General features: G+C 37.1%; 1 protein-coding gene, 1 long non-coding RNA gene and 1 pseudogene across 3 annotated transcripts; 2 read left to right on the top strand and 1 right to left on the bottom strand.

Moving 5' to 3' along the window:
- Positions 1-12,148: 12,148 nt before the first annotated feature.
- LOC149203145 (uncharacterized) lies at positions 12,149-13,211 on the bottom strand (annotated as a pseudogene).
- A 2,357-nt stretch (positions 13,212-15,568) lies between these two features.
- LOC149203144 (uncharacterized) lies at positions 15,569-32,539 on the top strand. Of its 2 annotated transcripts, XR_016253601.1 has the most exons (5): positions 15,569-15,856; positions 15,960-16,006; positions 21,155-21,231; positions 30,545-30,926; positions 32,423-32,539. XR_016253601.1 is itself a non-coding variant. In XM_089400124.1 (4 exons), exons 1-4 carry the CDS (start codon positions 15,608-15,610, stop codon positions 30,850-30,852), a joined length of 681 nt encoding a protein of 226 aa, XP_089256250.1. In that variant the 5' UTR covers positions 15,569-15,607; the 3' UTR covers positions 30,853-30,981. The 2 variants fall into 2 exon arrangements, 1 of the variants encoding a protein (XP_089256250.1); XM_089400124.1 differs by lacking the exon at positions 32,423-32,539 and having other exon boundaries at positions 30,545-30,981.
- Positions 32,540-32,695: 156 nt separating this feature from the next.
- Positions 32,696-33,456, top strand: LOC149203143 (uncharacterized). Its single transcript, XR_016253600.1, has 2 exons — positions 32,696-32,828; positions 33,259-33,456. It is a non-coding gene; the product is annotated as an uncharacterized LOC149203143 (long non-coding RNA).
- The last annotated feature ends 38,633 nt before the right edge of the window (positions 33,457-72,089 follow it).

The raw sequence follows: 72,089 nt of genomic DNA, 5'->3' as shown, positions 1-72,089 counted from the left end.
TTCACTTGGCTTATATTGTTTTGGGCTTCTCTGGAAAGAATATTATTCTATTATACAATAAGAAAATTATTTTAGTAGTTAGTAGGAATGCCAAATTAAGTCAGTTCCATGGCTTGGGATGTTGTGGGGGCTTGTTGCATTCATTTCAAGAATATTGCATTAGGGAGTCTTAATCTAAAATAGTCAAACAAGACTTTTGTAGCGTAGTAGGACATTTTTGTCCTAGTGTTAAATGTGAAGTATCCAAACAAGACTTTCATTGTGTGGAAAGATGTTTCACTTCCAATATTAAATACTCATGTTGACTGGAAGTTTGAGTCCCAAAAAAAAAACAGATATTAGAAGGAATGTTTACATTTAATATAAGGTTAACATTAATTTTTATTGATGTAAAATCAAATTTCAATAAAATATCACTCCCTGCCTCTGACAAGAAATATGTTATTATTTCTTCATAAACAAGGAGAGTTCTTTAGAATGAGCTAGTTAGTTTTGAAAGGTATTTATACCTTCAAATTCAATACCAGCTACACAAGGAAATTTAACTGTCATCTGCCATGTAGCATATGCCATAAATCCAAAGGACATGGTTTCTCTTTCCTAAGCATGCTTGAGATTACTGTGGTTATTTTTTTATAAAGGAAATCCATGATAACAATTATAGTTATCAATGCCTTGTATAAATAGGAAATGGGTATTCATTTTTCAGTCTTACAATCTATACCCTTGTCAATGGATTTGGGCAACTTACTGGTCTTTATTCACCCTTGCTAAATCTTATTGAAAGGGTTCTCTTATTATAGCATTCTAGGAAGCTCTGATGTATGTATCTTGAAGCCATGATTTCAAGGGATTGAAGGAAACAACAACAACCCTATTCTAAATATGTTCTCTCAAAGGCATACACGACTCTATTTTCCCTTGTGGAAAGTAAAAGTCTAACCAATCTTTCTCCTGATCCTGAAAAGGTCAAATGATTGTGCTACAATGTTGGGGTGTGCTTGGGTTCTTCTACATTTATTTTCCTATAGCATTTTCTATTCATAATTCAGACTTCCCAACTATTATAGAATAACATTTAGTCTTGTATGTTTCTTCACAACCATGCAATAACTTTAGAAATTTGCTTGACATTGATTACTCTCAACCAAGAAGCCCACTTTTGATGTTTTCCAGCATCATTATTGAAATTTAGAAGACATAGAGGTGGATTTTATGTAGACTTGGGAAACGACTATGCTATTTTTCAAAATTCTAGGGATCCTCATCCAACTAAAAAGCATGACAAATTTCTCTTGTAAACTGTGAAGTCACATCCTTGCCAAGGATTGGCTCATGTTGGTGTCTAGGTGTTAACTCGATGTGTAGAATTTCTAGCCATTTGTGCTTCTTGTGAATAGAGCAACACCTTTTGAATCAAGAATCTCAAAGAAATATCCTTCTCTGAACTTACTACTTTAATAGTGTTTGTTTTGGTGCAGTAATGAAACAAACTTTCCAGTACACATTTAAAGAAATTTTATATTTACCCTTTAGCTATAGTGTGCTTACGATTCACTGTATAAATGTTGTGCAAAATTCAGAGATTGTCTAGAACAGACTATTACAAAATGAATCTAGAGTGAGGACAAGTGGCTATCATGGGTCATGGCTACTCAGAGATGGGGGTACTGCTTCTCAGTATTGTAATATTCTCCTTATTTATCCTAGAAATATGCAACCCTAATTTAATTGAGGGCATATGTTCTTGTACAAAACTGAGCTACCTGCAGAGGCTTAGCCTCACCTTACGTCATTGGCTTTCTTGTCCTCTTATATAAATAGAGGAAGGAGAGATCCCTCTTATACATTGTTTTGACCATATTATCTTAGAGATGGGTAGCACATTGGACATGCCCCTTTTCTTGATACTCTTCATCACCTTATCTTCCTATCCTGGGGTACTAGGTCTTGGAGACAATATTTGATCCTAAAGGAGGTATTCCCATGAGAATGGTGCTCATGTTGACCCTAAATGAGATAATTGACTGAGTAGGTGTAGGATACAAACAATTGAAAAGATTTAAAAAAAAACATGCATTCAACAGGATTGAATGTCATAGCTAGACATATGCAGAATGGTCATGGGAACGATAATTTTGTACACATATATAATAAAAATAAACCAACATTTATTCTCATATAGAAAACTATGGTACTGCTGATTCTAAACCTGTTTTGGGTGGGAAGAGTATGGAAGTTTAGAATACAACTAGCTACATGAGAGAGACTTAGCCAGTTCTGCTACATTTTCTTTTGTAAATCCCATTTTTGAAATGTGCATTAGATAAGCTTCTTTAGTTTTGTTTGTAATATTTCAACATGCTCGAGAGGTTACATGAATGCATGTGTTTGCAAGAGTTAAGTGAAGATATGGGGTATCACCTTGGTGGATTCAGAGGTGAGATAACATAACTAAGAGAAATGATGATGTCTTCCTCAAAGAGTTCTTTTGAGGAACAAATAATTTCTAGTTGTAGGACTTACAATAGAAAGAGATGCACCATCTTGTAATCCATCAAAACTATTGTTTGATTAGTTATAGTTCTTCCATTTCAAAATGTGCATTAGATAAGCTCCTTTAGTTTTGTTTGCAATATTTCAATGTGCTCCAGAGGTTGCATGAATGCACGTGTTTGCAAGATTTAAGTGAAGATATGGGTGTTGGGCTTCTGCTTTGCCTTGCTTTATATCACCTTTTACTCGAAATCAGTCATGCTTTTGTTTAGTCTGACTAGTCATTGTCATAGTTTTATGCATTCTCGGAGATAATAAGTAAGTATTTTCTATTCCTTTATTTTAATGAACTTCAAACATTAAAGGCATATTTAGTAATAGTTTGTGTGTTTGCAGGTTTAGAAAGTTTGTTATATGCCTATTCTAATAGAGGCGAAGTTCCTACACCACACATTCTTGCACTAGCACCAGTAGGATTCCTGCACCACACATTCCTGGACCAGTTCAGATTTTAAAACTTCCACCCGAATTCGCAGCAATTTCCTCACAGCCGATTTACTCCTCGATTTCCAAGCCGATCATTGTGAATCTCAAAATTCTGAAACATGAGTTTTTTCCCAGTATAGGAAATTGAGTAAGACACAGGCCGTTTTCCAAACTGCGTAATGATTGAGGAGTTACAAAGAGGCCTTCGGAGACAGTTTGTTAAAAATACAAATATTTCTAGAAATCTAGAAAATGCCCAGATTTGGAAAATTCATATTAAATCTCCATTTTTTTAATACGGGAATGGTTGTACTGATATTCTATTTAATTGGAATTAGTTGGGATGAAATCCCCATGATCATTTACAAAGGATACGATTAATTATCATGTAAACATATTATAAAAGGAGGAGCGATTATGCATGTAAGGGAGGGAGGCGGTATCAGGACTGTGTTTCTAAATGGGAGATTGTACCTTTTGTTATCGCCCAAATCTGGCCTGGACTCTGTATTTCATGATGTACTTTGCCTTTGTCAATTAATAGGAATAAGGAGCTCCACCTCATGCTTTTCGAATCGTATTTGTTCCTTTAAACAAATGTGTCTAATCTGAGTTACTGAACAACGTTTTTATCTAAAAGGGAAACGCACTAGTTGGCTAGGGCCCAGCCAACCCAGCACGTTTACCCTAGTTCCTGTTTCTTGTAATTTATGCTTATATTGTCAAATGTGATTTAATTTCAAGCACATGTAGTCCTATTTGAGTGAAAGCAGATCTGCTGTGTGAAGTAGTTAAATTTTCTTTTCCCGCACCTGATTTCAGATTGGTTTTCCCGCCTGGTCCAAGCAATATAAATAAACCTGAACTAGTGCACGTTGGTGTGCTATTCATTTTTTGTAGTTCTATTTGATTGGTTTTCCCGCCTGGTCCAAGCAGGAGAAGTAAACCTACACCAATGCACGTTGGTGTGCTATTCATTTTCTGCAATTCTTTTTGATTAGTTTTCCCACCTGGTCCAAGCAGGAGAAATGAACCTACACCAGTGCACATTGGTGTGATGCAACAAGCCTTTCTAGTTTACTTCCCACAATTTTCTTACTTTCATTAAATGCTTATGACAGGATAAATGTATATTGATTGTTTCTTCATTATTGCATTGTGTTAAGATCAGGAACATTCACTTTTTATGTGTGCAATTTAATTTGACACTTGCAATAATTAAACACTCATTTTAAGAATTAATAGCTAAGTGTAGGAAGCTCTGATCAGGTGTAAGAACCAATTTCTTGTCATAGGATCTGACTGCTCTGAACCCTGGAAGTTCGAGCCCTTGCATGAAGTAAAAATCCTTTGGTAAAGACACCATTTATAACTCCTGCATAAACCTTTGTTCCTGCACTAGTGCAAGAAGACTGTGATAGTGCAGGACAGATTAGTGCAAGAAGGAAATCTCTAAAGAAGCAGGTTTAAGGGCCCATTCTATGAGACTACCAAGCGTCTCTTCTAAAGAAAAACATAAAACATACTCAGTAATTAAAAATTGATTAGTTGGAGTGATTGCCTTTTTATTTTGATTCCTTTTCAAGTGCATTCTTTCTTGTTCCAACACTATATTACTTTGATGATTCAGTTATCTTTTACTCTTTCGATTCTACAAGATTTTCTTTAAGAAAGTAGGAATTTCTGTCAGGAAAATTCATACCATCTCTGACATTGCCTGTGCTTCGTCTCTAAGTTTACGAATCCCCCGAGTTGACAATTAAGTGTTGAGGAGTTTTCTTAAGTGCAATTCCTGCACCCAACATTTTGGCACCGTTGCTAGGGAGGCAATTTGATTTGGTAAGCATTTTATGTTGATGCAATAGGGGTAAGTCTACCTTCATCTTTTTGTATTTTTTATGCAAGTGTGGTGAGCTTTATTTCAGCGAATAACTTCTAAAATCAATTTTCTTCAAATCCTAATCTTTAACGTTATATCATTTTTGGGGTGTTGTAAGAACCCCCGTTACTAATATGTGTGTGGAGACGGGGACTATCAATCAACCAGATGGACTGAAAGATGATAACAAGTATGAAGGTTCTCTCTCAAGCCCTAGCAGTTGTTGGGATCTTGATCTCTACCTCTCAGGAAGAAAATTCCTGACAATAGTCAAGTACTTGTCCATTTCTCTACCATCAGAAGAGGATTTACAAGTCTCTTTTAAGGAGACGAATGAATCATGCACTATAATCAACGAAGGATATCCATTGGAACCTGAGAACGAAAAGTTCTTGACATGTCTATCAGCAGATCCAGAATGTGATCAAGAGACTAATCACCCTAAGGAGGACAATCGACATGACAAGGAAGAAGAAGATGTGCAGCATGGGCCAAATCAAGAAATGGACGAAGGCTACCATGATTACATCAAACATTGGTTCCAAACAACTACACAAGCAAGGCAACATTATCCTCTTCTAAAATTCTTGTTGTCATATCATTTACATTTGTTGGTTTTTCATGCTCATGCATACTTTCAAGTTTGTATGATAAATTTGAGCATGAATATATATTTTCACCTGATTCGCACATGGCTTCATTCGAAGTACTCCTATACCTAAAAGGAAGTCTTCCGCCTCTTAGGTAAATTAGGGTAGGTGAATAAAGTTGTTAAGATGCTATTAGGGTTTTTGATTTTTTAAAGTGTAGTCACTAAAAACTACTTTTGATCTGCATTGGTTGTTAATACACACATCTGTGACACATTTTGTTGAGTATGATTCACTCTAATACCTCATGATTTTTCAAAGTAACCATGACTAATCACTCTAAGAAGTTGTCATCTAATATATATGATTTCAGTTCCCTTAGAAGGTACTATTGGAAACCCCCTATGGAGGACCACTCTTGTTAAGATCATAACAAGCTATTCATGAGAACACTAGCATTCTTAATTCAAGGAGTCTTTTAGTCATTATTTGGGATATCTTTAATAAGTCTTCAGGGCAGAGGAACTAGTCAGTAATGATTAGTCATTAAAAACTTTTCACGCCATCCTGTACTCTTAAGGAGTAGATCTGTCTCCCCACTTATTAAGTAAACATGTAGGTTAATCATAATCAGAGTATACAAAAGATTTAGGGAGGATAGGAGGTCTCATGATGAGCCAACCTACCATGATCATGAGACCTAGCATGCATGACATTACTACTTCTGGTCACCAAGCCAGAGTAATGGCTTTCAACCGAAAAGTTGGAAGACAGGATGTCTCATCACGAGTCGACCTGTTCATCCATGTTACTTCTTGTGAGTGGCACTGGCATTAGTTGGTTACCAAGCCAAAACAGTGGCCTTCATCTGAAATTAAAATAAGATAACTCTCAATCCATTCCTAATAAGTGGGACATAGACATTTCGATGGGTCAAAGGACACCCCTGTCGAGGTTATGGACACCTACGGGCAGCAAGGCTATGTCTGTGGTATTAAAGTTAATTGCATAGTATGATTTGCTTGGCTATCTTTCTCTTCCCATAAACTTATCCTTTTCTTGGATAGTGGTTTTGAAGATGATTTGAGCATGATGCTTTGAGTTATATATTTAAAAAATCAAGAATCTTTAAGGATGTGGTACCCTTAGTAAAGGTTATTCTTTGTTCTATATTAAGAGGAAAGTTAGTTTGAATCTGGATGACAACATGATTTAGAGTGTTCAATAAAGAGGTTGCTAATTGGTATCATAACTCATTTTGACTTTCATGGTATTTAGAGTGATGAATTACTCAATGATGACTCCTCACAAGACGCTGCTTGGAAACAATGTGTATTGATGGTGGTTGCCTCTAAATATGCGCTGCATAAGTTAGGTACAAGATTGCTATAGTAGTTGCATGAACTTGTGGTAGTTATTTTGAGATTGCACCTTTTCAACAAAATTTGATTTTCATCATAAGACTTTGGGCAGAAACAAAAAAATGAATTCATTTGGGACAAGGTAACAGGTATTTACCATACTCTTTTGTATATAATTTCTACTTTTTGTACCTAATCTTGTTGCATTCTTACAATTGTTATTTTCATTAGAATTGTAACGTGGTTAGCAGGCAGACCTTCCAGAAACTTTTCTGCCTTTCTTCATATCCCATTTTTAATTCCCCATCAGTTTTCTTCTTCAATCCTAGAATGACTACCTTCCGATTCATTTCGTAAATCCCACTTTACCCATTGAATTTTTTCCTATCCCACTTTTTTTTATGCCCTCTTGATGGTATTGTTCCTAGAATCCCTGTAATAAACTTCCTTCCCATTCTGAATTTTCCCTTTTCCCACTTCTTTGTTCCCCCATGAACTTATTGCAGGATCTACTAGAGAAAGAGCAAAAGGATATGCTCAGAAGCATCAAAGAAATGGTGAAGTAAACCTTTTGTATGATTGAGGAAATCATGTTAAAGTCCAGCCCATGTTTTACCCAAATTCCCTGTTTTTTAGCAGATTTTATGCTTGCACCAGTGCAATCAAGTTGTAATATAGAGTAGTTCAAGCATAAAAGTGCCAACAAAGCAGCACAGTTTAGGTAGTGTAAGCATATCAGTGCAAGCACGCACCATCCTTGCAATTTGGTATTTTTATTGTAGTCCTTGTGATAGATTTTCTTGAAATTAGAATAAATAATCAAAGAGTCCAGCAAACACTCTGTTCTTGAAACAAACTTTATCTAGCGTAGGAAATGGGATCACATAGAATTGCAGGATACATCATTACGAATGTCCATAAATGTTTTTAATCTTGCTTTTTTCAATGGAGCAACAACGCGACAATTGATTTCCTTGTATGAGGACATGCAAGAAGGTCAGCATGGGGGGATGTTGGGCTTCTATTTTGTCGTGCTTTATATCACCTTTTACTTGAAATCACTCATGCTTTTGTTTAGCTTGACTAGTCATTGTCATAGTTTTGTGCATTCTCGGAGATAATAAGTAAGTATTTGCTATTCCTTTGTTTTAATGAGATTTAAACATTAAAGGCATATTTAGTAATAGTTTGTGTGTTTGCAGGTTTACAAAGTTGGTTATATGCCTATTCTGATAGAGGTGAATTTCTTGCACCACACATTATTGCACTAGTACCGGTAGGATTCCTACACCACACATTCCTGCACCAGTTCAGATTTTACAACTTCCACCGGAATTCACAGCAGTTTCCCGACACCCTATTTACTCCTCGATTTTCACACCGATCGTTACAAATCTCAAAATTCTGAAACATGGGTTTTTTCCCAGTATAGGAAATTGAGTAAGACATGGGCCATTTTCCAAAATGCGTAATGGTCGAGGAGATACGAAGAGGTCTTTGGAGGCAGTTTGTTAAAAATACCAATTTTTCCAGAAATCTAGAATATGCCTAGATTTGGAAAATTCATATTAAATCTCCATTTTTTTAATAGGGGAATGGTTGTATTGATATTCTATTTAATTAGAATTAGTTGGGATGAAATACCCATGATTTTTTACAAAGGATATGATTAATTATCATGTAGACATATTATAAAAGGAGGAGCGATTATGCACATAAGGGGCGGAGGTGGTAATAGGACTATGTTTCTAAACGGGAGATTGTACCTTTTGTTATCGCCCAAATCTAGGCTGGACTCTATATTTCATGATGTACTTTTCCTTTGTGAATTAATAGGAATAAGGAGCTCCACCTCATGCTTTTCGAATCTTATTTGTTCCTTTAAACAAATGAGTCTGATCTGAGTTACCGAGTAGTGTTTTTATTTAAAAGGGAAACGCACTGGCTGGCTAGGGCCCAGCCAACCTAGCACATTTACCCTATTCCCTGTTTCTTGTAATTTATGCTTATATTGTCAAGTGTTATTTAATTTCAAGCGCATGTAGTCTTGTTTTAGTGAAAGCGGATCCGCTGTGTGAAGTAGTTAAATTTTCTTTTCATGCACTTGATTTTGGATTGGTTTTCCCACTTGATCCAAGTAGGAGAAATAAACCTGCACCAGTGCACATTGGTGTGCTATTCATTTTCCTACACCTGATTTCCGATTGGTTTCCCTGCCTGGTCCAAGCAGGAATAATAAACCTGCACCAGTGCACGTTGGTGTGCTATTCATTTTTTGCAATTCTGTTTGATTTGTTTTCCCGCCTGGTCCGAGCAAGAGAAATAAACCTACATCAGTCCACGTTGGTGTGCTATTCATTTTCTGCAGTTCTGTTTGATTGGTTTTCCCTCCTGGTCCAAGCAGGAGAAATGAACCTGCACCAGTGCATGCTGGTGTGATGCAGCAAGCCTTTCTAGTTCACATCCCACAATTTTCTTGCTTTCATTAAATGCTTATGACAGGATAATTGTATATTGATTGTTTCTTCATTATTGCATTCCGTTAAGATCTATAACATTCACTTTTTATGTGTGCAATTTAATTTGACACTTGAAATAATTAAGAACTCATTTTAAGAATTAATACCTAAGTGTAGGAACCTCTGATTAGGTGCAAGAACGAGTTTTTTGTTAGAGGATCCGAGTGCTCCGAACCCTGGAAGTTCGAGCCCTTGCATGAAGTAAAAAGCCTTCGGTAAAGACACCATTTATACCTCCTGCATAAACCTCTATTCCTGCACTAGTGCAAGCAGACTGCGATAGTGCAGGACAGATTAGTGCAAGAAGGAAATCTCTAAAGAAGCAGGTTTAAGGGCCCATTCTATGAGACTGCCAAGTGTCTCTACTAAAGAAAAACATAACACATACTCAGTAATTAAAAATTGATCAGTTGGAGTGATTACCTTTTTATTTTTATTCCTTTGCAAAATCATTCTTTCTTGTTCCAGCACTAGATTACTTTGATGATTCAGTTATTTTTTACTCTTTCGATTCTGCAAGATTTTCTTTAAGAAAGTAGGAATTTCTATCAGGAAAATTCATACCATCTCTGGCATTGCATGTGCTTCATCTCTAAGTTTACGAATCCCCCGAGTTGACAATTAACTATTGAGGAGTTTGCTTAAGTGCAATTCCTGCACCCAACAATGGGGTATCACCTTGGTGGATTCAAAGGTGAGATAACATAGCTAAGAGATATGATGATGTCTTCCTCAAAGAGTTCTTTCGAGCAACAAACAATTGCTAGCTGCAAGACTTATAACAGAAAGAGATACACAAGTCGAACATCTGGAAGGGAATTTATATGAGATCATAGTTTCAACTGATAAATTCAAGCTAGTGGCAACTGAAGTAGTGATCATTAAGTGTCTCAAAAACTAGTGGTGTTAAAAAAGGACAAGGATGAATGACTGCTTTCAAAGGATAACTTGAACAACTTTTCTTGTAAGTTTCATTTTGATGGTGTAAGAGTCTTTGTATCAAATTATATTCCCCTCTTTGTTTGTATTTTATCCCATTTGTCTCAATATGTGTCAAGTCAGACTCCAAATGCTAAAGAGGTTAGACAACTACATAACTAGAAACCTAGCAATCCTAGGTTGTTATACAGTGAGAACATTTTACATATAGAATGCATGGTAAACATACATGGTTGATAGTCTAATGAACTAAAGATGTACATTACTGCAATTTAAGGGCACCCACTGTGGACAAAGGATCCAAGCTATAATTCCTGATGGCAATGCATAGTTTTATGCATTGTAAAAAATTTAAAATATTGATGGAACAAGCTTCAAAGATTACACTTTGTGCATAATATCTGGTAGCATATTTATGTCTCTATCAATCCTTGGAGTGAAAATATTTTTATCGAGGAACAAAAGAGACTATTTGATTGCAGAGTTAATAATTAAGGATAAGCAATAACTAAGGGAACAAGAGAAAAAACACCAAAATCCAATCATGAGATGATTGGATGTGTGCCTAGATTCTCTACTATTTCTAATTTATTCAAAATATAACATCAATTTTTTATATCTTCATTTTTTAACCATTAAAATGTTTATTTATGAAGAGATGCTCCTCTTCTGAAATAAGTAAGATGAAATAACCAAACTACAAGTATCTGATACCAACCATAGGATCCATGTTCACCTCGTCATCTTCCATGCTTTGGTGCTTTTGTGTCTATGTGGTCGATGTAGATGCAACTATAGCCTGCATTCAGAATGAAATTAGTGGCAACTTAAACCCCTGCATTCATAAAGAGACTATTACAACCCATAAACTCCAATTAAGGAAATCTACTTCACCTTGGAAAATTACATAAGGTACTATAGATTAATATCAACATTTTTTTAAAAGAGGTTCCATTAAACTTCAGAAGCATTGCAATGGGTCTGCAATATCAGGCACCACAACAAAAAAAAATTCAAAAGCAGGACACACCCTCTAGGAGAAACAATTAATCGCGAGAACTTTAGCTAAGTTTTCACAAGAAGGAACCTCAAAAATCACGAGGACCTCCACCTGCACCTGGCACCAACTTCTTATTCATGCTTCTGCGAGAATTGAATATTTGTGGGTGGCCTGGAATGCCACCGCCTTTGACACTGAAACATCGATATTACTTACAACCAATACCCGAAAATGAAGTTTGTAGTAGTTAAAACCAATAAGTATTTTTTTCATGTGTGTTTCATGGACACCCGTGGTCACTGGGTGGAAGCTACATCCATGGAAATATTTGAGCTTGATCAAGGGTATCAATCCACACAGCCAATCGCTAGGTGTAACCCCAAGGGCTTTGGGGAGAATTGACCATGTGACCTCTTGAACGGCGAGGCACTTATTTGACTAGTTGAGCTAACCCTTTGGGCTTAAAACCAATAAGTATTAAATTGTCGTGGAGATCATTTTCCAGTAAATGTCAAAGTAAACTTGAATAACAAATTATAATTATGACAAATTTTCCTAATTCAGTGTAATAGATATCAACAATGAAGAACTAAAAAAAATTGAAAAATACAAGCATTTACCTTCTTCTTCTCCTGTTCTTCGAGACACCTCTCCTCTTCCTTCTAGTAGAGATTTTCTTCCTTCTCCAAAGAACTACACACAAAACACAACCCTAAATAAATAATTATTGTCTACGTTACTCTAAAGAATTAAACAATGAAATGGCTTCAAACATTGGTAATGCAAGTACACAAAAAAATTGGAAAAACAAGAAGTGCGGGGACAAACGGATGATTTTTTTTTTCAAATTAAAATCATAGTACAAATGGATTATGTAGTCAAATTGTTATTTGTGCTAAAACCATAGGGTTGTTCAATACTTTTGCAAGGTAATTATTCATGGCTTCCATGTCATCAACAGGTCATTGATGTTGTGTTGAGCAGGGAAACCATGTGAATAACCTCATCACCTTGACATAATTGGTGGTATCGGGGGTAAAACGATGGTACATGCCCGAAAGGATGACTATGAGATACCCTTTCTTTATGCTGAAGCGTATCCATTTTTCATCGCTGTCTCAGATGTCGAAGTAACCTCCTCCTTCCAGAGAAAATCAAATCTCATGTTGGGCAAGGAGGTGCGCAGTGAAGAAGTGTTTGATCTTTCCTTCATAATCTTGAAGGCTTATGTCTTTGATCACATATGGTCCTTCATATCATTCAATCATAGCAAAAATACCATTCTAGATGGGTTTCTCCACGCGAAATTATGTGGAAATAACATTGAGTGCAGCATTGAAAGCATGGGATTGGAATGAATTGCAACCAACATTCATGAATGCATCGAAAACCAAGGTTAGTAGGCACCAAAACACATGATCTTTATCTATTTAATTAAATTCTCAATTGGGTTGCATATCGAGGAGAGTCCTTCTCTGCATGGACTCTCAATCCTTCCCTTTTCCACTTTGTTTCCTCCGTGGGTGCGTCTCAAGTACTCTAGGACTACTGTTCGTTGGAGATTATGTCGCTTAAGACCCCAAAGCATTCTAAAAATTAGTAGATCCATGTGGATTTGGAAGATTTAACATCGCACTATTTGGAAAGAGACAAGTACAATCTTTGTAGTGTCTAATTCTGACTCACAGAGTTTCAATAGAGCAATGAGAGGTCTCCAACCGTCATTATATCTAAATACTTGTAACCTTGTTGTTTGTTGATGTTTTCAAGGTCAGGGTTTTTTTCATAGTTATCAACGTACAAGAACCCCAAGATCTTGTAGATGGTGAGGAGAAATGGGGCGGTCTGAGTGATACTGGTGTGGGAGCCTCCAGTTACCTCCGACAGATTGTAGTACCAAGATTCCATGACGAAAGCTTCTTGCATGGCATAAAATTCCATTAAATACTGGATGGAGTAGAAGAGCAGGGACGAATTTGAAGGAATATGTATTCCTTCAACGTCTTGGCGCAGCTGCTGGCTGTGAGTGCGAATAATCAAGACAAATGGACGAATATAAGAGCAATTCTTATGATTGTTGATTTCTTGATAGAAACAATTGTAGGGGTTACATGGCGTGAGGGTTCACGCTACAAAGTAGACATTGATTGTTGGTCCTATGTAACATTTCCAATGATGCTTGTTTCTCCCCAAATCCCTTTCGCCTACTAGGTCCTCGGGGAAGACTGGCTCAATGGAGAAAATGTGGAACCAATAGGTATATATTTCTGGAAAAACCTAGATAAATTTTATAAGTAGGGTTTTGGTCACAACTCCTTGTTCCACCATAATGACAAGAGCCTGGAATAACAGAGATGCTACTACTCCTTTATTTTTTCTTCTTAAAGCACTTCTTTCTTACGTGTTTTCTGCCCAACTCAAAGAAGAAAACAACATTAGAGACACAACCGATTCAGGTGAGTCTCGAAAAAGGGGAGATGGATTCATGTAAGCGTGCGAGTTAGGGAGATAGAACATGATATTAGTAGCGATAAAATATATTTCATATTAGGAAAGTTGGGTCTTGTAAGAAACACTAGAAAGAATCTTTAACCCAAATGAGTAATCTATAATGAGCATCCTGAACCAAGCGATAAAACACATTTCTTAGTAATAAAGTTGGGTCAACTGGGCTTGGCGCTGGGAATGACCCTCTCCCTCATACCTCAGTCAAGTGAGTTCGTACCTCACCCCCTCTCCCTGTCAGTCGAGAGGTCAGATACATCTCTCCACACTCTACGCAAGAAATAATGTTGATACAAGTAAGACATCGACTAAGTCATTAATGGAAGAGAGGGAAATGCAACAAATTAAAATTAAAAGATAATTTTTAATATTATTTTATTAGTTTTTTAATTTCTTAGGTTTTTAATTTATTGGGACAAATTTCAATTAAAATATCATTTTTAATATTATTTTATTAGTTTTTTAATTTTTTAGTTTTTTTAATTTCTTAAGTTTTTAATTTATTGGGATAAATTTAGCTCCTCCACTTTTAATTATGACTAGAGGCTTTCTACCCTTTATGGTAGAGATTATGCCCATGTGTCTAGTTAAAAGTGTAATGTCTCGTTAAACATTTTGACTCGGTAAAAATAAACAAAATGAAATATAAATATAAATAAAAGCCCAACATAATAGAGATGTTGTAATGTTTTGTTAAACATTTTGACCCAATAAAAATAAAATAAAATTAAATTAAATTTATAATTAATTATAATTAATAATTAAACTACCCTATATCCATCTTAACTCTAGATCTACCAAGCACCTAGAGGGATCAAATATCTTGAGATGAAAATATCTTTTAGAGTGAAAATAAATTTGATCCCTCTAAGTGCTTGGTAGATCTGTAATTGAGATGGATCTAGGTTGGTATAAAACTAAGTTATGATTATTTAAAAAAAAACAGAAGAAGAAGAAGAAGAAGAGAGTAAGAGAGAGGTGTCACAATGTTAAACTTTTTATTTTATTTTAAAACATTCCTATATAATTATAAAAATTTAGTCATTATTTAAGCATGCTATATAATTATAAAAATTTAGTCATTGCATAGCATTGATAGACTTTTCTAGTTAGGCATAACGATCTATGCTTAACCAACATGTTTTAATTGAACCCAAGGGAAGCACCTTAAATTATAAAAAATGTTGAAATGTCCATTTAGTGGTAAGTAATGCTACATCATCACCACCCAACCATAGGCAACATTCTACCACCTCCTTTAAGCCAAGCACTCTTGAACAACTAACCACCCAATATAGAATTGTGTTGTCTCCATCAAGGCCAACCCGTTGTAGTCCTCAATGATCATGTACCTAATGGAAACAAGATTCCACTTACGCTTCACTAAAGAATGATGTTTCCTTTCAATGGCTAACACATTATTCAACACATTTCCAATTTACATCATCCTCCCATAATCTTTTATTACAATGCTTTGTCAATGACCATGTTAGGCCCCTATAATACCAGTGATTCCCCCATTACTATTTTCATTGTATCCCTTATTGTTATTATTGTGCCCCTATTGCCCCCATATTTAGGCCGATAGGCCTTTCTTTGAAAGGGACCTTTCGTCGTCCTTTTCCTTCTGACGGTGACATCTGGTCAACGACTAAACGCTGACACCTGGCGAACTCCGTTTTCGTTTTTACTCCGTTTTCGTTTTTGTTCAGGAAACGAATACCTAACCTCCCTCGCGAACTCCGTTTTCGTTTTTGTTGAGGAAACGAATACCTAATTACCTGCTTATCGGCTTGCATATCGGCCTCTGCAAAGAAGGGGCGGAGGTATTCATGGTTGTCGCCGCCTCACTGACTGACCCTGGGCATAGGTGGACGATGCGCCCGCGCCTGCCGGAACAGAAAACACCCGGTTCAACGACAATCCATCCATTTTTTGCTCTTCATGTCTTTTCCACGCCCTCTGCAATAATGTTTTTCTGCTTTTCCACTCACTGCTGCACTATGTCTCCAGTTTTTGCTGTGTTATCTGTCCAGGTTTTGCTGTCTTATCTGCTTATCTGCGTTCTGGGCTTATTGCTGGTAACTTTCTGCACATTTTTCTCACTCTACATATTCGAAAACCCTTCTGCGTTTGTTTGGTTGATATTTTGTCCGCATCTTTGTGCTCGTCCTCAATCTGAAGCCTGCCACAGCAAATACGTCTCACTGCATCGATATCCGGTATCCAAGGTATGTATTAAAACTGATATTCTTCCCACCTTGCTTTCTGACTTGCACGACAATTGTTCAAGGATACACTTCGTCTTGCTTTTACTTCTTTTCCAGGTTGGAATTCTAAGTGTCTCTGATTCTCACTGTCTAATGGATTTTTTTCCCGGTTTTAGATAGCTGGGATTGTTTAGGAAATAGGGAATTCCTCCCACTATATAATGTTTTAATTATTGGCTGTGGGAGCTGTGCATAACTGTTATGGGTTTTTTTGGAGTTTCAAGGCCCTCAACCTACTTTATTGTATGAACATGTATATTTGCCTCTCTCAAGTTCGAGCCTCTCAGCCCTGGTTTGAGTTTATAGCGTCATAATTTATGTTTGGACTTTGTTTTGATTGTTCGACCCTACTACGACTATATAAAATCAACCTTTTCGTAGTTTCATTTTCATAAATACTTTGAATGATGTGTTTATTAATTCTGTTTAAGATATGAAATCTTGCGAGATATGCATTGTTGAAAAGCGAGACTCATTTTCTCTTATTATTTACTTGGAAGGCTTGATAAATGGGTGTTTCACTTGTCCACAACATGTTACTTTCTAAGATTATCTGGCAATTCGCTAGGATTAGTTATATGAGAGTGTTGTGCTATTGGATTGGTGGTTGTTGTGCTATTGGATTGGTGGATTGGTGTTGATGTCTGAGGCATTCTTATCAGTATGCATTCTACAAAATTTTGGCTGCTTACCGATCTTTCATTGTTCATCTTGTTAAATAAAGGTCTGACATTGGATGCCACCTGTTTGGCCGGAAGACCATAGAGTATTTTTCAAGCAGATTCTGCTTTCTACAGTTTCTGTCCTATTTTTTTAGAGCAGATAACATTTAAAGTTAGTAAAATATAAGCTCGGTTTTTGAAATCTAGGGATATTGTTGTTTAATTGTCTTCTATATTAAGGGATTTGAATAACTTTTGTAGTCCAGTGCCCAATTTCTGTAACGTCAGAGGGAAAATTGTGTCAGGTCTTAGCATATCTTGCATGTGATGTCATTGGTAGTTATTAGCACTTCTGCAGCTATATGCCGGAATTCACACAAATAGATTCAGTTCTGATAATCTGACTACAGAGCACTCTTGTCGGAAGATTCAATGCATTGTATGAGTGGTACTGTGCTAGCTAGCATATTGAGTTACATTCTGGAAATCATTGTGGCTTTGTTTGTTTCCCAGCCTCACAAATGAGAGTGGTGTTAGATTGAAATATTCCGAAAGGCTAGGACATCAAGTCTTGTAAACTGCATGAACAATCTGTAGGGTTTTGATACTTCTAAATAATTTATGCTGTTTGATTAACCGTATTTGCCTCATAACATGATTGTCTTAGTGGAGCTTTCCAAATGAATGAGTGTTGTGGGCAAGTATTACACCTACAGATTGTTCACGAATAAAATATGTAACTTTCTCAGTTTTCATGTCCCAGGAAATTGTTTGAGAAGTCAGAGAGAGTACACTTAGATTTAGCTTGAATTTTAGGCTGTAGGTAGTTGGTCTCCATGCCTGAAACTATTATGCTTACATAAACATAGGCAGTGGATAATTGATCTGTATGCTTGAAATTAGTAAGCTCATCAATTTAGATTTTTCCTATTTGGTTTTATGTCAATATGCCGTTTATAGTACACATTCCTTGTCTAAGGCATGCTTTGCTTCTTTTATGCATCAATGTGAAAATGAAAGTCATGGATTTAGAAATCGTTACTTACAAAATTTATGCACATCTTGGGGAATTATACTCTCGGTGGCACTGTTCCTGACATGTGCAATGCTGGCACTCACATCCCTTTTTGGGCACCACTTATCTGTCTAAAGGAATGATCCATACCCTATTGCACTATTGCTTTACATGCAACATTAGCATCCATACCCTAAATTGGGCACCATCTAGTTGTCCAAAGGAATGAGCCACACCCATGTTTTTAGGATTCTTCATAGTGTTCCTTATCAGATGGTTATGACTTTTGCACTAAATATATACTGTTTTTTTTTTTTTTTAAATCTTTTGGAGATTAAATAAATCATTTCTTTAGGCCCCTCTTATTTTAGGCCAGTAATTTCATGCTTCAAGAGTTGCAAACTTTATTAAACTAGAAAATTAGTAATAGAGGTCTCAGGTGAAAGAGGTAGTACAAAGAAACTAATGAAATTGATATTTCAGTTTCACAGACCTTCTCCACTAAATAGTCGTAGAATTCGTTTATACAAACATTAGAGTCCAGTTCCTTGACTATTCGAAATACTAGGCATGAAGTGAAACATGGCCTTGGTGGAGGACTTATTTTCTAGTTGATGACTGTCGTCAAACTGGGTTGTGCAAGATTATAAATAAGACACTATATCATGTCCATTCTGACAGGCATATCAAAACATTCTTTTACCCTTCTGATTACAGCAAAGAACCTTTAGATGTGATTCTTCAAATGTTTTGGATCAAATCATGTTGCTAGAACACACTCATTGAGTTCTCTATTGTTTCTGATTTCTGCCAGAGCTTTACTGGCATATCTGACTGAAAAGTTTGAACTTTATGAAATGAGTAGTGAGTTTTATTCTGAAATGAACTATATTGTGTATTTGTTGAGTACTTGTTTTGAAGGATAAACCTGTAAAACGAGTGCTTATCTGAAAAATAGAACAGAAGATTTTGACTGCATTTGTGACATATTTGCTGGAGTTCTTTAGTGTTGTCTCATTATAATTCTTCTACCTAGAGTCGTTTATAACTTTGAAGCATTGATCATTGATGAAGCCTTAGACCTTTTGTTGCAGATTTTTTATGCTCGATATGTTGGAGAGCTTAAAATCTTTAGCCGTAGATGACTGTTATCATTATAATCTCAAGCCAAACAATTGAAACTGAGAGTTAAGCTCCACAGGCTGTTAAACTAGCAGCTGTATAGTCAGACAAATCACCAAAATCCTTCTCTGTATGGCCTGCAGCACATATGTGCTGTATGGACCTGTATGGCTGCTTTAAGGCTTGATAATATGATATATGGTTCTGCTGTATGGCCTTCTCACTGACTTCTGGTTCCTCTCCTGCTTGCTAGATCTGTTCCACTGTAAGTTACCTCTTCTATCTTGTTTTATTTATGATTTACTAAAAAACCCCTAAACTGCCAAAACCCTGATCTCATCCTGAGATGTATGACCCAGTTTAAATCTAACTCATTAATGTATTAATTACACTTCATTAGACTCCTTAGGCTATGTCAACTATAAAACATAATATATTTCACTTTTTTTTAGTGAATTATAAAATAGAATTATTTACCCATTTTCTAAGTGGTCACTTTCGGCATGTCTCAAACCACTCACTGCACATTCACACTGAAATCTGTGCAATAAGTTCCTGTCTGAGCATGCTTCTCAACAAATCATATATGACATATTCACTTGATTGTTTTTCTTGTTTCTTCGACCGCATTTCCCCCTACAAGGCATTGGATCTGATTGAACCAGTTTTATGTTGAAAGTTTATCTTAATCAATTGATAATATGCCATCTTTAGGGCATGAAATATTGTTGTTCTGTGTATACCTTGGAGATCTGAACCGAACAGCAAGGAGATTCCAGGTGCGAGGCACTTTTTCCTGATTATCTGAAGTTCAGCCTCCATAATTTTGGCGAATCTCCTCTTTGATGACAAATATCAACACGCAAGAGAGAGGAAGTGTGATTACAAGACAATGCACTCTGTTTAAGCCTTTCATTTGACCCTGTTGAAAGCAAGATCCTCAAGGGCAGTTTTCAGTGATAACATCTCCCGGTGGTACCCTAATAAATGCAGTTGCCAATTGTTCCCAAACTTGAATGAACATAAGATATGCCCTCTACATATATTTATTTTATGCTCAATTTCTTTGTTTCTGGGTAAACACAACCTTTTACATGTTGATTTACTGCGCTGCTACACAGGAGCTGTGGAAGTGTAAAAATTAAATAATACTTAAATATATGTCTAAATATTTTTTTGATTTATTTGTATGTTCTAAGAGCTTCATCGATAAGATATATTAAGAAGATTGTGATTGGGTCCATTTTTATGGAATTTGTAATAGAAGTTAACATAAATGAAGTTGATTTTATATTACTTGCATTGGATCTGATTGAACCAGTTTTATGTTGAAAGTTTATCTTAATCAATTGATAATATGCCATCTTTAGGGCATGAAATATTTCTGTTCTGTGTACACCTTGGAGATCTGAACTGAACAGCAAGGAGATTCCAGGTGCGAGGCACTTTTTCCTGATTATCTGAAGTTCAGCCTCCATAATTTTGGCGAATCTCCTCTTTGATGACAAATATCAACACGCAAGAGAGAGGAAGTGTGATTACAAGACAATGCACTCTGTTTAAGCCTTTCATTTGACCCTGTTGAAAGCAAGATCCTCAAGGGCAGTTTTCAGTGATAACATCTCCCGGTGGTACCCTAATAAATGCAGTTGCCAATTGTTCCCAAACTTGAATGAACATAAGATATGCCCTCTACATATATTTATTTTATGCTCAATTTCTTTGTTTCTGGGTAAACACAACCTTTTACATGTTGATTTACTGCGCTGCTACACAGGAGCTGTGGAAGTGTAAAAATTAAATAATACTTAAATATATGTCTAAATATTTTTTTGATTTATTTGTATGTTCTAAGAGCTTCATCGATAAGATATATTAAGAAGATTGTGATTGGGTCCATTTTTATGGAATTTGTAATAGAAGTTAACATAAATGAAGTTGATTTTATATTACTTGATTTATAAATGCTTAATTGAACAGTTATGGTAAGTTTATATTACTTGATTCAGAAGTGTTTATTTTTTCCCCAAAACTTTCGTTTTATTTCAAAAAAATTCAAACCTTCATTTACGGTGACATGTTTATGTTTTATGACTCCTAACTTTCAGAGCGCTGTAAATCAGGATGTTCCGTTGTAGACTAAAACCAAAAAATGTTTATACATCTGTCTCATCTATTAGAAGTTTCAACCTTTATCTACCAAGAGATGTACATTGACATGTTGGTTTGCAGAAGGGCCATGGCCTTCTTCTCAGAATTCTGTTATTCGAGTGTTTTCTTAGTGTTCTCTTCTGTGTTTTTCACTGGCAGGGACAGAGCTGTTCCCAGGTTCAGAAATTGTTCCCCCAGGTTCTCAGTTTCTCAGAATTCTTCTGTTTACCTTGCAGGTGAGTGCTCTCGAGCGCAAATGTCGTGCCTGTGTTTCTTTCTATTCTTCATGTCCATGGTTTTTGGACCAATTTGGTGATTACATAAGGTTTATTGTCTCGGATGCTTCTTTACCTATTCTCAAATAAACCCAGAATAAACTATATAATGTATTGATTTAATCTGATTCCTCAAAGCATCAGATGGAAAGTTCTTTTATTTTTGCAATTAGGTTATTTCTATTTTTCTCTCAACCTATGCTGTTGCTTTCATGGTTCTATTCCGAAACATTACGTAGACTTTAAAAAGGACTGTTTAATCAATAAGTGTGAATATGTTAACTGGAAAAATTATGCGGTCGTTAAAACTGTAATTCGTGGGGTGGATAAAGTGTTAAAATCTGTCAAATTCACCTAAGAGTTACCTGGGAGTGTCGGATGCTTTAATTACCATTTATATACACCACTGCTTTCACTGTGATTACGAACCCTGCCCCTACGGTTCACTTCGCACATAGAAGGTCGAACCTTCACTTCTCCCATGGTCCTTAAACTGCACATGGGCTTATCATGTGGATAACTCGCAAAGGCATCATCTGAAAATTGATTCGGGTGCTTTTTTTTATTACCTTCTTTGTTTCACTTTCATCTGAAATCCATGTGGGCGTTCGAGAATAAGCTTCTAATTGCTTTGAAATTAATCTGGGAATTTGGGTATGGGCAGCCTTGAAATCTAGTGTTTAAGAAAACAACACTCACAGGCCTTTTGATATCTAGGTGATCGAGATTGTCACAGAGATTTTCACCACTTGTTGGGATTGGAATTGTAGTCCCACTAGAACATATGATGATGTCAAGGGAAGAGAACAAGGATGTACAGGCCCCGGACTCGTCTGCCATTGAAGCTCCATACCCTCTTGCAGAACCAGGAGATGGTGGTGGTGATAATAATAACAATGGAGATGTGGTTGTTTCTGCTTCTCAAGAAGAATCCAAAATGATCAATAGTAACATCAACAGGGATGGGTGGGAAGCAGCTCGTGCATGGTTGATGACATTGCCCAGGCGAAGGAATGTCATGCACAATGAGATCGAAGATTGGCTTCATAACAACAAGCACAATCTCTCTAGAGAAATCATCACAATGCCGCGTCAACAGCTTTACCGATACTTTGTCAACCAGCACAAGCTCATTCGCAGAGCTGACCAGCCACAGTCGCCCCAACAACAGGTACTCACTTTTATCTTTTTTGTTTTTTTGATAAGTATGCTTTTTCTTAAGTCACTAGGAGATATGAACCCCACTTCATAATACAGGACAATACCCACTTTAACAAGAAGAGTGATTTGAACTTTGTACCTTTACCGACTGATCATGCAGTAATACCTTTAATCTCAATCTAATTCTGAATTTTCATTTATATGGGTGTAGTACAGTTCTGAATTTCCATTTATTTGGGTGCGGTGTAATTCTGAATTTCCATTTACTTGGCTTTCACAGGATAGATTTATGCCTTTTCTTTTCCAAAATTTCCAAATAATATCTCTGTTGAAACCCAAAAGATATTTCCCCACATCTGTGGAAGGCATCTCGTGTGCCAAATACAGAGGGGTTTGAGCTAGCTGAATTACCAGCAACTTTGGCCGCAACTGGTTGAGCTAAATGGTAGATTATGTTTTTATCAACAACCGTTTTATTATTTTTTCAAGTCTTTGTGTGGTCATGGAGGTCCTCTTTTTGGTCTTTTTGGTCTTGTGCAACTTAAATCTATTTCAATTTCCAGGTTTCTATATTGGCAAGTTTCTGCAGTTTTTTTAAATCTGATTTATTAATTTTTTTTGGTCTTGTGCAACTTAAATCTATTTCAATTTCCAGGTTTCTATATTGGCAAGTTTTTGCAGTTTTTTTAAATCTGATTTATTAATTATTTTTTTTGCCAATTTTGAAATTGTGTTCTCATAATTGAGTGATTTAGTCAGATGGGTTAATTTGAGTGGTTGAGTGCTTTAAGCTTCTTAGATTAGATTCCGCATTCATGTCATATCTTCTTCGACTAGAATTTTGTATTGTGGTAAAATTGATGAATTGCAGGTACTCCTATCACAGGAAAAAGAAACCCCTTGTTCTATTATGGAGACAACCTTGACACCGAATGCCATTTCTCTATTGCTGAATGGTTGCACCAAGATTCAACCACTACTTCAGATAATCGATGTAGGTTTCGTTACCTCATTGAAAACAACATCCTCGCACTTCCACATTACTCTATCTGATGGAGCACATCAACATAAGACTTTGCTACCATCCGCATATGGCCCACAAGTTGTCTCTGGAGACATCCAAATTGGATCAATAATTCTGCTCAAAAAAGTAGCTTGCACGGTGCTCCAAAACTCCTCGTAAGACCCACCATTTGAAACCACCCTCTTTTACTTTACCCGCCTAGCCGTTTTTTGCAACAAAAAAAGGAAAATGCAATCTTTATTAATTCATTTCTTACTTGTTTACATAAGGTCCATCTGAATCATCGAGCTTGAATTTGCGAAGCGCTCAGCAGTGTTGATGAAGGACATATCAACGCTGCAACATGCACAGGCGGGTTCAGCCCAATCTAGCTCTTCGTTAGCTGAAGATCCCTTGCCCTCTTTAGTTACTCCACCACCTACGGCAACAACTACAACAATTCCATTCACAGCACTCAACCCTTATCGAAAGTATTGGTCTATCCAAGGCAGAGCATCTGCAAAGACGTCATTGAAGGCATACAACAATGTGCGAGGCTCAGGAAAAGTTTTCGGATTTGACCTTATCAACCGTGATAAGGAAGAGATCCACCTTTCTGCATTTGCTGAACTGGCCGAATCTCTTTACAATCTAATTCAGGTTGGGCAATTATACATTGTATCAAATGGCACAGTGAGAGAAGCAAATCCAAACTACAACCACCTCAAGAACAAATGGGAGATTTACTTATCTGCTGCTTCCATTATCAATCCATGTCCTACAGATGATCCAACGTTTCCCTACCAAAGCTTTCACTTCAAGAATATTGCTGAAGTAAGAAATGCAACTCCAAATACAAATGTAGATGTCATTGGTGTTGTTACTTCCACATCACCTGCATCAACAATTCGACGAAAAGATGGAAGTGAGACATTAAGGAGAACACTCATACTAAAGGACATGTCCGGTTTTAGCATTGATGTAACATTATGGGGAGACCACTGTGACTATATCGGACAACATCTTTCTGATTTCTACTCTTTTGACAACCCACCAATTCTTGCAATCAAAGGAGGGCGCATGTCTGAATTTAATGGCACCACAATAGGGACAATACCAACAAGCACTCTCACATTAAATCCACAGGTTCCAAAAACTCAACAACTACATGCATGGTTCCGTGAAACCGGCTATAGCTCTTCTTCTCCATCTTTGAGTAGAAACTATGGTGTTTATTTGAAACGTGCCCTGCCACGAAAGATGCTTCATGAAATTGCTTGCATGCAGCCCTCTGATAAAGCGGTCTGGGTTTCAGTTCGAGCAACAATTACTGCTCTTCATATGGATGACTTCTACTTTATAGCATGTCCACTAGATTTCAATGGCAAACAATGTATGAAGAAGGTTGTGGAGCATTCCAACAATCTTTGGCATTGTACAAAATGTAACGGTGACTTCCCAGAATGCGACTACCGTTACAAACTCAAAATTGAACTACATGACCACACCGGGAATCTACAGAACGTCACAGTTTTCAATGATGCAGGGAACGAGCTCATGGGCATCACGGCTAAAGACTTGTTCCTACTTTCTATCGAACCAACTGATCTACAAGAAATTTGTGGCCGCATTTCAGGGCACCGCTTCCAGCTAACACTTTCCATTAAAACAGATTACTTCAACGGTGTTCAACGCTTGCAACCAATACTGATCAATTCAGAGGAAATTCAATATGCCTCTGCATGCAAGGAAGCGCTCACTGACATTCAAGCACTGTCCGCTTCAAAACGACCTATTGTTCGCCACCTGTGAACTTTTTCTTAGGGCTTCATCTACCATGCCTGTCTGTACATATAGAACCATTTCCACACAACTAATTGTCTCATCTTTGTAAATTACACACCCATGTTATTATGATGAAACCTATAGTTTTCATTGAAAATACTCTCTTCCAGTCATTCCAACATATGTATGTTTGCCATTTACTTTTTACGTAATATAAATATCAACATTTGTACAAAGTCACTATGTGTCTTGTTCGTTCTCTACATGATACACACTGATCCCTTGCTTGCTAAGCTATTCATTTTATCGATCAAACATGTGAAACAAAAGTTTTTTTAAGTAAAAGGAACAAAATATTTTGATTCTTGTTTCTCTCCTCTCAATGATAGATACTGAAATAACATATGATTTCATAGCATTCCTAATTGCATGTTTTCCCTTCTACCTACTCTACCTATCTTCACCGATGTCGAACTAAGAAACATTTAAAACTATGTTCAAAATATAATGTTCCAAATTCACAATGGATGTGCACCCAATAAAATGAGATACCAAACATGCACTACTTGTTTACGAAAACTAACAACTATTACTTGTACTTGTTTAGATATGCCACCAAACAATCAACTTGCGGACAAAAACAAGCGGCGGCGTATTCTATATGCACAACAAAAGGATCGAATAAATGCACGACGTCGACTACTTTATGAACAGCACAAAAACCCTACTACTTCCTCTACATCCCTTCCCACCTCAAATGCTCTCCCACCTATACAAACCAACCCATCACACATTCATCATATCGATTATAACCCTCCCCTTAACGAAGAGCACCGTCGCTTTCGAGAAAGGATTGATGGACTTTCTACCTTGCATGTTTGCACAACATGCAAGGAAGCATACCCAGGAATGAAAACAAAGCTCTTCCACAATAGACTCTCTTGTTTTCGCTGTGCATCATCTAAATCTACCAATCGTTTTTCTGAACTGAACAACATGGACCCTGGAGAACAACCCTATGTCCTTCACCAATTAACGCAAGTTGAAGAAATGCTCATTGCACGTGTCAACCCCATTCTACAAGTCACTCATTCCCGTGGTGGTCAATATAAATATAGTGGCCATACAATTAGCTTCCCTCAAGATATTACCAGTATTGCCAAATACTTACCCCGGATGCTCTCTGACTTAGACATCCTCATTGTGAAAAGGCAAAATCCATCTGAAAAGGCTTACGAATTCTACGTTTGCAAATCACGTGTCCTTGCAGCCCTTGAATACAAAATAAAATATGACCCTTACTACCATGATGTTCAATTGAATTCATCTACAATTTCTACACTTCCAGATCTCCCTACAGACATTTCTTCTCTTCTCCACAGTGTAACCACCTCCTCTTTTGAACCCCATCAAACCACTACTGATTCCACTTATAATCCTGATGATGTCATGCTACCTCCATTAGAAATCCAACCCTCTTCTTTCGTTCCAGTCCTCCCAAACTCATGTACCGAGCGTGACCACATTTCTAACTATTTGCACTCGACCCATTCAAATTCAACAAGCTCTATCGATTGGCCTCCAATATCTCCAACCGCTATAAATGAATACAACACCATTGGCCTCCTTGCCATGGCATTCCCCACACTCTTCCCTACAGGCATTGCAATGATCATGCAACCAAGACTTACAAAAGTTGAAATGCATGAATATGCTTTGCACTTGCTTCACTACCATGATAACCGCTTTGGCCAACACCCAAGATTCCGCTACTATCTTTATAACATTCTAATGTGCCACCGTAGCCAAGAAACAGCCAGTGTCTTCGTGAAGAAGTACATTGAGAACAACTTGCCAACAACGGTATCAGAACTACGCCAGTGTCTTCATGAGTCTCCGGATTCAAGATTGCCAGAGCAAATAATGAGGTTTGGGTCAGCTCTACGAGGAACACGGTCTTTCTGGAACAAACGCCGAACTGAGCTGACTGACATGATCACACAAATAGGAAGCCCAACATTCTTCTTCACTCTCAGTGCAGCTGATACTAAATGGCATGACTTGCACGCGATCATGCCGACAAGTGTTCATTCCACTCCAGTCAACCCCTTCCAATGGAAAATCCAAAACATAATTAAAAACCCACATCTAACAGCCCAATATATGCATTGCAGATTTACAATTTTCCTTGAAGAAATCCTTCAAAAAGGCCTCCATGCAACCGACTACTGGTGCAGGTATTATTTAATATCCATATCCCTCTACGTTAATTTTATACATTGCATATACATGTATTAACTGAATGTACCCTCCATGTTATATTCAGATACGAATGGCAACATAGAGGATCCGCACACATTCATGGCTTCCTTTGGCTACAAAATGCACCAGACATGGACACACTTGATTGGGACAATGCATTGGAAGTTGCTAATGCACAGAAATATTTCGACCACTACGTAACTGCTTGGAATCCACGTCCGGCAGAACACCAAACTATTCCGCTTCACCAGTCAACAATTCATAACCCGTGTTTCCTTGACGCAACAGCAATATTCGCATCCAATCAATTTGAAGACTACACAGAGCTTGTCAACTGCGTCCAACGCCATACAAAGTGTCATGAATCTTCCTGTCTTCGTAAGAAAGACAATGTGCTTAGCTGCCGATATGGAGTACCGTGGGAATTGAAGTCCACTTCTTCACTTTTCATTGATGATAAGGGTAATAAAACCTACGTCTCTGCTCGCAATGATGAGAGATTGAATATTCACAACGCCGATCTACTCTCTATTTGGAGAGCAAATGTTGATTGCCAACCAGTCCTTTCTCGCCATGCTGTATTGAAATATATTTCAAAATATAGAACAAAAGCAGAGACACGATCTGAGAGCTACCGTCAAATGCTATCGCGACTATCACAAAGTGCCCTTCCAGAAGCACCTACTAGTGGTGTCATCCGGAAACTCCTTACAGAAACCATTGCAGATAGAGACATTGGTGCACAGGAAATATGCCATATGTTACAAAAGCTACCTCTCTCTCTTTCCAGTCGTATATTCCGTTCTTTGAATGTCAACAGGATTGTTTTCAAACGTGTTTTGCAAGATACCGAAAATCCTGGTTCGACACCAAACTTTATCGTTGCGTATATGAACAGGCCTGCCTCACTAGAAGCACTGCCCCTCCTTGAAGCTGCTCGCTCGTGGTCATATTCTTCCCAACGGAGAAGCAACCACTGGAAACACCTATTTCCCCCAATGATTGTACATGTCTTGCCCCATTACAATGTCATTCCTTCCTCTACTAATCCTTCTTATGCCACATTCTGTTGGAGTGAATTACTCTTGTATTTCCCCTTCCGAACACTCCCTGATGATATCGGTTCAACTGATGCAGAAATTATTGCACATTGGGAACAAAAAAGGGGTGCATATACACCATGGCATGTCCATCGTGAACCTGAAAACCCACAAAGCCCACCTACTGAAGATCAACCTACCCCACACACCCCCCCTGATTCCATTCAGATGGATGAATGGCAAATCCTCTCTCAACTACACCCAGGTTACAATATTGCAATTGATGACCTCGACATGATTGGCTACCGCGACTTCGATGTCAACCACAATTGGTCACAAAATACTGTCCCTCCCCCATTGCAAGAAACCGCCATCAATTTCATTGAATTCAACCGCTCACCCATTCAAAACCAGCATCAATCATTTTCCAACCTTCTCCATGAGCATACATTATCCCCTACCCAAAGCATAGCTTTCACCGCTGTTTTTTCACACTTCAAAGCCCCTTCGCCAAAATCCCCACAGAAGATCATCGTACAAGGAACAGCTGGCACAGGAAAATCCCATTTGATTAAATGCCTTCACCAAGCATTTGTGGAAAACTCGCCAGCCAACAAAAACCGTTTATTGTTACTTGCACCAACCGGCGTTGCAGCTTTCAACATAAATGCCCTCACAATTCATTCTGCCCTTCATATCCCTATCCAGACAATGCATCCTCTCGAAGGCCAACCGCTCCTACAGCTGCAAGAGCAGCTCCGTCATGTAGAATACATCCTCATTGACGAAATGAGCTTCATTGGTCCAAAAATGCTTTCTCGCATTGACAATCGTCTAAGAGAGGCATTCCCTCTTCATTGGAATACACCATTTGGTAATCGCTCAATTATCCTTGTCGGAGATTTAGGCCAACTCCCACCTGTAAAAGACATTCCTTTATATGCTGGGACATCGCGTGGCACTGCACTTTGGCGCAGCTTCGACATATTCATAACACTTTCAACCGTTTTCCGTCAACAAGGAGCTAGCTTGTCCCAGGTTGCTTTTTGGCAAATACTTGCAAATCTTAGGAATGGAATATCTACACTTGAAGATTGGCAACATCTAATGTCAAGAACAAGTTCCTCTCTTACACCAGAGGAGAAATGCACATTCAGCGAGTCCATGCACCTATTCGCAACAAACAACGCAGTTGTCTTGCATAATAAGAAAAAGCTCAAACAATTGAACATCCCAGTAGCACTTTGCTCTGCGGAACAACAAATACAGAAAAATCCTACTACAACAGAAGATGAGCACCTGCCTGCCAAGGTGCTCTTATGCAATGAACAAAAAGTTATGCTCACCAGCAACTTATGGGTACATGCAGGCCTTGTCAATGGCGCGCTTGGGAAGGTCGTCTCAATATTTTATTCAACTGACTCAAAGCCCCCAGCATTACCATCCTTTGTGGTTGTTGACTTTCAACAATACAGAGGAACACCATGGGACATTTCACACCCAACATATGTACCCATTCCTCCCATCACAAGGGGTGCACGCCGTCAGATACCACTTCAAATGGCATGGGCTTTAACAATACACAAGTCACAAGGAATGACATTAGACAAAGCAACAGTGGACATCGGGACCATAGAATGCCAAGGGCTAACATTCACTGCAATTTCAAGAGTGCGGTCACTATCGGACATACACATCAATCCAGCATTCCCATTCTCCCGCATTGCACACATGCACAAGAATCCATATCTTAAGCGTAGACAGCAAGAGGAATCATTCCTTGCATCAAAATCTATGCAGGATAATACACTTTAGCCAATCATACAGCCTGCCTTCCAGATTTACCCACATGGTAAACACCAGTTACTACATACAAAAGTTTCACATAGATTCCTTGCTATTATATTTAATTTCATATGATTTTATATTCATTTCGAATCGTTTAATTTATTTCGAATTTTCAAACAAAATCGTCAAACATATTCATTGCCATTTACAGTGTTCCCTTTTCTGATGCCAACAGGTATGAATACATGCTATTTACGACAATTGTACGAGTGTTGCGAAGAAATCCAGCAACAAGTGCTTACATTACAGGATATGCAGACAAGGATCCTGCCACAACCATCCATGCCACTATACCGTTTGCGCCCAGCAATTACGCTGTTAAAGAATATAAGGAAACTACTTAAGATTACAATTCACATCCATGAAAGGGATGCACACAGGCAGATGCGACATCAACTGCAGGAACAGCTCGCACAACATGGCACCACAATAAACACTAACTGGTGTTGCCGATGCCATGGCCCATCATGCATATATGATTAGCGGCTCATTCTCAATGACATCTCTACATAATGCTGTTATTGTACATATGCTTACAAGCCAACAAAACTTTCATTGTATATATCTTTACTTATATATGGCATGTTTAGTTATATCTTAATAGAACTCTTCTCTGTTGTATGAACAAAGAGTATTCAAGTACGTGGTCCACTGCGCTTTGTTTTGGGTTTTATGATTCAAACAACAACTTTTTGTATAAAGAAACATGTTCTGACTTTAGATAGGTCGCTTCGGTTTTATGATTCAACCAACAACTTTTTGTATAAAGAAACACGTTTCTGACTTTAGAAAGGTCGCTGTTTACATCAACCTATTAGGGAAATTTTCATTTAGCGCTGAATCTCTCAGTATCTGGATTTCAGCAGTACCTTTCTTAATTGTTAAATTTCCCAGTATCGAAAATGCACTTACCTCTGCCCAGTAGTTGGTACCTTCTCCCAATGCAGCTTTGAAACAGACTCTATGGTTTTCTTACAGAAGAAACACATGTCCAGAACCACAAATCCCTGGAATTTATGGGAATTTCATGTCTCATGCATGTCAAATTCATATTTGCAATTAAAATAGTAGATGACAAATGTTCTTGACAGTAGAGGTGTTTTCTTTATAATGAACTATTTCTTTTATTCTGGGCTCTTCAAGGTTTGTTCAGTTGACATTCTTTACTGTAGATTACAGCTGCACTAACTCATGTGTTGTACACCTTTGTTTCACCTAAAAAGTGAGTGGATCACCAAGGTTGCATCATCCAAACGAATGCAGTATGATCAAGCCCCTACTTCAATTAGTATTCTCAGGAGTGGTTTATTTATGTGTGTACTCATTACTTATATTTATTATTTTTTTTTCCTACTTTTAATGTAGCTCAGTGAAATATGAAAATACAAGTGCAAGGGATGTCTTGGGTTAATGCGTGTTTTTAATACAAATCATACTGTAAATTGCTTATACCGATGGCTGAACAGATTTTAATTGAAAAGTGAGCAGCAGATTAAGTGCACATAAGGTCTATCTTACTCTGATACTGCACACAATTTTCCGCAGTTTATCAATTATCCTAATCTATAACATTTAGCAATTTGGTTCAAGATCAGATAGTTTTGCTGCGTCCACAAACTCTTTAACAAGATAATGTAATGGAACAGGATGATCCCATTATCATGCTAGAAAATTCTGCTTGAATATTCATAAATATATTTGGCTCCTCTGCAGTTTTGGTACATCTTTGATATTGCATTTTAAATTATTCATTTGTCCTGTAACATCTTTTTCCACAATATGAAAACAGAGTAACATCATTTAACCAGAGCTACTATCTGTAAGAGATAGGGTGACCATCATTAAAATAGCGTCGTTGATACACTTTTTTTCACATCATTTAAAGTAGAGCTAATATTTGTAACAAATAGTAGGAGAGCAGAGTTACACTATGAGCATTTAAGCATTTATCGACCTTCATTCACGTTCTTTCTTCACATTATGAAAGGTGAGTAACATCATTAAACCAGCGTTACTATTGGTATGGTCTCTTTAACATGATAAGGTTTTCCAGCTTATGTTTGCAGAAGTTAAAATGATGACACAAAGATTTTCAAAGTTGTTGCTGGGTGAAGACATGTCAGGTGGTGGTAAAGGAGTATGTACAGCCCTGGCAATATCTAATGCTTTTACAAACCTCTCAGGTATAACATTTTTAATTCTGTTCTGGAATCACACAGGATTTTATGCAAGTCTTAAGCAAAATTTTTTACTTAATCTTAAGACATAAATTTTCACTTAATTTCAAGATACTAACTCCTAACATGCGGATCTCTTGGGGCAGCTACTGTTTTTGGAACCTCTGGTGTAGGAGAAGAAATCAATGTGGCGAAGAGATGGAGTGGCTATTATCCGTTAGTGATTACATTGTTGAACTCATCCCAGCTTTCCAGAACTTTCCAGATGGTAGTAGCTTACAGGTAGGAGCTTCATAACTCTACTATTTAAATATTTTTTACTTGCACATAAATGGTGTCATGGTATTCAAACTTTAAAATTTAACCTAGGCAATTCTCTACAGAGAATGCACTTGTTTCTTACGAACAAGTAGAAATTGTTTTTGTTCTTGTTTCAGGTTATGGTAAGCAATTCTCTACAGATAATGTACTCGTTTCTTACGAACAAGTAGATATTGGTCTTGTTTCACGGTTAGTAAAGGGTTATTGCTGCATTTCTTTTCCTTTAAAGGTGGTTGTGTCCCTTAAGTCACTATACAAGGACAGTCTGATGCCCACATGTAGTTAATACAGAATGTATTTTGAAAACTACGATTTAGCTTTGTAGTGCTTGAATCATCATTTCATGTTGGTTTTCATCTTTTGTTTCTCTTCTGTGGGAAATTTTGTACAGGAGTCTCAAATTTTGTACTCAGAATTATCACAAGAAAGCCCCTGCTGGGTTTGTAAGGAAAGAGAGCTTCAACACCAGTTCTGTCTCCAACCGCCAAGATGATCAGTACACTACTAACATGTTTAGTGAAGAATTTCTGCTATTCTCTTGTAATCTATTGGCCCCCAAAGCTCCTCATAGATGAGAATATTTGCAGGATGTTCATATTGTTGTAAGTTTGTAGTAGTTGTGGAATGCCTGACTCTTGTGCTGCTTCTCATCTTCAACAACAAGAGTTTCTGTGGTGAATAAGCAGAATCCATGTCCTGCCTTGTGAAGCAGCTCTCCACTGTGATAGCTTTTTTTGTAATGTCTCTGATAAAAACTTTAGACTTCTATTTCATTCTGTAATATGATGGGATTCACTCTACAAGATTAGGGGATCCACTCTACAGAGTCCATGTCATACCTTCTGAATCAGCTCTCCACTTATGTTAATTTTCTCTGTAATGACCCTAATAAATCCTATATAATGAGATTTCGTTTTTTAATATGATGGGATTTCACTCTACAAGATTGGTTTCAGTTTTACATGTATTGTGGTATATCAAATTTCTCAGCTTTACTTGTAATAGGATGGGATTTCATTCTATAATATCATGGAATTTCCCCCTGCAATATTTGCTACTAAATTTTACAATTCCAAATTAATAATCCTATCCTGTCACTTAATAAGGCCAAACTAATAAGGCCTTACACAACTGTTCATTTGCACTATGATAAAAAAACTGTAGTTTGTGAACATGTCAGAGACAATACTCTGTGCATAACATTGGAAATATCAGGTACTGCTCTGTAGATGGGACAAAGCGACTGGTGTAACGAGTCACCCACCCGTTAAGCGTTAATTTAGCATACAATATTGATGGGTGCATGAGACCCTTTATAAGTAATATAGCCGTTTGTGAAACGGTCCAATAACTCACTAATTTTCTGCATTTGACTTTTACCAATAATTGGGAGGGTGCTAAAGCGTATGGACTATATTAATATTTGAAGTAGTGTTTGATATTTTGTTGGTAAAAGTCATTAAAATGTTAATTTTATTATAATTAGTTTAGATTTTTTCTATATTAATATTTGAAGCAGTGTCTGAGATTTTATTGGTAAAAATGATTAAAATGTTAAGTTTATTATAATTACGTTAAATTTATTTTAATTTGAGATTTATTAATTTTAATTTGAGATTAATTTTAATTTTAACGTGAGATTAATTTTAATTTGAGATTTATTAATTGTTGGGAGGGATCAAATTTCAGCTTAATTTTTTTTTTGAGTGTAAAATTTGAAGAAAAATTTGTATATAGAGATCTGATCCTTTTCAGTGTTTGAGAGATCCAGAATTATTAAATTCATTTTAAATTAAATATATTAATTTATATTTATCATAAATTTATTAATTTGTAATTATAAAAGTAATAAGTATTTATATGTTAAATATTGTTATAATTTTATTTAATTAATAAAAACTATAATTTTTTAAATATTTTAATAAATAAATAAATTTTCATAAAACTTTAACCTATAAAACTTAAAAAGTAAAACTCTTTCAAAATTTGTTGTCATTTTATTTGTTTTCACATTTTATTAATATATGAGAGAAAAAATTTAGTCGTCTACTTGGAATATTCTTATCAAATTTACGTCGTGAAAGAATGTTTGTTTGTTATAAACTTAACTTAGATCCACTAATATTTACTATAGAGAAATTCAACAACTCTAATTTAATAATCCTATCGGCCTCTCTTTGTACCTTTTGGGACAATTGCTAGTGTTATTAGTATTCCCCATAGAAACCCACTACTGTTATTTTTGTGCCCTTATGTCATTACTATTATGTTGGCTTGATTACATTGTGACCCCTCAGACTCCTATATATAGAAGGGAGGTTTAGTCATTTGTATCATCCAAGAATTGTTCACTTGAGTATTATAAAGGAGGTTTCCCCCTCAAAGAGGCTGAATTCTAAGGCGTTGATCTATCTTTTCTATCTTTTCTTGAGCTGGTTTCCTAACATTTGGTATTAGAGCTTTGGATTCTAGGGTTTCGCTGCTCCAAATAGGTCATCGTAGAATTTTCGCTATAATTTTTTTTTATTTTTTTTTTATTTTTTTGTGAAGTTTCAGAAGCTAAAACAAAAACCCATTTGGGCCAAAATCGTTCTAAACTTTGGGTCTGAATTTCAGAGCTTGTCTCGCTATATTTGCGGATATATGATCTGAGGAAGTTGGCATTTTTGTAGACTCCCGAATTACATTCCAAATAGGTGACCTAGGGAAAATTGTCATAAATTTTGTTTTGAGCACCAGATTGAAATTTCGTAAGAAGTTTCAGAAAAAGGACGGCTTGTAGTTCTTTGTATATCAGTTTCAGGTAATACGGTCGAAACAGTGACACGTGGCACATCATACAAGTTCACTCTACTGAACTATTCTATAATTAGTTCACCGTGTGAGATTTTGGCGTAACTCTTCCTTGGAGAATCCAATGTTGATCAGACTTGTGGGGTTAGAAACAAAACTCAAAGGGCTACTTCAGGACATGATTTTAGATATTCAAGATCCACATTTATAGAGATACAACAGATTGAATATCGAGCTCTTACAAAGTGAAAAAAACAAGTGTGTAGTGTTTTTGAATTTTGCATAAAATTGGTTTGAAAAATTAGTTTGAAGGAATTAAAAGGGAATAGTGAAGAATTATTAGCATTAATTAATGCCCCAAAGAAAGAAAAATGGAAACACCTAGTAAGTAACCTGAAAGCTCTAGCATGACTGGTGAAGAAGAGGAAGAAATGCAACATGATATATAAAAATTACAAGACCAAGTGCAACAAATTTCACTCTCACTAAAGGTAAATGAGTCCAAGATGAATGGCATGGAAGCTAATATGAATGGCATGATAGTTAATATCGATAGCATTGAAGCTAAGATGGATTGTTTAAAGAAAGGCACAGAAGCTAAGATGAATGGCATGGACACTAAAATGAATGGCATGGATGATAAGATGGAAGAATTGAAGATAAATTTGAATAAGTTGCTACAAGAAATTGCCACTAATGGTCAAAGGGTAGTAAAGGAAACTCATGATCAGAACAAACGAAATGTTAATCATGACTTCATAGACATTAATGTTGGATTGAAGACCCACCATGTTCGAAAATCAATATGAGGAAGTTTTATGGAAAGGATCCCGGAACATGGATACCATAGATGGAGCAATTTTTCGATCTCCATAATGTGAAAAACACACAAAAGGTATGTATTGCAAATTTATATTTGGAACCAAATCAGTTTGTATGGTATCGATGGCTTTGCTCTCGTAAACAAATTGTCACTTGGGAAATTTTTATGGAAGAAATGATAGCACATTATGAGGATACAAAAAGCAACACCTTTTTTAGCCAATTGATAAATCTCAAACAAAAGGGTTCAATGATAGAGCACATTGAGGACTTCCAAAAATTGAGCATAAGGGTAAAATATATTCTAGAGGAGCATAGGATTGGTGTGTTTATCGGCACTTTAAAGGATAATATCGAACATGAGGTTCGCCTTTTGGAACCTGATTCATTGGAGAAGGCATTCAGGTTAGTAAGAAAAATGGAAAGCAAAATTATGGCAACGAGGAAGCTTACCAATTACAACTATAAAGATGGAAGTGTTGTTGCCCCTAGCCTTCCAAAACCTACAAGGTTGACACCACAACAATTGGAAGAAAAAAGAGCAAAAGGGCTTTGTTACAATTGTGATAGAAACTACACTAAAGGTCATAAGTGTGCTGAGAAGAAATTATTCTACATAAATTGTGAAGAGGAGGAAGAAAAGGAACAAGAAATGTCAAAAGAAGAGGATATACTCCAGGAACAAACCCTAGATAAAGAAGAAATGAATCCAACCATATCTTGCAATGCATTGGCTGGAATTACGACTCCTCAAAGTATCAAGATAGAAGGACATATCAAGAAGAAAAAGGTAATAGTGTTGATTGATTCGAGAAGTACGCATAATTATATTCATTGTAAGATAGCAAAGGAATTAAATTGCTTCCTATATCCAACACCAGACTGTCAAGTGATGGTTGCAAGTGGAGGAACCATAAATTGCTCTGGAAAGTGCCATAATATCAAGCTATCCATGGGAGAATGTGTATTGAATAGCCCAATGCTTTCCATTCCAATGGGTGGTGTTGATGTTGTACTAGGAGTCCAATGGCTACAATCCTTGGGTACAATAGCTTTTAATTTTCAAGAACTTTTCATGAAATTTTGTGTGGAAGGAAAGAAAGTTGAATTAAAGGGATACCGGGAAAGATAAGCTCTAATGGTATGACAAAGCTTCTAAAGAAGGAACAACAAGGTGTAATTGCACAATTATGTTCACTAGAGGTTCCCACATCGAAGTCATCTATTTCTCTAGATATCCAAAAAGTCTTGGACAATCATTCTAAGGTATTTGAGACTCCCAAAGGTCTCCCACCTATTCATGATCATGATCATGCTATTCATTTGATTCTAGAAGGTGTTCCTCCAAACATCAGGTCGTACAAATATCCCTATGCCCAAAAGAGTGAAATTGAACGTATGGTTGCAAAAATGCTAGAGGCTGGTATAATTCAACCTAGTCAAAGTTATTTCTCTACTCCAGTAGTATTGGTGCACAAGAAGGATGGATCATGGTGCATGTGTCTGGATTATAGGGAGCTCAACAAGCTCACTATTAAAGATATATTTCCCATACCTGTCATTAATGAATTATTGGATGAATTGCATGGATCAATTTACTTCACCAAGTTGGATCTTCATCCAGGATATCATCAAATCAAAATGAAGATTGAAGACATTCCAAAAATAGCATTTAGAACTCATGAGATTCATTATGAATTTTTGGTCATGCCTTTTGGCCTTACCAATGCACCTTCTACATTTCAAAGTTTGATGAATTCCATTTTCAAACCCTTCCTTAGAAAAATTGTGTTAGTACTTTTTGATGATATACTAATTTACAGCAAGTCTTGGAAGGATCATGTTGAACATCTTGAGAGGGTGCTCAAACTATTGATGGAGAAACAATTATATGCAAAAAGCTCCAAATGTTTCTTTGGAGTATAAGAGGTGGAATATCTGGGTCATATTGTATCTCATGAAGGTGTTAAAGTACACCCTAGCAAAATTAAATCCATTAAGGAATGGAAAATCCCCACATCTATAAAGCATCTACGAGGATTTCTTCGGTTGACGGGGTATTATCACAAGTTTGTTAAAAATTATGGGAGAATAGCAGCACCTCTAACAATATTATTGAAGAAAGATGCATTTTCATGGACTCCAAAAGCAACAAAGGCCTTTGAACATATTAAAGAGGCAATGTGCCAAGCACCTGTCTTAGCTACACTGGACTTCAAAAAAACCTTTATTGTGAAATGTGATGGTTCAGGAAATGGAATTGGTGTTGTTTTAATGCAAAATGAAAGACCCATTGCTTTTGAAAGTCATCCAATCAAGGGAAAGTATTTACACAAAGCTATTTATGAGAAGGAAATGTTGGCAATACTACATGCACTTAAGAAATGGCGACCCTACCTAATGGGAAGACACTTCAAGGTAAAAACAGATCATGATAGTCTTAAATACTTATTAGAACAAAGATTATACTCTGAAGAGCAACAAAAATGGGTCACAAATATGTTGGGTTATCACTTTGAAATCATCTACAAAAAAGGTTAGCAAAATGTTGTGGAAGATGCACTCTCAAGAAAGGATGTGGAAGCATTGTTGTGCGCCATTTTTATTATCCAACCAGATTGGATAAACTAAGAAAGGGAGGAATGGAAGAATGAAGAAGAAGTGTGGGCACTCATTCAAAAGTTACAACAAGATCCCAGTACATCTGATACATTTAGCTGCAAAAATGACTTTTTATGGTACAAAGATCGCTTATACCTATGTAATAATTCCCAAATCAAACAAAATATTATTATGCAATTGCACACTTCTCCTTTAGGAGGGCACTCAAGATTTTTAAAAACTAACCACAAGGTTAAGAAGGAATTTTTTTGGGATGGCCTTAAATTGGATATTCAAAAGCCTGTGACAGAATGTTTGGTTTGCCAACAAAATAAAATTGAAACAATTAAGACCTCAAGTCTATTACAACATTTATCCATTCCAAGCCATCGTTGGGAGGAAGTTTCAATGGATTTTATCACAAGTTTACCCAAGTCCGAAGGAAAGAGTGTCATCATGGTGGTAGTTGACAGACTTACCACGTATGCAAACTTTTGTGCATTATCACATCCATGTAAAGCCAGTATAGTTTCTACTACATTTATGGAAACAATTCAAAAGCTACATGGAAACCCAAAGATTATTGTAAGCGACAAAGATCCCATTTTCACTGGAAATTTTTGGACATAATTATTTTCTTGTCTCGGTACTCAGTTAGCTCATAGCTCATGATATCATCCGCAATCTGATGGGCAATCTAAGATAGTAAACAAATGTTTGTAAGGATATCTTCGTTGCTTTGTATATGATAAAGAAACACAATGGGTCAAATGGTTGCCTTTGGCTGAATGGTGGTATAACACTTCCTTGCATACTGCAGCAAAAAGGACCCCATTTATGGCACTTTATGGATACCATCCACCATCCATGACATCATATTTAAGAGAAAATTCTAAGGTTCAAGCAGTGGAACATCACATTGAGCATCAACAACAAGTTCTGCAACTCTTAAAGGATAACCTAACATTGGCGCAGAATAGAATGAAACAACAAGTAGATCAACATTGCAGTGAAATAAGTTTTGATGTAGGTGACTGGGTATTCCTACGGCTACAACCATATAAACAAATGTCCCTCAAGCAAGATAAGAAGGATAATAAATTATCACCAAAGTATTATGGTCCGTACAAGGTGTTGTAAAAGATGGTACTATGGCATACAAATTGGAGCTTCCTACAGCTTCCCAAGTGCACCCAGGTTTCCATGTTTCATGTTTAAAGAAGGTTATAGGTGACAAGCTCCCAATTCAAAAAATATTGCTAGAACTTGACGAGGATAGAAAAATCATATTGGAACCAGAAGCAGTCACAGAAACAAGAACTCGACAGCTATGAAATCGATCAATTCCGGAGTATCTCATCAAGAGGAAGAACTTATCCACTGAAGATTCCACATGGGAGGATGAAAATTTTATACAGAATCATCTAGAACTACTCAAGCATTGAGGACAACACTTTTCGAAAGGAGCAGGGCATGTTAGGCCTCTATAATGCTAGTGATTCCCCAATTACTATTTTCATAATATCCCTTATTGTTATTATTGTGCCCCTATTGCCCCCATATTGTTATTAGTATGCCCCATAGAAAACCACTATCGTTATTTTTGTGCCCTTATGTTATTACTGTTATGTCGGCTTGATTACATTGTGACCCCTTAGACTCCTATATATAGAAGGGAGGTTTAGTCATTTGTATCATCCAAGAATTGTTCATTTGTGTAATGTAAAGGAGGTTTCCCCCTCGAAGAGGCTAAATTCTAAGGCGTTGATCTATCTTTTCTATCTTTTTGTGAGCTGGTCTCCTTACAGACCAACTCTTTCTAACGGGATTTCCTAGTCCACACCAAACTAGTACACCATCCTAATTGTCTCATGAAACAACCTAAGTCACTCACAAAGTATACCAAACATATAAACTCATTGTCCACTCTTAGTCGTGTTTACCCGACATGCCATCCATTGTGCCATTTCTAATGGCACCTCAAGTAAGATCCTTGCATTCTCCCCCCACTTTAATTGTTGACATCTTCATCAAAATGGCTCCATTGGCTTCTCTAATGGACAGGGCATTGATGGTGAAGATACACTTTGTAATTTTTGCATTTAAACATGGTGTTGATACCATTTTTCATGAGGGTAAACTTTTCAATCCACTTAAGCATCTAATACCACTCAAGAAGCCTAGTTGTTTTATGGCATTGACGTGACATTACTATTTGTGCATGACCATCAACCTCTTGTATCACTCAAACTATGCCTAGCCAACATGTCCTAACCAAACCCAAGTTAGGCACCTTAAACTATAGGAAATGTTGTAGTGCTTGTTTCATTATAGGTGATGTTGTGTCATCACCACCCACACATAAACAACCTTTCACTACCTCCCTCAAGCCAACACACTTGAATAACTAACCACCTAGTGTAAGACTATGTTGTCTCCATCTAGACCAACTTCTTGTAATTCTCTAAAGGTCATGTACCTAGTGGCAACAGGCTTCCACTTACCTTCAATACACTCATCAATGATGTTTCCTTGCCATGGCTAACACACTATCAAACACATTTCCAGATTGTGTTATCCTTTGGTGAATTTGTGTTACAACACTTCATTGATCATCCATCCTTGTTAGGCTAGACATCCTTCATCCTCCTAGTCCACACCAAACTAGTACATCATCCTAAATGTCTCAGGGATCATTGTGAGTCAGTCATGAGGGCTATGAAACATATAAACTAGTCATGCACCCTTTATCATGTTTGCTTAGCATGTTATATAGGATAATGTTTCCAGTGGCACCTCGAGGAAGGTCCTTACATTCTTCCCAACTTGAATTGTTAACATCCTCATCAATACAGCCCCATTAGCTTCTCCAATGAAATGGGTGTGGATAGTGAAGAAAAATTCCATAATTTTTCATTCAAACATGGATTTAATACCATTTGTCATGGGGCTAGAATTTTTATTTCACTTGAGTTTCCAATACCACTCAAGAAACATGCTCACCAAGCATCTTCAACGTGACCTTACTAGTTAAGCATGACCACCAACCACTTGTATCACATGTGTTGCACTTAACTTCCATGTCCTAACCAAAACTAGGCTAGGTACCTCAAACTGTGTGAAACGTTGTAGTTCTCATCTCACTCTAGGTACCTCAAACATGAAGTAACCCTCAAACAACCACATAGATACTCTTTAAGGGATATTTATATTTAAACTTGGATATGGGAGCCATGACATGTTATTCTACATAAAGAGCCACAATAATTGTTAGTATGTATGGTTTTCTAATAATAATGTGTGCACATTCTAAGAATGTGAATGCACTATTAGAATTTGTGCATATTTTTGTAATGCATGTATCTGGCTTTAGATTAATCTAGATTTATATTAATTGACCAAGTTTAAATCAACATACTTTGAATTCAAATTAATAAAATCATTGTCTCTATGAATTTAGTGCAATAATCAACCATGGTATGTAACAACACCACAAAAACCCCACAACAAATAGTGTGTCATCTCTCTAAGATGTGAGGAACAAATTCTTATTAACCCTTAAAACCCTTCTATAGTAGTTTCAAACTCTCTTCTTGTTCCTCCTTCCAAAGGGTGTATAAAAAACTATTATATATTGTAAACTTATATTGTATATTGTATAAAATTGTTATAATTTTAGCATTATAGATGGATTCATAGAACCGTTTAAGGGCTCGTTGAATCCATCTACCTAAATTTCGACGTTTCAGACAAATTTAGAGATGCCCTTAAAGGGGTCTATACATTTTAACACTCTAGATGGATTCAAAGACACCTTTGTCTCTAAATTTTAACACTATAGATGGATTCAGGGGTCTCTAAATCCATTTGCAGTGTTAAAAATTAGTGAAATGTAACACTTTAGTATCAAAATTGCAATTTTCCATTTCCAGAGTGACACAATTATAAATGACTAATTCATATACTTTTTGTACTTGCTAGTTGGTCATATTTTTATTCTTCGACTATAGTAGTATTTTATGTTAATCATTTTTAATTTGGTCACTTATTATCTAGTCATATATTTTAGTCCTAGACTAAATTAGCCATTTAAGTTAGTTGTTTTTAGTTGGGTCACTTATTATCTAGTTGTGTATTCTATCCCTAGACTAAATTAGTCATTTTTAGTTGGGTCACCTAAAATTTCTCAAATTTAGTAGGAATTCGCTTGAAATAATTGTGGTGACTAACCTTTTTAGTCACATAGTCACTAATCTCTCATTTTGTACTAGTGTATTCTCCTAGTTTATCACTTCATTCCTAATATATTTAATATTGTATACTAAGATTTCCATTGCATAATCTATATTAATCCTATCCTCCACTTTTCTCTAACCAAATCCACAAAATCTATTTTCCTCTTACCAAGAATGGTTAAATTTGATAGAATATTTCAATAAAGAATCTTTGAACTCCAATTATAAACAACATTGCATGTTCTCATAGATACCAACATTTACCACCCAGGAGTGGTACGTATTAACAAACATGATCACCTTTTCCACCATTAAAATCTATCAAGTCTTTTTGAAACCCCATTAATACCAACATTTTCGTTCTTCCATGTAGTAATTGGTGGTACAAGAACAATATTTGCTAAACCCACTTATTGAAAGAATAGAGAATAGTAGTCAACCATAGGATCCAATCTAACTTGCTTACCCCAAACATCATTGGCATAAAGTGTAAGATTGAAATCCACTCCACTAATAAGGGAATCTTCCTGGAGTAAAACATCCTCAACCATCCCTTCCTAGAATATTACTTTATCATTATATGGGCTATAATAGTTCACAATCCTTATATGATGATCAACACCTCTAGTATATCGTTCAAACATGATTCTAGAACCTGTGTAATAAGGGAAAACTTTAATGATCAACGGATTCCATGCTAATAATAAAACCCTAAATAGTCCACTAGAGTCAATGGAACAACATTCCCAACTCGGAAGAATCTCAAGAAAAATATCTCTAACTTTTTGGCCCAATACCATAGTCCCTTGAACTAGTATAATATCAAGCTTAATTGAATAAAAAAACCTCTTCAAGGATTGTATTGTAGGGGCTCCCCCAAACCCCATAATATTTAAGGTCAAAAATATCATTTATAAATAGTTTCTAAGGGCTCACCCACTCTAGGGGCCCTATTTTCAAAATCATAAGTTGGTATGTTTGATTATATAGGTGAAGAACTTATACTACTCTTAGAAGAATCCTTATCACATATTTTAGAAATCAATAGTCTACCCTTTACAATCCCCAATTTACCACACTTTCCTTTTCCTTTTCTTTTTTTCTTAGGAATAGTGAAATTACTTCTATCAATAGTTAGAGCTTCAATATCCAAACATTCCACCCCTAATGAACCATGGCTTTCCAAAAATATTTATTCGATAAAAGCTTCCCCACATTAGAATAAATTTGCAGCAGATATTTTCTCAAAACATTACTAAATGAAGGAACAATTGAATTAACAACCAATCTCAAATCTGTAAGAGTATCTAAATCATTCCCATCATCTTTAGAATAATTATGGAGTAATTTCTTACTCCCAATACTACTTGTAAGTCTCCAAGGTTGAAATTTTTGTTGAAATCCTATAGTTTTTTTATTCTTATCTGTGGCACAAGACTTAGTGTTAGACTGTATGATCTCCTTATCTCCATATAAGTCCTTATCTAGAAGAGGATATATATTCTAAATAAATATTAAGTTTGTAATAACTTTGTCACTATTTAGAGTCTTAGAAATTTTTTCATATCAATCATTCAATATTCCAAGTGAGGGGTTTTCAATTATAGTCTCAAAACCTCAAACCAAATGTATATGTAAAACGTGTTTTGACATTTTATCAATATTTGACTATTTATCTTCATAGGAGCTAAGATTTTTTTTCATTCACATTGAGAGAACTATAAAGATCTGAAAATAAGTATTTTAAGTTACCCACAAATGCGCTATCCATCGTTGGATTTCGTAATAAGTTAGGAGCATTGAATATATCATTTCCTTCTGCAATAGGTGCAAATAATTTAACATATCCATCGTTCTCCTTCTCATTTTGAATCATATCTTTATAATTCGCTTTCTATTTTGACCCCAAAAAAGCCTAGTTAATTTTGGACATTCCTGCTTCATATGACCAACTTCTCGATAGTAAAAACAACTAAACGAAACCCTCCAATAATATAGTCTCTTTGAAATTGATCTGTAAACTTCCATGGATATTCCACTAGATAGTTCGTCACAACAAATCCAACAATATTATATTAAAAATCTTAAAATTTTACACTATTACAGTTTATTAAACTTTAAGATCTATGGATCTAACTGTAATTAGTACATGCATGCAAATGCAAATTATGCAAAAAAGTAGAGAACAAAAAAATAAGCACGTCCACACAGAAGACACAAGATATGCTCTCTTGGAAAATCTTTCGGTAAAAAACCGTGCTAGAAGGTCAGGCCACTTTACTCTCTGTCTCTGTCTGGAAATATGGATGTAGGTACAAAGAAGTAATGCCTATGGGCCATGGGATGCTATAGTGAACAAATCCTTCTATGTGCTCTACCTCTTATCTCTCCTGGCTATCTTTTCTTAGCTATGGAACAAAAGTCTCTTAAAAGAATGGAATGTCTCTTCCTCCTAGTGACCCGATTATAACACAACCCAATAACCTACTAGTGGTTAAGTTTGTCTACATCAACTCTTAACTAGAGTTAAAAACTAGACTCCCCTAGGGTAATTTACATCACAAACATGTGGCTAGCCCGCTTTCCATGAATAATGGGGGTTGATGTGATATCCTCCCGAACTATAGGTGTGAAAATAAGAAGTTCAACTTCTGAGTGGCATAAATTTTGCATACGGACTCTAATTGACGTGATTCTTATGTTGTTAGAAAGGTTTATGTGTGTATAGTAACATGAAATTGTGTCATGTTAAAGAAACATATTTTTTCTCACAAGAAAAGTCATTTGATGCCTCAAAACACTCCCAAAATGATTTAGACCCTGTTTTACCAAACTGGGTCCCACCACTAAAACCGGTGTTGTGAGGTAATTCCTCCACTTTTTCCACCCCAAATGCAACAAGATAGATGAAAAGAAATATAATGATCCAATTCAAATAAAAAATTAGTAGTTCTCCCTACTGAATCTCCATATTTTCACGTATCTCAATTGATATATCTAGTTCAACAATTATTTTCTCCACCTTTTCTCTACTTCAAATAAACTAGAATATTTTAAATATATGAACCTTCTCACATAATTTGCAACATCAAGAAAATTTTCTTTGCCCAGAAAACCAAAGGAAATCTAAGAATAAGTAACAAAATGTATATAATTTCCCTTTTTCCTTCAAAGGTTTTAATTCCTTATGGCATCTACTCAGAACAAGAGACCCTGAGCCCATCACAAAAGGAGTATCCAAACATTTTTTTAAATTGTCCTCCACGAGAAATTGGAAACATACCTAGCTATTAATTAACATATGAAAAATTGAGTTATACCCAAATATTGGCTTCCATTGGTCCTTAATTCATTCCAACCATTGCACCTTATTCATAACTCTATATTCTAATTGACCCACCAATGCCCTAGGAGAGAGGTTGTCCACTTTGTCAATGCTCACACCTCTTGCAAGAACAATTGTAACATTACTAGCTCTCTCCTTAAATGAGTTATATTCCCTCTTAATCCTTTATGTGTTTTTACAACTCCTTCTTACCTTCTTAATTCATAACGGTTCTCAGTTCCTTAATGAGAGACTCCAAATATGTATATTCATTTTCCTTACCACCTACCTCCTTGGAGTTGTAAGATATCATTTTGCCTAATCCAAACCCTAACATTGCCTCCTGTTGTTTAACCATGTACTACAGTTATACGGTAAACCCTCATTAGGCTCCTTAGCCTGTGTTTTCTATCCTAGTTTGTTGTGATTTATGTCTTCTTCTCCAGAGGGAATATATGTATTCCTTTTACTTTCTCCATATGTTATAGTTTTTTTAATTCCTCAGCCTAAGGGTGGATTTGTTCCATAAAATAGTATTTAAATCACTAGTTGTCCTTTATCCACGGTTCCAATGACCTTTCCCTACTATTTTTATTGAATCTAACCTACACCTATGATAATTTTCAAATAAACCAACATGTGTAATGACCACATGATCATGCACCAATTCCAACTCATCCATAGTTCACTTAAGAATAATTTTTCTTTCACCAACACAATTACAAAAGTAACATTGAAATCTAAAATGTAGTATTGAGTCTCCAATCATTAACCTTCGATGATATTTGACTTTACGTTGATGATTGTGCTTAAACACATAATATAAATGGATTTATGAGTATGGTCTTTACACATATGAATTTACGTTGACATGGAAGACCAACTAACATGGGTTTTTCATCTTTCCCTCTAGTTCCTCTACCATTCAAGTTTAAGGAAAAACCTATGAACTTGGATTTTTCTTTTTCATTCTCTTCCCATTTCATCTCAGCTATGGCTTCTCTAGTAGGCCCTTAGGCCTATGGCTATGACTTTAACTCTATGCTTAGTTTAATTTTTTTGTTCGCTTAGACCTTGGAATTCAATAAGACTACTAATTTTGTATCTTGTTGCTAGTTTCCCCTTGAGTGGGGAAACAAGTAGATTTATTTTCTATTTATCTTGGATACACATTTAATTTTGTTAGTTTTTAAATATTTTCTTCACTCTCTATGGTCTAGTTTCTGAAGTCATACACCAAAGATAATAATTTGAATTATCTGATGTAAATATTCTATTGCAATGCAAAGAGTGGTTGCAATTTTTTTATGAAATAAATTATTGTTTACTTAAAAATCTATTTTAAAGTTTCCTTTTTCCAATGAAATTCTTTCATATATCATTTGGCTACAAATTTTATTGGAATATAAACCAAAAAAAGGACCATAACAAAAAACCTTTAATCAAACTATTATTTTTCTTCTTTAAAAATTTTCTTTACGTTGATAGGTGTCTTTATTTTGGAATAAGGCGTAAAGAATTTTAATTTAATCATTAATAATATTAGGTGAATGTTAACGATTTAACCTTCACACAATATTCTAAAATATTCTTATTGGTAGTCCCTAATAAAAGGTTGAAAGTTATCTCAAAAGTAATTATTCCCTCTCTGTTATGTGAACATGAGCTATGGTTTTTGGTCATTTAGTATTAGCGATCCATGCCATTTGTTGGAATAAGGAATTATTGAGAGGGGGGGTGAACGAGTAAAATTGAGATTCTAAATTCTTTTCCAATATGCTTACAATACTATTTTTATAATCTCTTACATGTGAGAGAATTCATTCATAAAGGAAGTGAGAAACAAGGTTAACATTCATGTTCATACAACCAATCACATGAGAGACACATACATTTGACACAATGTTTTTTCACGTGGAAAATGAGAAGGAAAAAACCACCAAATTGTTGTTTGTTTATGATGTAAATTAAGCATATATACTTAACTACGTCTGTTTGTTTGTGAGCACCCACTCACAGGAGGCATCGACCCCTTTGGTTAGCAAGCACCAAATTTCCAAGAGGTGCCAACCTCTTCTAAATGCAGGAACCAACCTGATCTTGCCACTATTCTACTATTTCATACAATTTTCAGACTGAAAACAAAGGAATGTACGTTACGAGTAAAATACAAAAAAGTGTTGGTTGCAGAATCAACTTCTGCTCTCATTCCTCAACTATTCCATAGAGTTCTTTTGGCATCATGCAACTACTCTTTGTTGACTATTCATAGGGGCATATCCTCAGCAATATGTCGTCTCTCGCACATGCTCTCTACTATTCCCACTTTAACTTAGGTCACATTGTTTTTACGTAGCAATCACTCTACTGCACACTCTTCAACTCTACCCTCATTATTCTTCTCACAGCAACAACACTGCTCATGCTACACCAACACTCTCTCACTGCTCTTAGTGCTTAGAACTCTTTGTCTACATGGACATACAACTCTCACTGCTCAACACTTTGACAATATGCTAAACTCCACCTACCAAATTTATCAATGGAAATAGATAATTTTGATCCAGAGATGCACAATGTGCAAAGTTTTCTTTTCTTCTTGTACCCATACTTCCCAAGTGTACTTCGACATGGCTCCTCAGGCTATTGTTACGTCTTCTTATTGAACCCTATCATAGCATTAAACACAGATATGGACCTTGAAGTTCTTCACTAACTAACTACATAAATTTCCATGTCGAAAATTTAATTCTTAGGTGTCTTGAACACTCCTCCCACACTCCCATTCTTATATATTGCTCCAAATATATTGATGGTCCACAAGGATGGCTACTCTGATCCTCATTTAACACTCCCAAATGTGCATGAAAAGCACCCAATTTCTTCCTTCATTCACACAAATTCATCTCTCTCAAATGTTGTCCTCATTTCCTTGCTTTAGGGCCTTCTCCAGGCCTAACCGACTTCAACAACCAACTCTATTGTTTCCGCATTCACTTGTTCAGCTGCTAACTCATACATTCGTTAAACTCACTATACTACCTCACTAGAACACATCATATTGTAACTTACACAGGTGGAAAGTTACGCTAATGCACTCTCGATATACTTGGACCCCTTTTCTTTATCTCCTTTGACATTCCCTTTCTCATAGAAATGAGACCTGTAACTGTTGGCTTAGCGCTAAAGCGAAGCCCTTCTATAGAATACCTTTAACAAATAGACAATTATGATATTACTTAGTCCGATATCCTTAGCTCCCTTATTCATCCCTTGGTCCCCTTAGGCTCCATATGACCATGTGCTTGGAAATATCAGAGCCCCCTATATCATAACTTATTCACCATCATTTTCATAAGAGTTACAATATTCCTCTCCTTTTATATTCTGTCCTTCGATATGCTAACATCACTACCCATTTCACTTTCTCAAACCCACTCACATGTTGTCATGTGTCCTACATGAGGAGAGAGAAAGAGTCTTGATCACCCTTGACTTTGCAATAATTCCTTTGTTAACTTGCTCGACATTCCTCAATGCTTTTACCACTATTGGCCTTGTTGGATATCGTGACTTCTTAAAATACCTCTATTAGGAAGTTCTGATATTTTGACGTCTTGGACCTCCGATATCCTGATATCCCAGCCTCTCATATCATTTTCTTTGATGCTCTGATATTCCAATCTCTGAGGTCCCGATAGGCTCCGACCTCTGATATTTCAACCTTCATAGGACTCCAAGTCCCTGAATGTTGGGAGACCATATCTTTTGATCCAGGAGTCCATTTTTAGACTTCTACACACTGTTGGAAATATCTTCCAGAGAAATTTCCAATGGAGAGGTTCAAATGTAGTATTTGATCCCATCTTCTACCTCTAAGATGGTTGCAACCTCTCTTCCACGAGACTAATTTCCATTCTAAAGGAATCTTATTTGACCTTCTTCGTAATACAGGTAATTCAAGTTTTCTTTTGTTAGTTCATTTGTGTTCAGACCAAAAATACTTAGTCGAAACTGACCCTCACTATGATGAATTCCAGATCAGTTACGTCTTCCTTCCTAGGTTCGATTTTGTTCATTATTCCTCTAAGTCTTGTTGACAATTCAGAATTGATGCGAATTTCTTGCATTGCACGCCTCTTAGGCAGCTTAACTGTTACTTTTCCTAATTTGAAGGAGTTCTATTTTCTACATGACTTCTCTCATTAAAGGTCGCTAATTCGAGTCCAATGGGACAAATTTTTTATGTTTTTCAAGTTATATGTTAAAGGCCCTGATTACCTGGGCACAAACCCTTGTCATTTATTTAATGTATGAAGTTACGGGTTCACATAATGTAAATACTTATCTATGGTTGTCGCTTTGGAAAAATATCAATGGTCATTATTATATTTATTTCCGATGATGAAGTTTTCTTAATTTTGGTCTCTTCCTTGTGAAGATCTAATATTTCGTTTTTGGTTGGGGGAACTGCATTTGTATGTATTTTAACGTAAATTATTCTTTTCCTCTTCTATTGTAATAGTTGGATTAAATTTTCATTTTCCATATTGGAGATGCTTGACATGGATATAGTGGTTTCCCAATCTGATTTCCTTCCTATTTACATATGTTCAAATGAGGATTTAAAGATGGGGTCAAAAAATCTAGCTATATCTTACAGTTCCAATTACTGTATTTGTACTTATTGTTTTCGTTTATATAGTTCATGCCAGAGTTTTATTGCAGAAAAGTAATTACTATCACTAATGCAATTTACGATTTTAACTACTAATATATTATGTTAGACTAAACAGTTATGCGAGTAAATTATTATTATTTTCATTGGTTGCCCCTGCATCTCCTATGGTGAGAAATTTTCCAGAGCCTCAACGCGCGGTCTCGGGAGCTTATAAGAAAATTATTTCCTATATTGTTTTCCCCAAATTTATTATGGTGGAATTACTACTGATTAATATTCTATCTTTCACCACCTAACCTTCCTAAGCTATCACACCTAGTCAATTGTTTTGTAAATTATGTTGTTGTACAATAAATAGAAATACTAATAACATATCCATGCAATCCATGCATCGTGCGGATAAATTAGTTCCACACTAACAACATTCACACTACATAATACATACATCTTAACAATATATACCATTCCCCAACAAATCTAACTCTAGAATTAAAATTATAGAATACCATAAAATTCTCAACATTTAAGATCACATAATATTGCAAATTTCTAGAATTATTACATAACACAATAAAATTTCTTACAATTTAAGATCACAAAATATCGTAAAATTCTTAGAATTAGTATTACAAAGCACAGTAAAATTTCTCATAATTTAAGATCATAAAATATCATACAATTATTAGAATTTAGTATCATCAATCAAATTATATTCAAATTTGTGATACATATAACTGTGTTATTAAAACTTATTCTAGTGTATAGCATTTTCTTACAACATTTCACACTAAGAAATTAATTCAACATATAGTCTGACCGATTTCATCAATGAGACAACACTTGGAAACTTCACACCTTGACACCCAACCTAGAACTGAAATCCTCCAATTCACCCCCAAGCTAAGATTCACATGTTACGGTATCAACAACCTCTATTGATCCCTTCAATAGGTAATTCATACCTTTCTTCCATGATTGATGTTTTCTTTAATGATGTCCCACTTATGTGGTCCTCAATGTCCACTTGCCTAAGCATTTCCTTAAAAGCCCACTTTTATCTTCCGCGATGCTTTATTATTATCTAAGCTTAGCATCCTTCTCCCCTGCTAAGTGATGTAATGTATTTTCTCTCCTATCTATTAAATCTTATCTAGAACTTTATCTAGAACATTTATCATTTAAGGGTTATTTGAAGCAAGAATCTCATATTCAAGTGTCTCATTCCCAAGTGTGTTCAATCAAATTTATTTATTAATAAACATATTTATTTACATGAATAAAACAATGTACTTCATGGTTTTATCACCATTCTTTCTAATATAATTTGGTCTAAAAAAAAATATTACAGAAATGGAGGGATATTACATTCTTCCCCCCTCTTAATTCACACCATCCTCAATGTTTATATTCCAATTACTTCCTTTTGAAATAGTGGTGGATAATTTTTCTACATTTCATCTTCTAGCTCCCATATAGCCCCTTCGGGAGTAAAATGCTTCCATTTCACTTTAACCTAAATGACGGCTCAATTTCGAAGCAAGGAATCTTTCCAGTCTAGGATACAAAGAGGTTCTATGAGGAAGTCTCCTTGGGGTTCCGAATGTAGCATTTTCCAATCAATTATGTGAGATATTTCATGCACATATTTCTTAAGTAAAGATGCATAAAAAAACATTATGAAATTTAATATGACTCAGTACTGCTAATTGATAAGCCACGGGTCCAACTCTGTCCAAAATTTCTAATGGCCCACAAAATCACAGTGTTAATTTTGGATAGGTTCCCGTTCTTAAAGTACATTTTCTCAGTTTCACCCTTAAGTAAACATGATCTCCAATTTTAAACTTCTTGTTTGTTCTTTATCTCTTTGCATATCTTTCTTTTCCATCTTGTGTGGTTTTAATGTTCTACTAAATCCTATTCACTATTTTTTCCATTTCCTGCAAGGCAGCTAGTCCTACTATCAACCTATCCTCTGACTAACTCCAACTGAGAGGTGTATGGAATTTTCTACCATACATGGCTTCAAAAGGGATCATTTTTATGGATGTTTGATAACTGTTTTTGTAGGAAAACTCTTCTAAATGAAATAAATCCTCCCATTTTGTGGGTTTATCCATAACATACAATCTTAGAATGGAGGATACATTCCCAACATGTCCTCCAAATTCTAGTTGGCTTTCTTAGTTTGTCCATCCATTTGAGGATGATATGTTGTACTGAATTTTAGTTGAGTTCCCATGCCCCCAAACAATGCCTTCCAAAATTTTGAGGTGAATTTTGCATCCTTGTTCGATACTATCATATTGGCTATCCCATGTAGTCGAAAAATATCTCTCATGAAAATATTAGCAATTTGTGGTGTGCTAAAAGTAGTTTGTTCCAGTATGAAACAGGCTACCTTACTTAGGCTATCTACCACAACCATAATGAAGTCATGTCACCTCTTTGTATTCGGTAATTCTGTGATGAAATATAAGGAAATTATTCCCCACTTCCATTCAGGGTTAGGTAGTGGATTCAACGATTGAGCAGGGTGTTTATTTTTAACCTTACCTGTTGACACTCTAAACATTTTGATAAATATTCAACCACCTCTTTCTTCATTCTTGGCCAAAAGAAAAGTTTCCTTAATGTTTGATCATCTTTTGGTACTCAAGGTGTCCTGCATACTATTTCTCATGATATTCATCAAATATCATTTGTTTTAAGGCATGTAAGTTGGGAACATACATTTTTTTCCTGTAAATCAATAATTTTTTCAAATTTTTCTGCATAACTAAGAATGTTAATTTGCTATAATTTTTGTTTAATTTCCAAGTATTTTAGGTCACTAGTTGTGGAATTCCTAATTTATCCCATAAAATATATATTAATACTACTAACAGATGCCTCCATTACAGTGTAAGCATGTCTTCTCAAAGCATTTTCTATCTTTTTTTCTTTGCATTTTATATGTCTAATGTGACATTCAAACTCAATGAGGAACATCATCCACCTCACTTGCCTGAAATTGAGATCAGTTGGCTGAAAAGATATTTTAGATTGACATGGTCAGTTACCAAAGTGAATTTATTTCCTAACAAATACTGCCTCCAAATCCTTAAAGAATGTATGACAAAAACTAATTCTAAATCATATATAGCATAATTCTTCTCATATGTTTTCAAATTTCTAGATTCATAAGATATTATTGAATTGTTTTACATCAAAACTCCCCCTAGCCCTTCCATACATGCATCGGTGTAAACTATAAATTATTTATTTGGATCTGCAAGTTTTAAGATGGGAGCCACTGTGAGTAGATGTTTCAGTTTATCAAAACTCTCCTGACATTCAGTAGTCCATTCAAATTTTACTCCTTTTTTTTGTAAAGATGTGATAGGATATGATAGTTTCAAGAATCCCTCTATAAATCTACGGTAATATCTTGTGATTCCCATTAAATGATCAAAAAATAGACACATTCTTGGGGATGGGCCAATTGACCATGGCTCTAACCTTTTCAGGATCAACTACTAGTCCTTCCCTTGAAATGATGTGGCCCAAGTATTGTATTCTAGTTTTGTAGAACTCACATTTGCTAAATTTGGCATACAATTGATGTTCTCTTAAAGTTTGCAGCACCAATTTTAAGTGTTCCTTATGTTCTTCTTCATTTCTGGAATATACTAGGATGTCAATAAATACAAGCACAAATTTATCCAAATATTTGTTGAATATATTGTTCATCAAGCACATAAAGGTTGTTGGGGCATTAGTAAGGAAAAATGGTAACACTAAAAACTCGTAGTGACCATACCTGGTCCTAAAAGTTGTTTTATCGATATCCTCACTTTTAATTCTCAATTGATGATATCTTGTCCTTAAATCAATTTTTGAAAAAAAAAATTCCCTCCTGACTTGATGAAACAGATAATCAATATGGGGCAATGGATATTTATTTTTAATGGTTAACTTGTTTAGTTGTTGATAACCGATGCACTTTCTAATTGTTCCATCTTTGTTGTTGACAAATAACACAGGTGCCGCCCCATGGTGACACACTAGGCATAATATATCCTTTTTCCAACATTTCCTGTAGCTGCATCTTCAACTCTAATAATTCAGGTGGACTCATTCAATATGGTGCTCCAAACACTAGGACTACATCAAATACCAAATCAATGGAAAATTCTATATCTCTGTGAGGTGGCAAACTTGGAATCTCCTCTGGAAAGACATCTCGAAACTCCTTAATAATAGGTTGGATATCTAATTTTGTCTCCTCACCTTGTTGTTTACCTATTTCTACATGAACCATAAATAATTGACACCCCTTCTGTGAACTATTTTTCATTTTTAAATATTAAATTTGTCTAACTAATATGGGTTTTGGTATGCCTTGAATTTTTAGGCTTGTCATTATTGATTCCCACAAGTCATTGTTTTTGGTAAACAAATTATAATGCCCCCTAACTTTCCAGTGAGTCCATACCTATTAGTATATCATATGATCCTAGGGGAAGTACATTTAGGTTCACTGTTGTGGAATAACCATTTAGATTAAGATGGCATTTCCTTACTTGGTTGGTTACCCTTCTCTTGGTATCGGTCGCTAACTATACCACCCAGGCAATTTTATATTTTTTAGCTTTAAGTTTACATTTGTCTACCACCTATGGTCCAATATAAATTAAAATAGCCCCTGGATCGATCAAAACATAACCAGGTTGGTTGGAAATAGTACCTTCAATCTTAATCATTATTGATTTATATTCTTCTTGTCTATCGTCCAAGGCTGCACTTATTCTGGGGATATTTATGGCAATATCATTCACTGCGATGGTTTCATAGACAACTTGGATATTATGAAAATCCCTCAATAAATGTAGTTTACCACACCCCTAACAGTTTAGTGGTTATTTTTCTTCACCTCCTCCAAAATTTTGTTGTTCAGATCCATTGGTTTTGATCTATCTTGAGATTGGGCCAGCAGATTCTCGTTCCCCTTACTGAACATTTTACATTGATGGTCCTTTCCAATTTTTTTGAGATAGCCAAGTTTCTATGATTTTTCTCCACTTATAGGTTTAGCTCCATCCTTATTCTGCCAAAACTTAGAGCCTTCTCCCTTATTCTTAAATTGTTGGTAACATAATCTTTCCTTTTCTACTGCTTCATCCATTGCCTTTGGATTGTCAAACTCAATCCATTCCTTATAGGCAGTAAGCAAAAAATTTACAAACCGTGGTACCTTGGCTTTTTCTTCTTTGATGTAAGGCATATACTGCAAAAAAATTGTAAACTTTGCCACAAATTTGTCCACGGTTAACTATCCTAACCTTAACTCATGGAACTCTTTTGTGAGGTCATCATAATGACGTTCACTTAAATAGTGGTTCTTGAACTGCTTCCATATTTCCTCCCAAGCTATTGTCCTTTCCTCCAGTAAATGCACACTTTTCACTTCCTCCCACCAGACAACAACCTTACCTTGTAGCTAGTGAATGGTCTATTTGGCCTTTAAATTGCTCTCATATTCGTAGACTTGGAAATATTTTGTCATATTAAGTAACCATGTGTTTGCGTCTTCCTCATTTCCCAAATCAAAAGTGGGGGGCTTGATTTTCTTAAATGCACCTTGCAGTTCTATTTGTTTCCTTTTCTTCTGTGTTCTGGGATGTGTTCTATTAGACCCCCCCACCACTTTTAGATTTCTCTGAATCTGTGCACCCTTTTCTCTCCTTTCACCATATCAGGTTCCACTATTTTATGGATAGAATTTTTAGGCAACCCTCTAATAATTCTTTCCTGTTCCTTTGTGGCCTTTAATAGTCGATCATTGCTGCTCCTCAAATATGCCAGTTCTTGCTACATATTTCTAATCACATCCATGAATTGGGAAGTTTTTGGGATAGCCACATTTCCCAATTTGACATACAAATATTCAACTTCAATAATGGTTGGAGCCTCCTTAGCCATGTTTCTGTTTTCCTTTCAATTCAAACAAAACCAAAGATTAGTTCTTATTTCAAATTTTCAGACCTACGTATTTCTGTAATTTTATTTTTTTCCCTCTAGTGTTGTCTTAAATCCCAATGGTGTAATTGGGCTTTGATACCATCTGTCGCAACTCTACATGCCACTACCGAATGCAATGATTTTTTTTTCTTCCTACCCACCTATAATATGCCTATCGCTCTATATGGTATTGTGTTTTATGAGGGAGTTAGAGTTGGGTCATGCCCTCAGACACCTTATTGAACTTTGATTATAAGTTTTCATTACATGCTTATTTTAAGAAGTAAATGAATAGGTATACTCTAATCCTATGCATATATTCATTCAATGTGTATATTTATATGCCATATTTGTATGTATAAATATAACTAAGGTACTATACTTATTTATTTTAACCATGCATATGCAAGGGTACTCAAGAGTGGTCCTCTTTAAGGGGTTGATAGTGTTCTTAATTGAGTTATATATTTTGTTGTATGCATCTCCATAGAGTATATGCAATATTTCAAATGTTCTGTATAGTTCTGGAATCCACTTGTTGTAGAAACCCTGACACATTGTATATCACACATAATTGCCTCTACTATGAAAATTCCATTGAGCAATATTCACTAGCCAAGTCTCCTACTTCATATGGCCAACTATGGCCCGAACTGACAATGCATGAATGTATAGGATGAGCGAAATCGATCAAGGGTCAAGGTTTAATTATTCTCGTAAAAAATGGACTAATGGACTAATGGACTAAATTTCCTGGTCCATTCCCTTTAGTAGTCACTCATTGCTACTCAAATATGTCAGTTCTTGTTGCATATTTCTAATCCATGAACTGCGCAGTTGTTGTGGTTGACCCATTTCCCAATTTGACATACAAATATTCACCTTGAGTAATGGTTGGAGCCTCCTCAGCCATGTTCTTCTTTTCCTTGAAATTCAAACAAAATTAAAGATTGATTCTTATTTCAATTTTTTATACCTACATAATTCTGTATTCTTTTTTTCTTTTTCTTTTTCCTGTGGTGGTGCCTTAAATCCCAATGGCATAATTGGCTTTTGATACCATCTGTCGCAACTCTACATTGGTAATAATTTTATGCTCCATTCCCTTTTTTGCTACATTAGTCCCTGGACTAATTTTCTTCTTCATTCCCTGGTCACTCCCTACCTTCGATGGTGCTGCATATTTTCTCCACAACCTCCTTTGGCACATGGATTCTCATTGGTTCTCAACAGACATGGCAACATGTAGCTTGGCTCTTCTTACCATTTGGCCCTTCCACTGCGTTGCAAGTAACAGGTATTTGGTATCATTTTTATTTTTATTTTAAATTTTTTTGGTGTTCACTGGTAAATTCGGTCCCCCATTCGAGGAAATATTAGCCTAAAAGTGGCCTCCTAAGGAAAGAAATTAAATAATAGTTAAAATAATAAAATAAGAGTTATGAATTTTGGAGGGAAAAGATGAGAAATATTTTTTTGATAGTTTTTTTGGCTTATATCCTTATAGGTTTATTCAAGTTTCAAGTTTAGACACTCATTGGATGCATAATTAAATTCCACATCCAACAAGTACCCATTATGCATACTTTTGAGAAGACCGACATTGATAAAATTGAAGATGCATTAAAAAAATGTGTTGAACACACATTTTTATTGTATCTTCAATTTTTATCGATGTGGTTCTTCTAAAAATTATACATAATGGGTACTCATTGGATGTGGAATTTAATTCTGCATCTAACAAGTGTCTACAATTGAAATTTGAATAAACCTATAAGGAGATAAGCCAAAAATACAATTTAAAAAAATAATTTTTCTTCTTTACCCTCCAAAATATTTACATGTACCTCTTTTTAAAAAATACAATTTAAAAAAATAATTTTTCTTCTTTACCCTCTAAAATATTTACATGTACCTCTTTTTAAATTTAAATGATTTTGCTTGGTTTACATATTATGACATGGAAATTACTTGAAAATTTCATGGGCACTTTTAGGCTAAAAAATCCTCTAATGTGTTCCACCACTATTTGAGCAATGCGTCCTATTTATTAATTATTTTTTTCCAGATCTATTACTTCCATCACTCCCTCTGTTACTTCACATCCAACATTATTGAATACTATGGGGCCTCTTCCTTCCAAACCCATAATTCAACCAATTTTAGGTTTGTTTCATATTACACCTCACTGAGTTCCACTTTTTTAATAATTTTCTGCTATCTCCAAGTTATTTCGCTCACACTTACTATGATGGATTTATCGTTATTGTCCTTGTTCTAGTGCAAGAACGACAGGACAGCTCAAGTTAGCCACATTTGGTAATTCTATGTCTAGGAAAGGCAAGTAAATGTTTTGGATGCGCTATGGAGGTTTTCCTTTGTAAACAAAGAGGCTTTTCTGACATTCTGTAGAATAAGTATTTATAGCCAGACCCTCCCCTATCTCCTTTCTTCGTAGTTTCATTTTCATTGTGCATAGTGATTCTGGGATCCTGTATGCGTCTGGTGGTAAAACCTTTCCCTAGTTAGTTTTTGTTTTGTATTTATTCCCTAGATTACCTTTGCCATATATAGTTGTTCAGGTATTCTCTCCAGAAACTAAGATATTTTTCCTTGTCGTGCAGGTACTAGTGGAAGCGTACCTCAACTTCCTAACCTAGGTAAAATCTGGTTTTGTTTCTATAACACATTCATTCTGCGAGACTAATTTCCATTCTACAGGAATCTTATTCGGTCTTCTCCATAATGCAGGTAATTCAATTATTCTTGTGTTAGCTCATCCGCATTTGGACCAAAATACGCAATCGACACTCACCCTCACTGTGATGAATTCCATGTCAGTTATGACTTGCTTCCTCGGTTCGAGTCAGTTCGTTGTTCCTTTGAGTCTTGTTTCCAATTCGAAAATGATGCGAATTTCTCACATTGCATTCCTATTAAGAGGTTTATGTTTTACTTTTCCTAATTTAAAGGAGCTGTATTTTCTGCTTGACTTCTCTCGTTAAAAGTCGCTAGTTTGAGTTCAATGGGATGAAACTATTGTTTTTTTTTAGTTATATGTTAATGGCCCTAGTTACCTAGGCGCTGACCCTTGTCTTTTATTTATTGTATGAAGTTACGAGTTCACATAACGTAAATACTTCTATATGATTTTCACCTTGAAAAGAATAAGAGTGGTCATTATTGTATTTATTTCCTATCATGATGCTTTCTTAATTTCTGTAACATCTTCCTCCCACATCTACCTAAGAAACGGGCCAACCGCGGTAAAAATGTGTAGAGAGGCTACTATGATGGGACTCCCAAGGACCATCCCAACCTTTCTTGCAACTAGCCCCTTGGTCCCACTGAGTTCTTAGACGAATTAACCCCTAGACTCTCCCATGATATGGGCATGCTAGCATTGAGAGGGCTCTGGATGCTCCCACAACATGGAATGCCAAAATCAATGGGTTATTTTTCTCAGTGCTATGCCAGTGTTCTTGGGATTTGAGGAAATTTTTCAAGCCCAAAGCTCAGATCACTACCCAGCATTAAATAACACCTTCATAATAGAAAGATAACAAGGTAATGATGATACAAACACAATTACTTGAAAAAAGGCTTGGTTGGACCCCTAGTAGCTATCACAAAAATTTCATCAAAACATATCACAAATATGTAATCTATAGGTATGAACAACAAATTTAAGCATAGCGGTCTCATAATTATCTGAGAATCACTAAGAAGCATTTTTCCCTTATATCATTAATTTCATTATTATCTATTAGTTCATAGATAAATTGTTCATTCATTTACCAATCAAAACATAAGGGAAACCATACATCATCATTGTAATAATACATGCTTATAACGGACATAATAACAATAGAAATACCAAGGATGCATCAACCATAAAATCCACATATAACCAATACATTTATACATAAGATATCAAGGAGAGAACCTTTTTTAATGAATACAAAATCCAACCAAGGATGGGACTACCACATTCCATATTACAATACAATGGTTGTGCCAATTTGATGAGCCCCAAAAATGGGTAACTTATTGGGCTCATTTTTCCTATTTTTCTTCATCAATCCACCATTTTTCATAGTTTATGCATGTTTTTTGAGTATATTTATGTTAGTTGAACGAATGAGAATAGTCACTTGACCAAGAAGGCTAACAGGTGGTTATTGCAGATTTTTGGACAAATTTTGGACCAAGGCCAAGCATTTATGAGCTAGATGACAACCAAGAATGAAGGAACAAGGGTGAGGATTTGTAGGAAGGGTGTCTCTTGCACTAAATGGCCCCTTCCTCGAATTCTCCACCCTCAGCTCAGAGTTCAGCAGGCCACCAAAAAGGATGTCCCAAGGGCAGCCGAGCAGTTTTGTGTAAAGTGACTGATCACTGGCAGTTCAAGCAGCCGAGCCCCTCGAGTTAAGGAGCGTTGTTGGAGACCCTCATAGTGCATAAATAGGAAGGCTTCCAACCTTCGTAGGTTACTTTTTTAACATTTGTATTCTGCACTATAGTGCTGCTAGTTTCTTAGTTCATTTTGTATCTTCTGTTGTACAACTTTCTTTGTGACATGGTTACTTTTGAATAATGGAAAGCAGTTTCATTTGGCATCAGTTCTGAGTTTTTTCTCAGGAGCCTGTAGCTCTTGGGGTTGGGCCCAACCCAAGTGCCAAGGCCTCCTTCGTGTATTGTTATATGTTTTTCATGTCTTTGCAAAACAATTTTTGTTAAGTAGATTACAGTCTTGCTTGGTTACCTAGGTCATTGTTGATGATTAAACAAGCTTTTCATGTTCAGATTGATTTGATAGGTTAATAACAAAGAAGGTCTTTAGAAAAAGGCCATCAGGCACCCCTGATCTCACCTCTCCCTCTACGGGACCATGAGCTCAGACCAAGGTGACCTTGTTGCCACCAAAAAACACTATCTTTGCTTCATCATGCAATTGTTAGTGTTCAATTCTCATTTCCAGAAGTTGATACCAGTTGTGGTTACATGATCAGGTTCATTATTGCTTATTTTTCATAGCTATTTCACATTATTTCATTGAAAATAAACTGTTGTTCATTTTCTTTGCTGATATTCAGGTCAGATTAGGTTAAAGTAGCTAGGTCTTTGGTTTTCCGAGTCTTTGATTGAATGATTTGGAAAATAATTTGTAGAGCGCCTGTGATACCTCCTTGTCTACCCCTACTCCATCAATATTGTCTGCTCTGCCCTCCAACTTTGATTCTTGACTCACACTTGCCACGTTCCCTCACTTTGACCTAATTTCCATATTTTTGTGCATCACTGCTCTAACCCTCCTTGAACAAATCCAGCCATCCTTTTCACTCACCCGCTTCGTTCACTAAGTCCTGGACCTCTTCACAACCTTATTTCACCTCCACACCCACTTCTTCACCTTTTTTTTCGCATTCATCCCTTCAAAACTCCCTTTCGGAACATCCTATAGAAACATCCTGTAGAAGTGAGAGAACATCCTGTAGAACCCTTGCAGACTTCCTGTAGAAGCTCACGAAAGCGGTTTCTTGAGATCTGAGCACTGTGAAACTCTTCGGAAGGGTTCTAGGGACCCCTTAGGCCTTCTTATAACCTTCCCAACCTCCTGCAAGTGCCTACTCCATTCCCTTTCGCCAATCAACGTCTGCACAGTCAACAACAGTTAAAGCACATGCAAAATAATTCCGACAAATTACTCAAAAATGCAAAAAGATGTTTTCTTCATATTTCTCTTCAGAAGTAGCTTAGTCATATGCATTCTACCTTTCTATAAATCAATGGCATCCATTTCTGTAGCTTTCATCCTTTTACTTGCACTTGTACGGTTGGTCTATAGAACTAGGGTTTGCTAGGGTTTTCTTTCCTTTTTTACTTTTAGCTTCTTTCTGCAAGTAGACTAGCTTCCTTTGAGTTAGCTTTCATCCATCACTATTAAAAGCTTCTTCTAAGAGCTCATAAAAGTTGGCTTGAGTTCCTAGCAGACTTGTGCTAGCTGATCTAGTGACAGCTGCGGAAAGAGCTAATACTTGTGCATATAGCACCGTCACTTGCAAGTTTGTTACGAACTACCGGGTTGATAAAAGTAAAGAAGGGAGCCCTAGGAGTTGCAACATTATTGCTGCAATACTGGAGCCCACCACTTTTTTTGGTGCCGTTGCCGGGGAAGCATCATAGTATTTGTGATTGCTGCTTTTCTTCTATCTTCCACTACAACCTTCTGCTAAGTAGTTTATTTCATTTCCATTCTGCAATTTCATTCCTGCAAAAGTAGATTAGACATTTCCTGCTATAGATTAGCATTTCAATTCTGCAAGCATAGATTAGCATTTCAATTCTGCAATTTCATTCCTGTAAAAGTAGATTAGACATTTCCTACTTTCATAGATTAGCATTTCAGTTCTGCAACCGTAGATTAGCATTTCAATTCTGTAATTTCAATTCTGCAAGCATAGACTAGCATTTCAATTCCGCAATTTCAATTCTCCAAACGTAGCCTAGCATTTCATTCTTGCAATTTCATTTCAGCAAAACAGATTAGTCCTTTCCTGCTTTCATTTCAATTCCGCATTTTCATTTCAACAAGATAGATTTTAGCTAGTTGCAATTCACTCTCTTTCAGTTTTGCAGGTACAAGTAGAAAAAACACAAAAGCAAACAAAAATATTCCATTTTCATGCCTCATAGGAACAAAGACAATACTAGAAAATTCCTACCCAACACTCCCACCACATCACTGAGTCACCCTTCTCTCTTCTTTGGTGGCAGTGATCCAGAGGAACCTATAGGTGAACCTCCTGAGATATACGAAGATCCTATAACAAAAAAAGAGCAAGGAAACAATCCTTTTGAGACCATGGCTGAAAACAGAAACGGTAGAGAAGATGAGGAGAGAATACAAGGTGCCTTTCCCATCCGAGAGACCAACAGGGACATGAAGATGAAAAACATAAGTCCGTGAGCCTTACCTCATTTCCATGGATTGACCACTGAAGACCCTGATACCTTCCTGTTTGAGTTTGTTGTCCTTTTTCGAACTTATGACTATGCAGAAGACGAGAAAAAGTTGAAACTCTTTCCCTCTACCCTCAAGGATGCAGCACTACGCTGGTTCATGGGGCTACCTGGAAACAGTATTGCAACTTGGGCACAGATGCAGCAATCCTTTAACAACAAATACCGGGACTATTGTAGGTCAAAGGAAACAAAGGGAGAGATCTTTCGGATGACCATGGGAAGTGATGAGTCTTTAGAAGACTACGAGGAAAGGTTCCAACTTAGCTATAAACGGGCCAGGTGCACGCTTGACCCTGAATCTCTGAAGTTGGTTCTGCTCCGAGGAGTCCCCGAAGACCTTCTAGATACCCTCCATCTGCTAGCTGGAGGAGACATCTACCAACTACCTTATGAGGACATAAAGACTGTGTTTAGAAACCACTCTAGGGCAGCCCGGAAACGAGGTAGGGGGAATTCACTCTCAGCTAGTACCACCTTCTCTAAGCATGAGTTTGCTAATCAGATGGAAGACCTCAAAAGTGAGATGAGACAAACCATTGCCATGTAACTAGATACTTTCCAAATCCAACAGAAGAAAGAGGAAGTTGAGAGGGCCTTGGCCATTTTTTGTCCCAGATGTACTAGGAAGCATCCTAAGAATGAGTTTCCATTGCACTCAATGGAGGTATGGTTCGTTTGTGAGGAAGACCATCCCACGAACGAGTGCCCAACCTTACCTGGACTTAAAGCCATGTACCAAGGGGCTGAAGGGGCCACTGAGCCACTCTACCTCCTTAACCAAAGGAGGCCGCATGGGTCCAGACCTTACCAACAGGGGATGCAAGGAACATCCCAAACTTATCACAACCCCAACCAATCCACTCACATGCCTTCTTAGGGCCCCCCTGCTCGTCCTTCCTGGTCCACACCTCCTCCTTGGTCTTATCCATCTCAGTACCATACTCAACCTGCTTCTCATTCGTTTCACTCTCATATCCAACCACAACCTCAGTGGAATGCACCTCAAATGGGGTGGAGGCCCCAATACAACTCTCCTCCCACTATTTTGTCCCAGATGCCTGCTCAACAGAAACCGAACCCCAACAATAGACAGGCCCAACAGGTATACACTGGAGAGACAACATGCCCTACCTATGCTGTGGAGATTCAGGAGATCAACCTGCAATCTGGAAAGGTCCTTCCAAATCGCCAGCCTCCTCCCCCAGAGGAAGAGGAAGAGAAAAAGGAAATTGAACCCAAAGCCATTCCACCCTTTCCTGAGAGACTAACAGTAGCCACGCAACCAAACCTAGAGGAGACTGAACTTCTGGGAGAACTTAAACAGTTGTGTGTGAAAATCCCACTTCTCCGGGCCATAAAAGATGTACCAATCTACAACAAATTGATCAAGGAGAAGTGTTTCAGGCACCCAGGTAGGTGCAAGAGAGATGCCCAAACTATCAATGTCATAGGACAACTGTCTAATCTGATGTTGGGACAAGTAATCTGTCCAAAATATTTGGACCCTGGGAGTCCTGTAGTTGATGTCCACATCAATGGCACCATAATCCCCCACACCTTGATTGATCTAGGGGCTGACGTTACTGTGATGACCAGGGACACTATGCTTAAACGTAACCTTCAGGGTTCCTTAAGAAAGACCTCGATAGTACTGTAGTTGGCAGACCGCTCCACCGTGACTCCCAAAGGGATTGTGGAGGATGTCCTAGTCTCTGTTGATTCTTGGGAGTACCCTGCGGACTTTCTGGTCCTTCAACCAAAGGCAAAACTCACTGGATACCCCCTCATTTTGGGACGGCCTTGGTTAGCTACTGCGGATTCTTACATCAGTTGTCGAGCTGGAAGTATGACCATCAAGAATGGGCCTATGTCCAAACAGCTAGTCTTATACCCTCCTGCCCAACCTCTTTTATAACATCACTCACCACTCTAGTTGGAGGAGGGAGATGAAGGTGAAGTCTACTCTGCACCATTGTGCACAGTAGAAGCCACCAGGGGAGGTCCTTTGACCGAGGATGACTTGATCAAGAATTTGATTCAAAATCCACCTCCCAATGCACTGTCGTTAGAGGAGTTAGTGGAAGGTACCCAAGCCAGCGCTTTAGTGGACCTCTGTGTGGCCAATCCGACCTCACCCAGAGTTAAAAATGTGGAATTTGGCCTTGAAAGAACCTTAAAGATCAGCTCATCCCTATCTTCCTCTCAAGAGAAGGAGCTCTGTAGCTTATTGGGCCACCATTTGGATGCCTTTACTTGGAGCTATAAGGAGATGAAAGGAGTCCACCCTTCGGTCTGTACCCATCACATTTACATTAAAGAGGATTGTAAACCAGTCAGGCAGCCTCAGAGGAGAATGAATCCAGCCCTTAAGGACATCATTAAAGAGGAATTGCAAAAGTTGTTGGATGCAGGATTCATCTACCCCATCTCAGACAGCGAATGGGTTTCTCCTCTGGTGCTTGTACCCAAGAAAAATGGGAAGTGGAGAATTTGTGTAGATTATCGAGAACTTAACAAATCCACCAAGAAGGACCATTTCCATTTGTTGTTCATAGATCAAGTGCTAGATGGGCTGGCAGGGAAGAAGTTTTTTTCTTTCTTAGATGGGTTCAGCGGGTATAATCAAATCCAAATCAGCCTGGAAGACCAAGATAAGACCACCTTCACTTGTCCTTGGGGAACCTTTGCCTACCGGGTCCTTCCCTTTGGGCTATGCAACGCTCCTGCCACTTTCCAGAGAGCAGTATTGAGCATATTTGCTGAGCTGATTCACTATTCGGTGGAAATCTATATGGATGACTTTACTCCTTATGGGTCTAACTTCCAAGAAGCATTGTCTAACCTGGGAAAAGTTTTAACCAAGTGTATTGAGATGAACTTGTCCCTCAGTCCTGAAAAATGTGAATTCCTGATGACTGAAGGGACCGTGTTAGGTCATACCATTTCTCAGCAAGGATTACAGGTGGATCCTAACAAAACTGCTATCATCAAAAAGGTTCCACCTCCTCAAAAGGTGAGAGATGTTCAGAGTTTTCTAGGCTTAGCAGGATATTATAGAAGATTCATTAAAGATTTCAGTAAGCTAGCCTCGCCATTGTTTGGCCTCTTAGGGAAAGATGTTGAGTTTAAATGGACTAACGATTGTCAAGGGGCTCTGGATGAGTTGAAAGATAAGTTGGTGCCCGCCCCGATCTTGAGAGGTCTAAACTGGGACCTACCTTTCCACATCCACATCGATGCCTCGAACAGAGCCATAGGGGCAGCCTTATGACAAGTTGAGGAGAAACTACCATATGCCATATACTTTGTCTGCAAAAACCTGTCCAAGGGAGAGATGAACTATACTGTAACTGAAAAAGAGTTCCTAACTATAGTCCAATCCCTAAACAAGTTCAGACACTACATCACTGGTTATCAAACATTCGTACACACTAATCATGCTACGATTAGATATTTAATGAATAAGCCTGATGTAAATGCTCGTATCATTAGATGGTTACTCTTGTTGCAACAATTTGACTTAACCATTGCGGACAAGCCAGGTAAGGAAAATGTTGTTGCTAACTTTCTATCTAGATTGGATTTGCCTGCAGGTGAAGAAGGGACAGTGGATGACCAGATGCCAGACGAACACCTGTTTGCTATTTTAGAACTCTCTCCATGGTTTGCTAATATAACAATTTACTTGGTCTCATCACAGTTCCCTCCACACCTATCCTCAAGAGAGAAGAGAAAAATTGTGAGGAAAAGTGCCCCATTCACTTGGATCGGGGGCAACCTATTTAAACTTGGCCCAGATCAAATCTTGAGGCGTTGTGTTAGGGAGGAGGAAGTTTTTGACATCCTCCTGACCTGTCACGATGGGCCCTGTGGAGGTCACTTTGCAGCGAAAAGGAATACCTTCAAAATTCTACAGGTAGGCTACTATTGGCCCACTCTTCATCAAGATGTCAGAAGATATGTCAGCCAATGTGACCGATGTCAAAGGATGGGGAAACCGACTCTAAGGGATGAAATTCCCCTCCAACCTCAAGTGACCTTCGAGCCATTTGAGAAGTGGGGCATGGATTTTGTGGGTCCTATCAATCCTCCTTCAAATCAAAGGTCTTACATCATAGTGTGCATAGACCACCTGACAAAGTGCGAAGAAACCAAGGCAATCAAGGAAGCGATAGAAGGAAAAGTGGTTGAGTTCTTAAGGGAAAATATCTTCTACAAATTTGGCTACCCAAGAGAGTTGGTCACCGCTCAAGGGAGTCAGTTCACCTCTAACCTGATTGAAGACTTGCTGGCTCATCACAAGATCAAGCATAGAACTTCCACCCCTTATCATCCTCAAGCTAATGGGCAGGTGGAAGTTACTAATAGATCGTTTGAAGAGATTTTGACTAAAGTGGTGAGCAGTAGTAGGAAGGATTGGGCAGATCGCTTGGTTGAGGCCACCTGGGCCTACAACATCACTTGGAAAACTACAACAGGTTTCACACCTTATGAGCTGTTCTACGAGAAGAAGGCTCTGTTGTCCATAGAATTCGAGTACAACACATTGAGGATGGCAGCTTAGCTAGACCTAGATCTCAGCATGCACAACAAGAAAGATTACTGCAGCTGAATGGATTATATAAACAAAGAATGCAGGCCCTCCTCCACTCAGAGGTAGTTCAACTATAGAGGAAGATATGGCACGACCGACACCTTAATGAGAAGCAATTCCAGCAAGGAGATTGGGCACTGCTGTATGACTCAAGATACAAGGATTTCAAAGGGAAACTGAGGACAAGGTGGTTAGGACCATATACAGTGGAGAAATGCAACGAAAATGGTTCAGTCCTTATCAAGACCATTGATGAAGAAGTCATCCCCATGCTCGTCAATGGGCATCAATTGAAAATCTACAGGAAACCACTTTCGAGGCAGGAGTTCATTGAAACTTTGGACAAATCAGTGCTAGTAGTGGAGCAGGACCCTGTCTCTACTCCACCCCCACCTTGAGCATCAAAAAAAAAAACATAGAAATGAAATAAAAAGATCCTTGGGTGAAAACTTCTTAGTGGCGCCCGGGGCAGACAGTGAGGGTGAAAACCTCATGGAGGCGCCCTAGTTGTCTCTCTCAAAAAAAAAAAAAAAAAATAGGCCTAATCTCTGTGGAATAATTGCAGGTTGCAGGAAATATATTGCAGGTTAGGAAGGTTGTGCAAAACAAGGACAGGGGTCCACACCAGGCTATAGGACACCCTCACAGACACTTCCTCCATAACCAGTCACCTCTCCTAGGATCTGATCATATTCGGGGGTAGATTTCACCTTCTACAGGATGTTCTGCCTATGCTACAAGCATTTTATGTCTTCTACAAGAAACTTCCTGTAGAACCTTCGGGCAAGCCAAAATCAATCTTGGAGGGGAATCTGAAGGTTGGAATCTGTTTGTTAGGCCTGCAGCCACCCCTATTTCCACCCATTACCATATGGCACCCTGTTCCATCTCTTTACAGCTCCGTCACCCACCTGGTTATGTGTTCCTGCACAGTCATACAAGAAACCATGTTTTCCTAAAATTGACAGCCAGAATTTTTAGTGACAAGTTAAGAAAAAAAGTCTCACTCACCCTACCTATCCAAACTCCATCTAAACTCTTCATCAACGAATCCCTCATCCGCAATATAGCCCTACCCATTTAGCCTGCATCCCAAGAGGAGAAGCAACTACAGGACATCCTACAAGAATCCTGTAATAGCTGATCCCTCTGGAAGACGTACTCTGGAGGCAGAGACAGCCAAGATCAACGAAGGGAACATGCAAAAGGCTCCTCTTGGACATGAAAACATCCTCGGCAGCCGAAACCCAACAGAACCTGTGCATGCAGCGTTGATAACTAAAGGATCAGGTTCCAAAACCCGTGCATACAGCATCAACAAATGAAGGAATGGGTTTTAAAACCCGTGCACGAGGCAACAGCGAGTGAAGCAGTGGTTCCAAGACCCGAAGTCTACATAACGCCTCCACGGCCGCGCAAGTAAGTGTCTAAACTCATTCGTCAATTGCATAAACTATATTCCGAAAACTGCATGACTATGAAAATGGTTCGGATTGAACATGATCGGTGGCCAGTCAACTGGCCACCCTCAGCTAGTTACAAAGCTTCGTGGGATCCGAACAAGCTCAGTTACATTCAAATTTTCTGCCGAGATGTGCAGCTGACACATGTGGAGTGTCCAGTTGGGGAAAATCAGTGGGACTGGTAGTGGTGGCAACAGTTAATGGCAGAGGGGAGGTGATGGCGGTCAGAGACACAAAAAAAAATGATGGACGTGACATTGGATGAACGGTTCGATCTGGCCACCTCATTCCCTCACCACGAATTGCACCGCAATTAAAAGATACTCGGCTTAAGACTCTCACCACCCGCTGTTCATTTGCACTTGCAACGTCCTCAGCCAAAGTATGCGTTCTATGCCTCCAAAATTTGTTAACCTGTCATCCTCCACCGAGTTTTTCGGCCTGTTCAAAAAATCTCCCACATACTAGGCTCGTTCAGAGGCGCAGTGACATCCTACAGAAGCTGGCAAGAGTTCTACAGGAAGCAACTCTACAGGAGGTCTGGCACAACTTTCTGGAGCAGAGAAGCCTGGACTTTTCTTCGTCGAATTTGGAGTTCCGAGAGAGGTAGGCTCGAAAACACCCTTCCATGCATGGTATGTTTCGGAAAGGTGGTGAATTAAACTGTTTCAAATTGGGGAGACCGAGGAAAATCTGGCTGTGAGTTGAAAATAGCAGTTTACCTGTGGGTTGAACAATATTCCTCAGTTTTTCCGCATCGAAATTCTTCTCCATGTTTCCTGTTGCTAAAATTCTCTTATAAGGAAGGCATATGCAGCTGTGAGAGCCAGCCTGTGGATGAAAATTTTAAAATTTGCATATCTGAACATGTCCTGAGAAGAAAACTTGGTCTCTGTCCTCTGTCTGTAGAAGCAAAACTCTTCCTTTCATAACCAGATAGCTGAGAGCTGAGTCACAGCAGTCTTGAAACTAGGGAATTGTTGCTCATTGATATTAAACAACTGAGGAATTCTTCCTTGAGTCTAGGGAGAAATCCATAGACAACATTCCCTTTTCTGATCAAAGCATACAACAGGGCACTCTCCCCATGCTAGGAGGGTTTATCAGGAAAGAACCTTCGAATCCCAGGAAGCTGCGTGAGCATCCAGAGGTGGTAGACCTCTTCACCCATGCCAATTGGATGACCTTTTGTGACAAAATTTAGGGTCATGACGATGAGATAACGGATGAATTCTTAATGTCCCTAAAGCCTAAATCAAAGACACATACCATAGTGAATTTTAGGGGTTTGACCCTCGAAGTTACCCCTAAGCTCATCAGTCGTGTTACTAGTCTCCCATTAGGGCTCCCTTGGAGCAAAGAGGAAAGGTCATTGGGCCAGGCAGCCAAGAAAGCATTCTTCCTGCCTGAGGAACATCCTGTAGAAGACAAAAACGGGGTCTAGAGAACCAGCTTACCTCCTCTTTGGAGCGAGGTCAGTTTCCAAATCATAAAATACATTACCTGTGAAGGGAGGTTCAGAATTGTCTATGACTATCATTTTAGGTTGCTAAATGAACTAAGACATGGAATGGATTTACCTCCGGAAGAGAAGTTGAGCATCCCCTATTTTCTTCTGTAGTCATTAAGTGAATGCAGCACAAAATTGGAGGAAGGGACACCAGATCAGTTAGCCCATC

Source organism: Pinus tabuliformis, chromosome 2_1 (genome assembly GCF_031772625.1).
Source record: "Pinus tabuliformis cultivar Carrire ecotype Pingquan chromosome 2_1, CPIR1, whole genome shotgun sequence".
Classification (NCBI taxonomy): Eukaryota; Viridiplantae; Streptophyta; class Pinopsida; order Pinales; family Pinaceae; genus Pinus; species Pinus tabuliformis.
The sequence above is the reverse complement of the archived record's forward strand: the minus strand, read 5'-3'. Positions and strand labels throughout refer to the sequence as shown.

What these genes read in the sequence shown, in the direction of transcription:
- LOC149203144 (XM_089400124.1), top strand. Translation starts at nt 15,608, where the DNA reads ATGGTTGTCGCCGCCTCACTGACTGACCCTGGGCATAGGTGGACGATG. An exon ending in GCGTTCTGGGCTTATTGCTG is followed by an intron (nt 15,857 to 15,959) that starts GTAACTTTCTGC and finishes CTCAATCTGAAG; the next exon opens with CCTGCCACAGCAAATACGTC. An exon ending in ATCGATATCCGGTATCCAAG is followed by an intron (nt 16,007 to 21,154) that starts GTATGTATTAAA and finishes TTTCACTGGCAG; the next exon opens with GGACAGAGCTGTTCCCAGGT.